General features: G+C 42.0%; 1 non-coding gene across 1 annotated transcript; it reads left to right on the top strand.

Moving 5' to 3' along the window:
* The first annotated feature begins 19,016 nt into the window (after nt 1-19,016).
* Nucleotides 19,017-19,098, top strand: TRNAS-AGA (transfer RNA serine (anticodon AGA)). Its single transcript has one exon. It is a non-coding gene; the product is annotated as a tRNA-Ser (tRNA).
* The last annotated feature ends 52,991 nt before the right edge of the window (nt 19,099-72,089 follow it).

Here is a 72,089-nt window from a genome sequence, read left to right on the forward strand (position 1 = left end):
AATTGAAATTTTGGAATATGTCTGTATTACTGAGCAGTGCAGCGCAGTGTTTTATGCTCTCTATCTATGTACTCTGCAGTATATATAAACATCAACTAACTTCCTCTCTTTTCAGATACTCTGATTACTTATATACTTTACTACTGAGATGCTACAATGTCAACGAGGAAAGCCACAGAACAAGCCACAGAGCATTGTTTGGTCATGACAGTGTTCTTCTAGTGACCAAACTTCCGTCCAAAGGTGTTATGTTAAGGAACTGCTGGTGATATAAATGTGATGAAGGAAAGTTTACTGATGTTTCAGTGATTATCAAGATAGCAGCTAAGGATTGTTCTGAACTATGGCAGAAATTAACTGGAGACAGAAAGACTATTCCTATTCTCAGCCAGAAAACTATTGAGGAAAGATTTAGAAAATTGTACAGTAGAGAAACAGAACTTAATAAGAACAGAAATGTCTCCCAAAAAACTACATTTTAGGAAGAAATGAACGAGTTGGTTGATATATGTAATTGTTTCTGTCCTGCTGCCTACTGAAAAGATGTTGGGTACAAAATAAAGGAGTGTGACGGATACCACCTGACCTGTAATTGTGTTGTGAAAGTTCCTAAACGTGAGGTACAGCTCCTCCTTGACCAGAAAGGCGATAGGAAGATGAAAATTGGCTGTGCTGTCATGACAGTAACGAGGATGTGGGATAGAGTGACGGTAAAAGAGGAGCAGGATGCAGCCAGAGCCAGGAAGCAGCTGGAGGAAAGACAGAGTGAACCGGCAGCTGGAGTAGTTTCTGATTCTGACGATAATTCAAATGATGCCAGAGATAGCCTTTCTGTCGATACTGATGCTATGTCTTGAGTGGTCTGACTGCCAACAGCTCACAACAGAACAGAACAAGACTCCCCACACTGGCATCCACATGTGATCTATACTTGATCAGTGATTATGCTGGAGCTGGCATTGCTACCACCGCTTTAATGGACTATGGCATTATCACCAAGGACGATAAAAGTCAAGTTACTAGACCACAGAAGTTACGAGATGTCAGACACAAATACCGAATGGAGGGGCAAGAAAATGAGCTACACTGATGGTGAGGATGACAGTGAATGTGAAGAGAATGACAATGTAGCCCCTACTGTCAACTCAAGAAAAATAGTGATTCCCAAACTAAAGTGGCATGCAAAGAAGTATCGATCCATGATTGACTGGAAGACTGAACTCAAAACTGAGCCTCCTTTCATTGCTTCTCTATCAGATCAACAGGTTCTGAAAATTGAGACTCCACTGGAGGTGCCCAAGTGGCCAAACACTCAAGCTGTTGATATAGGGGTAAAACTGATGACTGAAGCTTGTACTGAAGTGACTGGACAGAAGTCAAGAGATGGATATATCAGGCAAATAATATTTTCCAGGAAAGTGATGCCCAAGTTCCTCACCAATAAAGACTTCACTTATAACTTGTAATAGTTTAAAATTAAATAGTTGATGATTGATTTAACCCATTTACATTTGATTAAACAATCTTCACAATAAAAAATTATATAAACCATCTACACTTGATTATTATTCTGACAACCAATAAATTATAACTAATTGTTTTCAGTGGTGTATAATTTGACGAAAAGTCAGTCGCGATGCTGCAGGGTAAATGGGCATGAAATGGTCTGAAATTTTGCACAGACGTTTGCTGTGATCATATAAATAATGCCTGAAAAGTGCAGCATGCATCTCTAAAATTTGTATTTTTTCAATGTTGTAGTAACTGCAACAACAACGTCTCCCAGAAACATATCACACACTATTCAGAATTAAGGAATGCATTCAACCTAAAACCTGCGGTTTGGTTTAAGAAAGACTGTGACAGTTTTTACTGGCATTTATATGGATTGAGTTATATAAAACCAACCAACCAACAATCAATCAATATATATTATATATATATATATATATATATATATATATATATATATATATATATATATATATATATATATATACATGTATATATATATATATATATATGTCGTGCCGAATATGTAAAACTGGTCAATTAGCAAGAACTCATTTAAAATTAAGTCCTTTCTGAAATTTTCTCTTATACGTTTAAAGATATATTTTTTTCATTAATGTTGATGTAAAAATTTTAAATTTTGCACCAAAAGAATCTTAGAAAACTTACCTAACCTTATTATAACAAGAACAATTTATTTTAGCCTAACCCAACTAAATATATTTTAGAATTGTTTACAATAATTTAATAATAAACAAACACAATGAAATATATTTTTTTCGTTAGGTTCAGAATGATTTTGGCGAAATTATTGCATACACAAATTTTCGCTTGTCCTATATGGCAAGATGAGCATTGCTATTTAAGCCAAGATGGCAAGTTCTGCCTATTCGGCACGACATTTTATATATATATATATATAAATATATATATATATATATATATATATATATATATATATATATATATATATATATATATATATATATATATATATATATATATATATATATATATATATATATATATTAATATATATATATATAATATATATGTATATATATATATATATATATGTATATATATATTTATATATATATATATCAACAAACCGGCCGGATCCTACCAAGGCAGGGTGGCCCAAAAAGAAAAACGAAAGTTTCTCTTTTTAAATTTAGTAATTTATACGGGATAAGGGGTTACTAGCCCCTTGCTCCCGGCATTTTAGTCGCCTCTTACAACACGCATGGCTTACGGAGTAAGAATTCTGTTCCACTTCCCCATGGAGAATATATATATATATATATATATATATATATATATATATATATATATATATATATATATATATATATATATATATATACAGAACAACCACTGTGATAAAATAGTGAAATTCCAAGCGCTTTCGTGACTTCTCACATTATCAGGAACTATAAAAATAAAAGAATATTTTGTGTCTTATGCCTAAGAATGTAGATATAAACCATTTCCTTGTTAAATTAAATAGCTTAGGTCATTCTATGAATTTTACTGTTGAGGTCGAAGAAAATAACTCATTGCCTTTCCTAGATGTTTTAATTATTAAGGATAACAATGATTTTAAATTTAAATTTACAGGAAACAAACAAATAACTGTTCCTGTGTACACTATTATTCTTCACATCAAGATAGAGTTAAACTGTCGATATTATCATCTATGTTTTTTAAAGCTTTACGTATTTGTAGTCCAGAGTTCATAGATGAAGAAATCTCCAAAATTTATGAAATAGCTAGTGATCTAAAATGTCCAAGTAACTTGATTGATAATTCATCCAAAATAGCTAGAAATGCTTTTTACAATTCAAAAAGGGACAACCAACTTTATTCAGCTAAAAATATGTTAGGCATCTAATCAGTCCATCACGCTTGAAGACGAAGATTTGAGGTTGTCATTCCCTCAGCCTGGAGAATAGTCTGAAACAGTGTGAAGATCAAGCGATAGTATGGAGACTTATATACTGTCGGAAGGAGATGCATATAGTAGAAGAAAGAATGTAATCACTCTACACCTCTCCTTCCGACAGTATATAAGTGTCCACACTGTCGCTTGATCTTCACATTGTTTGACTATGGAATAGAACTCTTATCCAGGCTAAGGGACTGACAACCTCAAATCTACGTCTTCAAGGGTGATGGACTGATTACATCGTCTTCACATCACTACTGCTCCTGCCTACTTTCTGTACTCCTCTGAAGAAGCCTACTATGTAGGCGAAACGTTTCGGAAAAAAGGTGCCTAACTGTTGCCTATGTGGTCTCCATGTTGTTCATTCGCTGTTTACATTTTTATATTTGCATAATCTGCTTTACTGTGAGTCACATCAAAACCCGCCACCATGTCTCTATTTTAGACTAAAAAAAAGAAAGTTGCCACGCCATTGTTGTCTCCTGGCGAAGTAGTATCGATTAATACAAGTACGATGGATTGAGATATTAACGGTTTCCAAGTATAATTTAATCTGTTGGTTGGACTAAAGTTCTTCATACGTATGTGCGTGTGGAGAATGGGAGGAGTGTCTCACGGTTGAGAGAACATCTAGAACAGTAAATTACAAAATAAACCAAAATACTGTCGACAATTTTAACCGTATTTGTCCATTTCAGAAACATTCCACCAGTCCGATCGTAGAAAAAAAATATCTCTATTAATGGCCTTCATACCCACCGACAAAGTTCCTTCGTCAGTTGCTATTTTTATTAGTATTTCTGTGAAACGTTAAACCCTTTCGCATATGACAGCCTCTTTCTCCAGAAATTGGACTCTCTTAGTTTAGAGGAGGATTCCATATTGATGATTGCCTCCCAAGCACAGTACATAAACGAAGTTGGGTCACCTACACAAACTGAAGTTCCATTGACTTTGACTGGGTACTGCTGCCTCCCAGCCACAGCGCAAATACGAAGAATCAAACATTTTCCTTAGTTGAAATGAAAATATTTTCTCGCTCATCAGTATTCCAATGCCACATAAACAACCCCAACGAGATTACCACTTTGTGAGTAAGATACTTGCGAAACAGTCGGGCATAATTATTGTCGGAACGTTTCGCCTACACAGTAGGCTTCTTTAGGCAAATGCAGATATGACAATATATGAAGATAGCAGCAACAGTGACCAAGAAAAGCTGAGCTGATCAGTCTTACTCATCTACTCGTCGGTATTATATACTATTTTCGATCTATATACTCACAAGATAAAGGCACTGGTTCCAGAGCAGCAGAAAATACCTTTCACTACGACAGAAAAAACACTTCACTACAGGAATCCCCTCTCACTCCACCCCACAAATCACCACCCCTCCTACTCTCACCTCTTCCCACAGAAAAGCCACACCTCATACTCTCACCTCTCCCCACAGACAACTACTCCTCCCACTCTCTCCTCTCCCCACAGACAAACGCTCCTCCCACTCTCTCCTCTCCCCACAGACAACTGCTCCTCCCACTCCTGTCCCACAGACAACCCACTCCCCCCTCACTCTCACCTCTTAGCAGAGGCTGGCACAATGCCCCACACCTCAGCTAGTTTTTGATAAAGCCCAGCCATAAGTGAAATGTAGTCCTAATTAAAGCTTGTTCTACATATAGCGACTGTATGACCATAGGTGTGGGTGTTATACCTTTATATCCAGCTAGTCTTCCGCAGCTGCTAATACTGGGAGGTTAGAGTAATTGCTGTGTGTAAGGCAGTGGGGCCCAGGTAAACACTCACTTCATTACCACTGGCCCGCAGCTACTCGCTTATTAAAGATGGCCGCCAGCGAGTGTAAATATATCCCACTTCACCTCCACCAGCAGACGTGAGGGAGGATGTGTGCACAGTGTGATGTGACGGAGGAGGGTGTGTGCATCGTGTGATGTGAGGGAGGAGGATGTGATATGAGAGGTGGAGGATGTGCGGGACGTATGAAATGAATGGTGGTGGATTATGTGGAAGATGTGATGTGAAGAGTGGAGGGTGTTTGTGAGGGGTTGTGGGTGTGGCCGGGTGACGCAAGGAGGGAAGGAATGGTTATGTGAAGGGGAGGAGAGTATGGCCGAATGATATGTGGGTAGGGGGGTATTGTCATGTGAGGGGGGCAGGGAGCTAGTGTAGCCATATTAAGGGGCGGATGTATACAGAACATATGAGGGGCGGGTGAGGACAGGTGATGTGAGGAGACAGGTGTGGCGGGGCGGGCGTTAATGTGTGACAGGACAGAGCAAACCTGTATTGCCGTATAAACAACGTTTCGCCCTGTGTTGAGCATCATCATGAGGCTCTTCTCAGAGCGAAACTCAATCTATAATAAAGGTCCACTCTGCACCACGTGTCTTTCTTCCATACTTGTTGCCAAGACCTGCCATCTTACACCATGTGATGGGTGGAGAGTGTAAGATTATCTCAGTGATCACCCAGACATGTGAGGTTTTAATTAAATGAGGTCGTGTCAGTTAAGAAGCACACGAGTGCCGATGTTATAAAGTTGAGTCTCTCTCATCACCTCTCCAAACACGGCCTTGAAGCAAAGAACTTTAAACTATTTTCGCCATGTTTGACTTGTTATTTCGTGCTCATACCTCTGGTAGGCACCGAGTGACCCCCCACACGGTATTAGAGCTTCACAAATAATACGTAAATATGTTGTCTACATGTGTAAATCAAGTCCTTCAAAGCGGATACCCTGATCCTGGTAAAGAGCTAATGATTTGGGAAAATGAAGCTGCACTCTCCTCTCTTAGAGCAAACCTGATTACTTCTCATTCTCCATGTGATTTAGGGCTTTCAGTGAATATAATAATTATAATTGTAAATCAGGGTGATCATGTAAAAAGAGCGTTAAGTTGACAGAATTCCGCCCAGAATAACACGCACCCTTAACATTGCTCACTATTATTTGTGATAATACTGGAATCAGCCTTGATGCTTCGAATCAACATACAGTATGATCAATATCAGAGGAAAGAGAATTTCTTGGTATCCCTTTTATGAATCTTCTTGTTCATGGAAGGGGAGTCGATGCACGGGACATACGCTCACTGGGGTCTACTGTCTAATCTTCAAGCATGATGCAGTCTCTTAAACTACTTTGACAGTCTTACTGGTGTCTGACTGCTTAGAATTTATCATACCCACTCTTGAAGATACATGTACGTCTGGTGTTTGCAGCCATATCTTGATCAAATAGGTTCCACTGACCACCCTAAGACTGAAAATAAATTCCTAAACTTCCTGTAGTTCGTCCTCATCTTTAAATTGTAAACAAGAGCTGTAACACCGACTGGCGTTGATAAAGACAATAATTCCAGAGAAGTTCGTTTTTCTTTCAAGGTTTTACTCACGGGTGGGCTTTTTCAAGTGGATAAAACGTTGTACCAATAAAAGACATCGCTGCAATTGGTCTTTATGACCCCCTGCGTCTTCAGTTGAATTTCAAACAGTCTGTCCCTGCCCACTTTATCTACCCTTCTGAGTATTTTGAATATCATGATAATGTCAGCTCTGGCTCTCCTCTTATCTAGCATTGTTAGTTTGAGTCCTAAAGTCTCTCATCATATCCTTCTTCCTCCACCCTTCCCTTTACTCTCGTTTCCGACACCAATCTCGCTGCACGAATCTTACGTTTTTTTTACATATTTAATAAGGTACAGGATCCATGCTGGCGATCTAGTACCACTTCGGTATCCTTGTCTGCTCTTCTAGCTTCAGCATCAATATCTGACGTAGTACAATACAAAAGGACTTCTCGCCATCCAGGAACATGTATTTCGCCAATTTTTCTCTCTCCTACTATAACATTGTCATTGTAGAATTCCAGCAAGTCTGAATGATAACTTGTCTTATATGAATGCTTTGTTGTCCATGTGTTCAGCTGTCATTCTCAATATCCACTCAGTTACCCTGGACAACATGCTTGCTAAAACTATACGGCCTTACTTCAGCGTCTCTTTTACATACTTCTGGAAGTTGTTCCATTTGCGGCTGCAGGTCGAGCCTCAGCTCCTGACCCCTGTGTATGTGTGTGTGTGTGTGTGTGTGTGTGTGTGAGCGCGCATGCGTGCGTGTGTGCACGTGTCTGCAAGTGTATGGGTGTGCATTCATGCATGTGTGTATATATGTGTAGGTCTGTATGAGCGTGAGCGCAAGGGGGACTGTGTGCCAATAGGTGAGCAACAGGATTTTGAACTCGACCACGTGAAGGCTACACGAAAAAGTAATCTGTTGGGTGGAGGCGTGCAGCGTTCGCTGTGTGTGTGTGTGTGTGTGTGTGTGTGTGTGTGTGTGTGTGTGTGTGTGTGTGTGTGTGTGTGTGTGTGTGTGCATATACATAGCAAAAAGAAAGAGGGTAAGAGAAAGAGAGAGGGAAATGCCTCTCCCCTCACCGCTCCAGGGTACAGCAGAATATACCTCTGGAATTCTCGAGCTGAAAGTTCAGTATTTTCTTTACAGAGAGTATATTTCCCTATATGCTAACTCGCTCTATCTTCAGCATTACCAGCATATACACTGCTCCTAACTTGAATAAATTCTTTCACATTTTCAGACGCAGCTGCTGACGCGGACATTTGTCACTCAGAGTATATTGAAATATCTGTGCTGCCCAGACCGAGTCATCAGGTGTTAGGCTTCAGCATTTTATAGGCTGACTGACAAGATGCAAAGTAAACCAGTTATAAATAAATCCATAAGGCGATGTTTGTTTTAAGAGGAATTAAGCGGCTGCAGACACTGTAAATCACTAGATCAAGGCTATCATGTACCGACACAGCAACGCCAAGGAATCTTGGCACAGACAATACAAGATACTACCTACTTAAACTAGTGAGCCCCACCCATATGTGACCAAGTCGACTACTACTGCATCGTTCAACTTTTTCCATTAGCTTCTTTTTAATAAACTGACTACCAGCTTCATTGTAAAATGCAAGAGAATGTCTCTACAACTCCATTGCTAAGCCTCTGGTCCACATTATACCTACTATCTACTTCTATTACTTGTCCTACTCATATGTGACCACGTCTACAACTGCTGCACCGCTCCACTCCTTCCACTGGCTCCACTCTAAAAGACTTCAGTCTCGTCTCTCTATATTAGACTGATATGCCTAATATAGAGTAGTAAATATACCCAAGTGCAGCACATGTGTCATGTTCATCAACTGTAAATCACAGCTCTGAAGAGAAGTATTAGTCAAGTATTTTCCAGGGAAGGGACTATATTGATGCTAGTGAAGGCCTTTTGTTTCAGTTAATTAGAACTATTATCATGTTCCTTCCATTAAATTTGATTACATCCTATTCTGTAAACCAGGGTTGGTGACCTGTGATATGCATTCTCAAAGTAGCAAACGAGACAAATGAACTGGCAGGTGTCAGTCATTGTTAATCAAAGTTTTTTTTTTCCCAACCCTACCCTAACGAAAAAAATATATTTCACTGTGTTTGTTTATTATTAAATTCTTGTAAACTTATCTAAAATATATATAATTGGATTAGGCTAAATTAAATTGCGGTTGTTATAATAAGGATAGGTAAGTTTTCCAGGGTTCTTTTGGTACGAAATTATTAATTTTTACATTAACATAAATGGAAATTATATCTTTAAACATATATATATATATATATATATATATATATATATATATATATATATATATATATATATATATATATATATATATATATACTCTCTGATCAATAACACGCAGCCTAGCAAACCATCAATTCGAATCCCGCCTGTTTCCTCAGATATTTAATCGTGTTATGACGGTTTTCGCCATAACACGCTGGAGTTTCTCTCCGAGAGAGTCGTGCTCACTCTGTATGTGGGATGTCAGGAAGTATTACTTCAGTCTCAGGGTGGTCAAGAAGCAGAATGACCTTGAGGAAGAAGCAGTGGAGACACGCTGCACACACAGCTTTAAGAGCAGATAAGAAAAAGCTCACGAGGCTAGGAAGGAATGATTCTGGCATGTGGCAAGTTGAGAAACTGGCCTAAGAACTAGTACCACTTCTGGTATACTTGAATAACGTACCAGAAGGGACTGTGTCAAGTGTGTCCTTGTTTGCTGATGATGTAAAACTAATGAGAATGAAAAGTCGATGAGAACAAGGCAAGGTTATAAAAAGATCTGGACAGATAAGTGGGCATTTGAATTCAGTTCCAGCAAAAAGTCCGGAAACTGCGAATAGATTCAAGGTGACCGAGGCTCCTGACCACCCTCAAGGAGAAAGACCTAGGGGTAAGCATAGTGCTAATCATATCACCGGACGCTCACCTCAACCGCTGCCTCCAATGCTCGATAGGCGAATCGAAGAGAAACCTTCAGAAATCTCGAGAAAAAATAATTCAAGGCCCTTGATACAGCATGTGACTCAATCCTATCTTGGAGTATTCAGCACCAGCATGGAAAACATTCCTTATTAATTAAATATGTTAAGAAACCGGAGAAAGTGCTGACGTATGCAACGAGGCTAGTTCCAGAGGTGAGGGGAATGAGCTGTGACAAGAGTCTAAAGGAAATGAATCTGACGACATTAGACGACAGATGAATCAGGGAGCACATGATACCATACAAAATACTTACGATAATTCTTTGATCGGTGGATAACACATACACAAGGGCACATTTGGAAGCAGAAGATACAGTTGAGTCATAGAGTCATCAGGAAGGATTTCTTCACCCTCCTCGTGGTCAGGAAGTGGAATAACCAAGAGTCGTAGATTAGGCAGCAGGAGATATGAGAGGACCCAAGAGTCTAGGAGGGAGTGCATGAAACAAGCTGCGGGTTAAGAGGCGAAGCAATGAGCAGCGACTCGACCCCTTCAACCACATATTGGTAAGCGTGAGGCGCCTGCGCGAGCACACACACACACACACAAACACACACACACACACACACACACACACACACACACACACACACACACACACACACACACACACACACACACACACACGAGGAGCTATGTGTCGACCCCTGCAACCACAAATAGGTGAGTACACTCTCTCTCACCCTAGGTGATGGTAGGAGTTGCTTAACGCTGTTATGATTTAATTTCATCAGCCAATTTCTCATTAGGCAATAAATGGCAGCTCATGAATAGTTAATATATATTCCCTGGGAGCATCACAGTGCTAATCTGAATATTACATTACCTCCAACACCCTCCCGAATCTCCCCCTCCCCTTCCTCCCCTACACTGCCTTCCTCTCCCCCTTCCCTCCCCATCCCTCCCCATTCCTTCCTCCCAGCCTCCCCTCTCCCTCCCCTCCCCCTCCCTTCCCCCTTCCCTTCCCCTTCCCTCCTCCTCCCCTCAACCAACCCCTCCCCCTTACCATCATTTCCCCTTCCCATCCCTTTTCCAAGCTTCTCTACTACTACTACTATTATACTCTATTCTCCCTACCTGACACTACCCCTCACTCCCCTTCCTTGCCACTACCCATTACTCTCCCTCCGTACCACTACTCATCACTCCCTCCCTGCCACTACTCATCACTCTCCCTGCCACTACCCATTACTCTCCCTCCCTACCACTACCTATCACTCTCCCTGCCACTACCCATTACACTCCCTCCCTACCACTACCCATCACTCTCCCTCCCTACCACTACCCATCGCTCTCCCTCCCTGCCACTACCCTTCACACACTCCCTCCCTGCCACTACCCTTCACTCTTCCTCCCTGTCACTACCCTTCACTCCTCCTCCCTGCCACTACCCTTCACTCTCCCTCCCTGCCACTACCCTTCACTCTCCCTCCCTGCCACTACCCTTCACTCTTCCTCCCTGTCACTACCCTTCACTCCTCCTCCCTGCCACTACCCTTCACTCTCCCTCCCTGCCACTACCCTTCACTCTCCCTCCCTGCCGCTACCCTTCACTCTCCCTACCTGCCACTACCCTTCACTCTCCCTCCCTGCCACTACCCTTCACTCTCCCTCCCTGCCGCTACCCTTCACTCTCCCTCCCTGCCACTACAGTTTACTCCTCCTCCCTGCCACTACCCTTCACTCTCCCTCCCTGTCACTACCCTTCACTCTCCCTCCCTGCCACTTCCCTTCACTCCTCCTCCCTGCCACTACCCTTCACTCTCCCTCCCTGCCACTACCCTTCACTCTCCCTCCCTGCCGCTACCCTTCACTCTCCCTCCCTGCCACTACCCTTCACTCCTCCTCCCTGCCACTACCCTTCACTCTCCCTCCCTGTCACTACCCTTCACTCTCCCTCCCTGCCACTTCCCTTCACTCCTCCTCCCTGCCACTACCCTTCACTCTCCCTCCCTGCCACTACCCTTCACTCCTCCTCCCTGCCACTACCCTTCACTCTCCCTCCCTGCCGCTACCCTTCACTCTCCCTCCCTGCCACTACCCTTCACACTCCCTCCCTGCCACTACCCTTCACTCTCCCTCCCTGCCGCTACCCTTCACTCTCCCTCCCTGCCACTACCCTTCACTCTCCCTCCCTGCCGCTACCCTTCACTCTCCCTACCTGCCACTACCCTTCACTCTCCCTCCCTGCCACTACCCTTCACTCTCCCTCCCTGCCGCTACCCTTCACTCTCCCTCCCTGCCGCTACCCTTCACTCTCCCTCCCTGCCACTACCCTTCACTCTCCCTCCCTGCCGCTACCCTTCACTCTCCCTCCCTGCCACTACCCTTCACTCCTACTCCCTGCCACTACCCTTCACTCTCCCTCCCTACCCTTCACTCTCCCTCCCTGCCACTTCCCTTCACTCCTCCTCCCTGCCACTACCCTTCACTCTCCCTCCCTGCCCCTACCCTTCACTCTCCCTACCTGCCACTGCCACTACCCTTCACTCTCCCTCCCTGCCGCTACCCCTTCACTCTCCCTCCCTGCCACTACCCTTCACTCTCCCTCCCTGCCGCTACCCTTCACTCTCCCTCCCTGCCGCTACCCTTCACTCTCCCTCCCTGCCACTACCCTTCACTCTCCCTCCCTGCCGCTACCCTTCACTCTCCCTACCTGCCACTACCCTTCACTCTCCCTCCCTGCCACTACCCTTCACTCTCCCTCCCTGCCGCTACCCTTCACTCTCCCTCCCTGCCGCTACCCTTCACTCTCCCTCCCTGCCACTACCCTTCACTCTCCCTCCCTGCCACTACCCTTCACTCTCCCTCCCTGCCACTACCCTTCACTCTCCCTCCCTGCCACTACCCTTCACTCTCCCTCCCTGCCGCTACCCTTCACTCTCCCTCCCTGCCGCTACCCTTCACTCTCCCTCCCTGCCACTACCCTTCACTCCCCCTCCCTGCCACTACCCTTCACTCTCCCTCCCTGCCACTAACCTTCACTCTCCCTCCCTGCCACTACCCTTCACTCTCCCTCCCTGCCGCTACCCTTCACTCTCCCTCCCTGCCGCTACCCTTCACTCTCCCTCCCTGCCACTACCCTTCACTCTCCCTCCCTGCCGCTACCCTTCACTCTCCCTACCTGCCACTACCCTTCACTCTCCCTCCCTGCCACTACCCTTCACTCTCCCTCCCTGCCGCTACCCTTCACTCTCCCTCCCTGCCGCTACCCTTCACTCTCCCTCGCTTCCACTACCCTTCACTCTCCCTCCCTGCCACTACCCTTCACTCTCCCTCCCTGCCACTACCCTTCACTCTTCCTCCCTGCCACTACCCTTCACTCTCCCTCCCTGCCACTACCCTTCACTCTCCCTCCCTGCCGCTACCCTTCACTCTCCCTCCCTGCCACTACCCTTCACTCTCCCTCCCTGCCGCTACCCTTCACTCTCCCTCCCTGCCACTACCCTTCACTCTCCCTCCCTGCCACTACCCTTCACTCTCCCTCCCTGCCGCTACCCTTCACTCTCCCTCCCTGCCGCTACCCTTCACTCTCCCTCCCTGCCACTACCCTTCACTCTCCCTCCCTGCCGCTACCCTTCACTCTCCTTACCTGCCACTACCCTTCACTCTCCCTCCCTGCCACTACCCTTCACTCTCCCTCCCTGCCGCTACCCTTCACTCTCCCTCCCTGCCGCTACCCTTCACTCTCCCTCGTTGCCACTACCCTTCACTCTCCCTCCCTGCCACTACCCTTCACTCTCCCTCCCTGCCACTACCCTTCACTCTCCCTCCCTGCCACTACCCTTCACTCTCCCTCCCTGCCACTACCCTTCACTCTCCCTCCCTGCCGCTACCCTTCACTCTCCCTCCCTGCCACTACCCTTCACTCTCCCTCCCTGCCGCTACCCTTCACTCTCCCTCCCTGCCACTACCCTTCACTCTCCCTCCCTGCCACTACCCTTCACTCTCCCTTCCTGCCGCTACCCTTCACTCTCCCTCCCTGCCACTACCCTTCACTCTCCCTTCCTGCCGCTACCCTTCACTCTCCCTCCCTGCCACTACCCTTCACTCTCCCTCCCTGCCACTACCCTTCACTCCTTCTCCCTGCCACTACGCTTCACTCTCCCTCCCTGTCACTACCCTTCACTCTCCCTCCCTGCCACTTCCCTTCACTCCTCCTCCCTGCCACTACCCTTCACTCTCCCTCCCTGCCACTACCCTTCACTCCTTCTCCCTGCCACTACGCTTCACTCTCCCTTCCTGCCGCTACCCTTCACTCTCCCTCCCTGCCACTACCCTTCACTCTCCCTTCCTGCCGCTACCCTTCACTCTCCCTCCCTGCCACTACCCTTCACTCTCCCTGCCACTACCCTTCACTCCTTCTCCCTGCCACTACGCTTCACTCTCCCTCCCTGTCACTACCCTTCACTCTCCCTCCCTGCCACTTCCCTTCACTCCTCCTCCCTGCCACTACCCTTCACTCTCCCTCCCTTCACTCTCCTTTGTCACTATTCTTCGAATTTATAGTTACATATTCGTTCCTGTTCAACTCATCCCGGTGTTATATCCTTCCATTTGCTTTTCTCTCTTCTGTACAAGTTTAATCTTCCTACTTCCTCCTCTCCTTTCCCTATACTACACACTCTCTGTCTCTGTCTCTGTCTGTCTGTCTGTCTCTCTCTCTCTCTCTCTCTCTCTCTCTCTCTCTCTCTCTCTCTCTCTCTCTCTCTCTCTCTCTCTCTCTCTCTCTCTCTCTCTCTCTTTTCCCTGCTCCTTCCACCGTGCCACATTCGATATTACGCTGTCTTGTTGGTTCTTGTTTCCTCTGCACTCACTCCCTTCTTTGCATCCTTTCTTTTTATTTCTTGTTTCGCTTTTCTGTCAAGTTATTCTTCCTCGCTTGCTCCATCACGTTCTGGGCTTCTTTGTCGTCTTAATCTCTGTCAGCTTTACTTGCTTCATCTGTCACTATTAGCTCTCTCTCTCTCTCTCTCTCTCTCTCTCTCTCTCTCTCTCTCTCTCTCTCTCTCTCTTCTTTTAGTCTTAACGCCCCCTACGTGACGTCATGCCTCCTGTACGCCAAAGACGCAATCAAGAGCGTTATTGAATCATCCTCTTCGGATGGCTTTAGATTACAGTCAAGTACTCCGTAATATTGTCAAATTCACTCAAGCACAACCTAATTCTACTAAAAGCAATTAAGGTTTCTACACTTCAATACACTTCATGTTTTTGTACTTAAGTTTGACTAATGTTCTCAGGTCTCGTCGTAGTCCTGGCAACTAGGCTCGCGGAAGATTTTTTGAAAATAACTCATCTTCAACGTGGAAAATATTTATGCGAGTGCTTTAACATTTTCTCAAACGTAGTTTAATTCTCTTTAAAACTTCCAAGTGCTTCCTAAACTCACTTAGGTTTTTTCTTAAATCATCATCCCCCCCCCCCTTCCTTGCCCGAACTTTCTTAGTGCAGTGATATATTCTTCCAGGCCGGTAGCTAAATCTTTCGATCCAGGTTCTAATACTTTGGCTCGTGGCTTTCTTCATTCCTTCGTATTTATAAAAATATACCTTTGTGTTCCTTGAGCGGTCGGGATCTCCCCGTGTACCTGAAGACCGTCATCCAGAAATTTGGTTTCACTTTGCAAAGATTTCCCAAAGGTCCCTGAAGACAACATCGTTAGTAGATAGTACGTTGAGAGGAAAGTTCTTAGATTCATCTTGAATAAAGAATCAATATAGGGCATTTATCTTCTGTGGTCATAATACCACTAGAATTCCTGGAAGATATTCTCAACATTCTTAGTATTAACTTTCTGGTCACGAAGTCCTTATACTAACACCTTCAAAACTTCTTAAAACTTCTTTCACTACAATTTAATGCGGAAGATTGTTTTCGTAATTTTGAGCAAAATATGTTGGAAGAGACAACTTACAGAACACTTACAATAAAAAATATTGAAAAGAAGAATTGTGGATTGCAGCTTCAAGTAAAAAATGAGTACAAAACAGATTTTAAAGAAGTAAAACTGTTATAAACAGAAAGACTAAAGCTCAGCTGTGCAAGTTGGTCTATTGCTTAAACAATTCATCTGGAAATTCTCATCCTCCCAGCAGCTTGTATCGCATGTCAATGACCGTAAGCAAGAGCCTATCCACAGCCTCTGTGGCTCCAAATCATTTCAGCCTAGTGGTTATGATACGTGCCTTTCTCCTCTAGCGAGGCTTCTTGATTCTGGTGAGGGGGCTCTTGTTCCAAGAACCTGTCTTCTCCTTCCTTGGATCGAACTTGGTTGCTTCCTCTTCCCCCAGATGCTGTATGTGTTTCCCGCTAAATACGGTAGTAATAATTGGTTTCAAGCAATCACGAAGGTTCTCCAGTGCTACGTGGAAATTTAAAAAAATATATATTTTTATTAAGATGGGATGGACTGTCCTATAATTACCCAAATGAAAAGGGCAAAACTAAGGAAAAATCAATTGGGATTGTGATATTATTCTACACCCTAACTGGAATATATTAATTCTCATGTTCTGATTTATTTGTAGCGGGTAAGGGCAATGTGGTCGGCCTGAAGGTGTTGTCTAGTACTTCTCCTTTATTTGTATGCTAAATCATTTTCACAATATTGTATAGATTTATAATTGTTAATTGTTTTGTAAAATGCGTCTTGGGTCTCGAAGTTCTCTTCATTCATTTTGTAATCTTATAAGTGTTGCAGGTTTCAGTTGCTGTTTTTTCGTCATTTTCAACACAGTTTTAATTGTGTTGCGTTAATGTGATTTTTTGAATGTCAAACACACACACACACACACACACACACACACACACACACACACACACACACACACACACACACACACACACAGGGAGAGTGACCTAGTAGCGATCAGTGAAGAGGCGGGGCCAGGAGCTCGGACTCGACCCCCGCAACCTCAACTAGGTGAGTACAACTAGGTGAGTACACACACACATACACACACATGAGAGAGACAGGATGTTCCAGAGATGGGACACACAAACAAGGGGTCACAACTGGAAGCTGAAGGCTCAAATGAGTCAAAGAGATGTTAGGAAGTATTTCTTCAGCCACAGAGTTGTTAGGAAGTGGAATAGTCTGGCAAGCGATGTAGTGGAGGCAGGAATCATACATAGTTCCGAGACGAGGTGTGATAAAGCTCATGGAGCAGGGACAGGGAGGACCCAGTAGCGGTAAGTGAAGAGGCGGAGCCAGGAGTTGAGTCTCGACCCCTGCAACCACAATTAGGTGAGTGCATATAGTCGTAGAACCAGAAATTAATACGCACAGGTAAGAAGGGAGGCCCAACGACAATACGAAAATGACATAGAAGTGAAAGCCAAATCTGACCCGAAGCTGTTGTACAGCCACATCAGGTGGATAACTACAATCAAGGACCAGGTAATCAGGCTAAGGAAGGAAGGAGGGGAGATCACAAGAAACGACCGAGAAGTATGTGAAGAACTCAACATGAAATTCAAAGAAGTGTTCACAGAGGAGACAGAAGGGACTCCAGAAAGACGGAGAGGTGGGGTACTCCATCAAGTGTTGGACACAATACATACAACCGAGGAAGAATTGAAGAGGCTGCTAAGCGAGCTAGATACCTCAAAGGCGATGGGGCCTGATAACATCTCTCCATGGGTCCTGAGAGAGAGAGCAGCGACACTATGTGCACCACTAACAACAATCTTCAACACATTTATAGAAACAGGGCGACTACCTGATATGTGGAAGACAGCAAATGTAGTCCCAGTTTTTAAAAAAGGAGACACGAAGCATTAAACTACAGACCAGTGTCACTGACGTGTATGGTATGCAAAGTCATGGAGAAGATTACCAAGAGAAGAGTGGTGGAGCACCTAGAAAGGAATGAGCTTATTAAAGACAGCCAGCACGGTTTCAGGGACGGGAAATCCTGTGTCACAAATCTACTGGAGTTCCATGACAGGATGACGCAGTAAGACAAGAGAGAGAGGGGTAGGTAGATTCCATTTTCTTGGACTGTAAGAAGGCGTCTGACACAGTTCCACACAAGAGATTAGTGCAAAAGCTGGAGGACCAGGCAGGGATAACAGGGAAGGCACTACAATGGATCAGGGAATACCTCTCACGAAGACAACAGCGAGTCATGGTAAGTGGCGAGGTGTCAGAATGGGTGTCTGTGATGAGCGGAGTTCCACAGGGGTCAGTCCTAGGACCAGTGTTGTTTCTGGTATTTGTGAACGACATGACGGAAGGAATAGACTCCGAAGTGTCCCTGTTTGCAGATGATGTGAAGTTGATGAGAAGAATTTAATCGAACGAGGACTAGGCAGAACTACAAAGGGATATAGACAGGCTGTAAGCCTGGTCCAGCAACTGGCTCCTAGAGTTCAACCCCACCAAATGCAAAGTTATGAAGATTTGGGAAACGCAAAGGAGACCTCAGACGGAGTACAGTCTAGGGGGTCAGAGACTACAATCCTCACTCAAGAAAAAGGATCTTGAGGCGAGTATAACACCAGGTACATCTCCTGAGGCGCACATTAACCAAATAACTGCTGCAGCATGGGGGCGCCTAGCAAACCTAAGAACGGCATTCCGACATCTTAATAAGAAATCATTTAAGACCCTGTACACCGTGTACGTTAGGCCTATATTGGAGTATGCAGCACTTAGCCAAGCATGTAAGGAATCTAGAGACAGTGAAAAGGTTTGCAACAAAATTAGTCCCTGAGGTAAGGGACATGTCCCATGAGGAGAGGTTAAGGAAATCGACCTGACGACACTGGAGGACAGGAGAGATAGAGAGGATATGATAACGACATATAAAATACTGAGAGGAATCGACAAGGTGGACAGAGACAGGATGTTCCAGAGATGGGACGCAGCAACAAGGGGACACAGTTTGAAGTTGAAGACTCAGATGAATCACGGTGATGTTAGGAAGTATTTCTTCAGTCACATAGTTGTCAGGAAGTAGAATAGTCAGGGAAGTGATGTAGTGGAGGCAGAATCCATACATAGTTTTAAGGAGAGGTATGATAAAGTTCCTCGAGCAGGAAGTGACCTAGTGGCGACCAGTGAAGAGGCGGGGCCAGGAGCTATGACTCACACCCCTACAATCACAATTAGGTGAGTACAATTAGTGAACACACAGAAGGGAAGTGATGGCCGAATGGTTAAGGCGTCTGACTAGAAATCAGATGGAATCTTCCCGCGTAGGTTCGAATCCTACTCACTGCGGTGGGAACGCATTTTTCAGAACCAGGAACTGTGACTCTACCCCTGCAGCCACATAAAAGTCAGTAAACGCACGCATAGAAGGCATGGCAGCACAACATTGCTGAGGTTTTGTCTTTGCATTTAGCGAGTTTGTGGGGAAAATTCTGCCAAAGACTGTTGTGAATCTTGATGCTAAGTTCATGAAGGGAGCCAGACAGTGGGAGACTGCTGTCTCCCAAGCTCAGTTCATGCACAAGTAATTCACCATTTTCTTTATTATAAATGCCAAGAATATTTACGCAAATGGTATTTAGTTTCTGGAACAACAGGAAAAGAGAACAATGTTTTGACTTGTTTTTATTATCTGTCTCACCACTGGAGGAAACTTATAATGGTGTCTGTCTCACTATTGAGGAGACTTATAGTGGTCTGTCACACCACTGGAGAGTATTGAACCATTCTTATGAGGGAGGAGGAACTTGTGGAACCTTGAGCAGCAATAATAGATGTACCAACGCTTGGTGTTCTCTCCGTTTTGCCCTCACCCGTCTATAACTGAACGAAATTTACATTTGTAATAGTTCTCAGTTAAAACTTGCCATTTTGCTAAGCCTTGTTTAGGTAATTATAGGGAAGCTATCCCTGTGGTTGTTCTCTCTGTTAAGTCAATATTGCTCTTCGCCTTGCTGTTAATGGAGTGACGCAGTGAAGTATTTGATCAATATTATTTTAGCTTCTTATTTTTTTCTAAGTATGGCATGACTTACGCTAGTGGATTTTTTTCTCTGCTGCTGCAATTCGCCTGTCTGCAGTATATAAGCTACCTATTCGCGCATATGTTGTACTTCTATCAAGATTGATGGACTGAACACATTGACTCAAGGCTGAAGGACTGATTACCTCAAACTCTTCTTCCTCATCTTCCACCGTTCTTATCTGTTTTGGACTGAAGAAGCCGCTGGATAGAGAAACATTTCCCCAATAAAGATTCCCAAGTGTTGAGATGAGGAAACGGTTCCCTGTGTTCGAATATTTACAATGTTAAGCCACTATTGTCCCCTGGAACACACTCCAACAGTTACTGCCTTAGCAGTTTATTGTATATAATAATTTCATTGAGGTTTAAATTGTAAGTAAGCTGGTGCCTGGCACACACTCTTTTTCAATTTTGACAGAGACCTGGATGTAATGAATATTTCGAGTGCTTAATGCAACTATTATATACAAGTCAATTAATATACTGTATGGCATTAGTTATATTGCTTTTGCAGATATTATGAAACCAGTTTAGCAAATTCAGTTCCTTGATGCATCTGTAATCGGAAGCAAGAAAATTTAAATAGAAGAACTGGACAAAACAAGTAACTTAAAGGTTTTTATAATGAAGTTTGAAGGTAGGGAACATGTCTAGGAATTTTACAATTCAACAAGCCTCTCTAAAAAATAATTGCAGTAAAATTTAATGGTAGTATCTGTAAATAAGCACTAAAGATAGCTTTATCGGTAATCACGCTGGCCTACACAGGTAAGAATGATTAGAGGTAGCCAGGTGGAAATTGTACTCCCAACTATGTATCTAAACCAGACTAAAGAAATAATACTCTGTTGTTACCGGAGTCTGATATTTGAGACAAATGGCGCCGGTACAGACACAAGCTCTACTTTCCTGACTTTCATTCGGCTTCATTTCCCCCCATCCCTCACAATAGCTCTGACCGGGGATTATATTGATGCTTTATCTTAGGTACGCGTCACAACTCTTGGGGGAGCTGGAGGAAAAGTAATTGCTGACAGGCTATAATTTATACCATCACTGGCTCTTTTAAACCTACTTTACCATGTTAAATAATAAAAACCACGTACATGTATTTGTATGTATGTATGTGTATATATGTATATATGTATGAATGTATGTATATGCTTAAAAATTTGGTGATACGAGTAGAATTTTTAAATTTCAGTATTTATCCTCGAAGCGATTTCATTTATTTTTCATCAATTTCACCAGAAGTAGATCTATATATATATATATATATATATATATATATATATATATATATATATATATATATATATATATATATATATATATATATAACTTCCACTCTTGCACTGCACTTTGGCGGTTACAATAGCATTATTATTATTATAATCAAAAAAGAAGCGCTAAGCCACAAGGACTATACAGATGGTTACAATAGCAGAGCGTAAACTGCTGCGATCTCAATTGCAAGTTTTTACTAGAGGTCTTCCCCACCAGCAGCAGCACAAGTGATACATCTAGCTCACAGCCCTTCAAAGCCTCTGTCAATGTTCTCGGAAAAATAGTAATGAACGATAAGTCCAGCCTAACGACGCCCATACTCGCATATGATTCTTTAATGGAGCGAGGTTCGGTGTTGCTATGCGGCACTTGTAGCCTGATATTGATGGCAATATATTTCTCACGATATGCACTAGTTATGAAAGTTTTAGAATAAATAATGGTTTTTATAATTATTCTTGGTATCCGTTAAAATATCTGTTGAATTTTAGGCGATATTTATTTTTAAGTAGTTTTTGTTTTTAGTGTCAAAAAAATGACTGAATGTCATCGTTAGTAGTTCTTGTTGCACCACAAACACTAGAGCGGCTCCACACAGCCAAAATTTCTTAAGAGGTAGAACAACATGAAATTTTCCCTGGTTCCTCCCTTTGGTGACTAAACTCCGGCCTGCTCGATGCTGATAAACTTACGGTCGTCAAGCACATTGTACTTGTAAAAGCGACAAGTCATTTTTCCAAATGGCTAAGAAAATTCTTAGAAACTCTCACACTTGTTACTAGCTACAACAGTTGATCCCCAGCAACCCATTACCAACTGTATCGAGATTACCCAAGGCCAAGAAAACGATCCAGTAAAATCCACCACCGCAGATATAGGTAAAACACCACATGAATGGCAAACATTTTCCAAAAACTCTAGGGGTAATTGCAAGTACTCGTCTCACAGTTCTAGACACCTCGGTATATAAAATGGGCAAAATATTTTATGTTGTAATAATAGATTACCGACAATGTTACTTAAAAGGACGCATGTGCAACCAATGTGACGTTTTATTGTGACGTTTCGCTCTCTAGAAGCTTTGTCACACCAATATAAACAGTACAAGGGCACAGAGGGTATAGATGGATAACAACTTGAAGTGAAAGAGGATAAGCGCTGCAGGAGGCCTAAAGGCTCATGTTGTAGGTAGAAGTCGAGGTAATTCTTAGATGCTGTGTGATAGCGGGGTTTATTGTTTTGAGAACTCTTGTTACTACTTCAGAAATGACGAAGCTGCCCCTTTCTGCTTAATAGTGCCTGAAATGCCGATTAAATATGATTGAAATGTGGTTCTTTGATCACTAGGCGGGCGCCACTGGATCTCATCATATGGTTGGTGGAGTTCCTGTGTTGTGCACATGCATTATACACGTTGATGTTTCTGCTTGCATTGATGTATTCAGCCTGACGTGTTTCCAGGCGTCGTCCTGTTTCACCGTCGTATACCTTGTCACAGCCTTTGCAAGGGATTGTGTAAACACCTGCTTGACTGGCTCAACCTTCTTCACTTTGGTCCTGGTTTGATGGATGTACTGGTTGTGATGACGACTCTGGTGTTGGCTAAGTCTAATTTGTAAAGGAATTCGACCTATTCGGCAAGTTTGGCTTATTAGGTACGAGAGAGGGAGACACACGCACATACACCCATGAGCTTTGACTCGACCCTTGCAACCACAGTTAGGTTAGGTGAGTACAGAGAGAGAGGGGGAGAGAGAACATTTCACAACTAAAAATATATGAGACGAAAATAATTATTTTTCGAATGGGTGAATCCAAACACGGAATCAAAACTGACTTTTCCTTCACAGAAAAAAATATGTAGAATCTTACTGTTAGCGAGAAATACCAAAACTTCCAGTTCAACATTTAGCGATTTGTGATTTTTTTTAACTTTGAAAATAGTCCAATTAATTTATTTCGTGTGGAAGTCCCTAAAAGAAAAAAATATATACATTTTGGTGGCGAAGAGAGGAAGAAGCGAGACAGTCTCAGTAAGGTGAGTGTGAGGATGGTGCTTGTCACATGTGTACACAGCAGGTCATTCTGTGGATGGTGCTGGTCACACTTGTACACAACATGTCTTACTGTAGAGGGTGTTGGTCACATGTGTACACAGTAGGTCGTCCTGTAGATGGTATTAGTCACATGTGCACACAGCAGGTCATCCTGTAGATGGTACTAGTCACATGTGTACACAGTAGGTCATCCTGTAGATGGTACTAGTCACATGTGTACACAGCAGGTCATCCTGTAGATGGTACTAGTCACATGTGTACACAGTAGGTCATCCTGTAGATGGTACTAGCCACATGTATACACAGGTCATCCTGTAGATGGTACTGGTCGCATGTGTACACAGCAGGTCATCACAAATGCTATGCAACATGGAGCTGGTCATCCTACTTTCTCAACGGCGCTTGTCACATGTATCACTGTAACCAACGGTAGATCAACCTTCCTCCTCGGTGACGCTGGTCACATGTGTCACTATAACCTTCCTGTCTCATGAGTGATACTTTGTCCCACTCAAAAGAAAATTGTTTCATTCTATTTTTCTTTTTCAGAAATAATTTAAGAAATATCTATCTTTTTTACCAAAATAGCAACTGTTTTTGTTACCCACTTACGCCTTCTTCAGAATCAAATGATTGCCTCTAAACTAACAAAAAAAAAAAAAAAAAAAAAAAAAAAGTTCCTAGTTTTTTACAGTACACAATTTTTTTAATTTATAAAATAAACATATTATTGTATAACATTTCTTTTTCTCTTGCTACGTTTCTTGCGGAAGCGTCAGACTTGTTGGAAGGTTGTGGCAAGTCATCCTCCGTTAAGGGCAATATTGATATGAAGCTCTGCCACCCCGATAACACTTAATTACTTGCTGTAGCTAATATCAGAAAGCCGTTCTGTGTTGTGTTGTTCCGTGCCGTGTTGTTCCGTGCCGTGTTGTTCCATGCCGTGTTGTTCCTTGCCGTGTTGTTCCGTGCCGTGTTGTTCAGTGCCGTGTTGTTCCGTCCCGTGTTGTTCCATGCCGTGTTGTTCCTTGCCGTGTTGTTCCGTGCCGTGTTGTTCCGTGCCGTGTTGTTCCGTGCCGTGTTGCTCAGTGCCGTGTTGTTCCGTGCCGTGTTGTTCCGTGCCGTGTTGTTCCGTGCCGTGTTGTTCCTTGCCGTGTTGTTCCGTGCCGTGTTGTTCCTTGCCGTGTTGTTCCGTGCCGTGTTATTCCGTGTCGTGTTATTCCGTGCCGTGTTGTTCCGTGCCGTGTTGTTCCGTGCCGTGTTATTCCGTGCCGTGTTGTTCCGTTTTGTGTTGTTCCGTGCTGTGTTGTTCCGTGCCATGCCGTTGCTTAACTCATCATCTTCCAGCGTGGCTTGGCTCCCTGGCCTAGCACCCTGTTTACTGCCTTGTGATCTTCGGTGTTGCTCTGCCTGTTTTATTATCGTCATATTTCCTTGAGCTACTTAGCGTATTAACGGAAGCCTCTCTTCACAATTTCCGCTCGAGCAAAATACTTATAATTTTCTACAATGTAAACACTTTTACTAGCTAAGATTTTTTTTTGAAAGGATGTTTTCAGAATAATTTTAAAAAGAGAGTGCTTTCTTGTTAGCTTGGCTAAGTACTTTGTTATTTTTTCAAAGTTGAATTGTTAATGTTATCTCCCCCACCCTTCACTCTATGGGCTCTACTCGTGTCAAAAATAATAATGTATGTATATGTATAATATTTGTCTGCAGCCTTCTAAAGGCTGAGAAATTACAGTTGCCTTCTCATACAAAAGATTTCTGTTTTTTACCAGAGGCAATTTTTTTGGGCAAAAAGTAGCGGTCAAATAAATAACTTAACTCGATAAATGAGAGAGATTAAAGACTTTGTATTTTCCACGAAAGGCATGCTGACTCATGACGCCTTAATCCACGGGACCACACAATCCTGAAGAGTAGTGCATCCAGCAGAACTGGATGTTGTACTCGTTACCCAAGGACATACGGTGGTGTGGATGACTCTAGGCTAATTTCATACTACTCCCTGTTTGGTGTACTAATACAACGAGCAGTATTTTATATATTGTACCCACGAAAAAGTGGGTTTTCGCCCACCATGAGGCAGGCCAAAGCATCATGGATTCGACTCCTTAAATAACAAAAAAAGGCACAATACCGTGACTGGAACGATACACAAATAACCGGCACATAATAGTAATTGACTCCTTGACTAGTCGCAGTGTTGTTATTGATCAATACCGCTTGTTCGTGGGTACAATAATATAAAATACAATACCTGTCGGTATTGTATACCATTTTGATGTTCACTGTTCGTTGTACTAGTACACCAAACAGGGATTAGATTGAAATTAGCCTATAGTCATCCACACCACCGTATGTCCTTGGGTAACGAGTACAACATCCAGTTCTGCTGGATGCGCTACTCTTAAGGCGTCATAAGGTTAAGGCGTCATGAGTTTTCTCCCACCATGAAGCAGGCCAAAGCAGCATGGGTTCGAATCCTTGACTAGTCGCAGTGTTGTTATTGATATATATAGATATATATATATATATATATATATATATATATATATATATATATATATATATATATATATATATATATATACGTATATGTATATATATATATATGTCGTGCCGAATAAGTAAAACTGGTCATTTAGCAAAAGCTCGTTTAAAATTAAGTCCTTTCTAAAATTTTCTCTTATACGTTTAAAGACATATTTTTGTCATTTATGTTAATGTAAAAATCAATAATATTGTACCAAAAGAACTTTAGAAAACTTACCTAACCATATTATAACAAGCGCAACTTAATTTAGCCTAATCCAAATAAATATATTTTAGATAGGTTTACAATAATTTAATAATAAACAAACACAATGAAACATTTTTTTTTGTTAGGTTCAGAATGATTTTTGCGAAATTATTGCATTCACAAATTTTCGCTTGCCTTATTCGGCAAGAAGAGCGTTGCTATTTAAGCCAAAATAGCAAGTTTTACCTATTCGGCACATTATAGATTATATATATATAATTTGCCTTAAATCATCTTTTAGGGGTAAAAACAGCATTTTATATATGAATGTCAGTCTTAATGACCCACGTGAATACGATAGGTTTTAAAGATAATATAGGTATTTATGCCCTTTTTTTTGGAGTGGAAGGTCCATTTTAGCGTTGGCACTAATTACTATAACCATATCCTAAATTGCAGTAATTTCAACTGTTTTTGCTGTCTCGGTGATGTAAGTGCTGCAGAGCTGTGGTGGCTCCTGATTATCTGCATCTAGTAAGAGTTCAGCGTGAATAAGAAATAAATACTTGCGAGAGTAATGTGTCAGATTTGGATAAATCCGAGTTCTCTTAAAATTTCAGCCTCTGGTAGCACTTAGAAGCCCCGGTATGGTTCGTAAAGCCTGAATCGCCAGGACGACTGCTGGGAAACTAGACTCGACTGAAGTGAAGGACACGTAAATTTACCCCCAGTTAACTCTGCTTATGCGAGGGACAAGTGAAATTTGCTTCCTGTTATCTGCTTCAAACCATCAGCCTCATTCTATTCCCAGTGAGTTATGGTGAGATTTATTTGCAAAGTCTGGAAATAAACTATAATAAATCTGATTTATCCTCATACTCAGCTTCCACTTTAATGTGTGAATATAACTTAGAGTAGTCAGATGCAGAGTCATACAACCATTAACCAGGAAATTGTCGCGACGATTTCCTGCCATCAGCCAACTCTACCAAGGACACATTCGCAGTGAGACAGCAGCTGTTACCAGCATTCCATCGAAAGTTGTCACTTGGCGGGAAAATAGCAAGGACGGAAAGGCGGAAGGCAGCCGCTGAGGACAAAGAGGCTGAAGGCAGCCGCTGAGGACAAAGAGGCTGAAGGCAGCCAATGGGTGAGAACAGAGTGGTGGAAGGTAGTCATTGGGTAAGGACAGTGACGTGGTAGGCAGCCGCTGGAGGACATAGAAGCAGAAGGCAGCAATAGGGTGACGACAGGTTTACTGTCTGCATGGAGCCAATAAACCTTGAAAGTAATGGTAACACCTAAACGTACTCGTATTGTATTCTCAGGAGCGAAGAAAATACATACCAGATAATACATACATAATACATACATACATCGAGATAATACATACATTGAGCCGACGTGAGATATATGGAAGGAAAAGACTCAATGAAAATCAGGGGTGTCATCGACACAATAAGGAACATTGTATCAGCATCTGTGGGCCTAGACTACTCAACCTGCCACCAACAGATATCAGAAAGATTGCCAGCACATGTGTATTAGTCTTCAAAAGGAAATCGGACCATTACTTCCCTCCAATGCCAGATCACCCAGTAAAAAATTTGACCCCAGGCCGGATTGAAACAGAGCTCAGGGAGGCGGGCGGTAGCCGGTGGGAGAGAATAGGGAAGGTGGTGAAAAACGGCCAGTGCGTGAAGATAAAAGAAAATGAATTTTGGAAATTAATATTAGAAGGAAAATTAAGGTGCGCAGGTGAGGGGGTTGGGGAGTAAATTCAGCTGGGGGAAAAATGTGGGTGTGAGTTTTTTTTTTTTTTTTTTTGCCACCGCTGCAGCTGGAGTACTGTGCACCCCACATCAATCCTGTAGACGGTAGCGCACAAGCATATGAATACACAAAAGATCTAGGAACTAGGCCAGGGAATGAAAAGAATTTAACCTAACACAAGCTATGGAGTAAACTCGGGTGGTTGCAATAAGCAGCAGTGCTTTTGATCCGAATCATTTAGCACCAAACTAAAATTTTGCACTGAGGAGTCCCGAACTGATTTTCGCTGTTAGGATATATAAACTCCATGAAGGTTTGAGTAGTTGATGGATGGACTGAAGATGGCAACTCCAACCTGTGTGAGAGTGCTAGATGTGACATACCATACAAGTTATGGATAGCTGAGGCGCCAAGTACAGGTCTGTCAGTCTGTGTGTGTGTGTGTGTGTGTGTGTGTACTCACCTATTTTGTACTCACCTATTTGTGGTTGCAGGGGTCGAGTCTTAGCTCCTGGCCCCGCCTCTTCACCGGTTGCTACTGGCCCCTCTCTCTCCCCGCTCCATGAGCTTTATCAAACCTCGTCTTAAAGCTGTGTATGGTTCCTGCCTCCACTACGTCATGTGTGTGCGTGTGTGTGTGTGTATGTGTGTCTGTGTGTGTGTGTGCGTGTGTGTGTGTGTGTGTGTAGGGAAGGGGAAAGTTATTTTCAATTTTTTTTTCATGTACTATACCTGCCATCAATACTTTCAGCTAAAATAACTAAAGTTAGTTTGAAAAAGTCAGTCAAGTGCATAGAAGCATCCCCACAAAGGAATAAAAAAATCCTCACAAAACATCAAAATATCTTGGCAAAGTGTCACAACATCCTCACAAAGCTTCAAAAAATTCTACCAAAGCATCATCTCAAAACCACAGACATCCTATCAAGCATCGTCTCAAAAAGCAACAAAGCGTCAGGCATACTCGCAAAGAATCAGATCCAAGTTCTGTCAGAGCATCAAAGCAGTCTCACAGCACATCAGAATATCTTCGCAAAATCTCACACGATCTTCGCATATAAAAAAAATCACTTCGAAAAGAATCAAAACATCCTCAGAAGCCATCAAAACATATCGCATAGCATTATAATATTTTCAAAAAGTATCAAAACATCCTCTCAAAGCACCAAAACATCATCAAAATTTATCGAAGCAACCTAGCAGAGTATGTATGCATCCTACAAAGTATGGAAGCATCCTCACTGTGTATGAAAGCATCCCGTTAGCTTACAACGAGAATTCCTCAATAAGGACGTGAAACTCTCCTTCGTTAGTACTAAATAACATGGGAGACTTTATTTGTTGTCACTAACAAGGTCTTTTGTCAGAATCAAGGGGAATGATAGCATACACTGACTGTACGGTATTTGCTGAAAAAAATAATCTTGGAGTTTCTATGCTCCCTGTAAGTAATCACGTATTCAGGTGGAGGAAAGGTAGAAGAGAAAGAAGAAAGTAGGAAAAATTAGGAAAAAGGGATTCGATGAGAGTAGAGTGGTGATGTTTTTTATTAGTGAAGAAAATTAAGTACTTCCTGAGTTTGAGCAAGTGGTGATGCCCATGGAATGTAAGAAGCAAGGAGCGAGTAGGAGAGGTGAAGAAGGTGGTCAGACAAGTATGAAGATAATGAGGTACGAAGAATGGTAGCTGTGCAAGAGTGGAGTTAGTAGGGTAAGATGGAAGAGTATGAGGGTGGCAGATAGACAGGGAAGGCATGGTGGGGACGGAGCAAGGAATGATGGTGAAAGGTAGGCAGTTTTGAAATTTGAAGATTATTCATAACTCTTGGAATTTGTAGATTATTCATAACTCTTGGAAATAAAAATAAATACATTGCAGATAAGAATGACAAACAATAAAACACTATTAGTATGACTAAAACACAACACAAATATTACACTTAAGTTTAGGTTAGGTTTAGATTTAGCATTTCGACTCTCATGATTCGTTCGTCCTGTACTTTGTTGCAAGAGCACAGATAGTGCGTTCTTAGGTGATCTGAGAGACAATAGAGTTGTCCAGTGGTTTGTAGTACGTGACCATTCCCCAGAATGCCATCCACAACCTAGGTACCTTTTTTTTACTGACGGGAAACTGCAATGAGTGTAAGGAGACTCTCCACTATGTCTTGACTTGCATCAGTTAAAATCTCATTAAATTGTTCATGCCAAAAATCTCTTAAAACTTCCCAGAGATCCCTGCAGGTATCCCTGTAATTGTAATATAGCGACAAAAGTAAAGAAACCTAAGTCCTAGTGGTACACACCTGTGAACAGGTGTGTACCACTAGCTACACAAAAGGGATCAGGAGTTCCTGTAAATAGTAGTTATGATTGAGATGTGTATGGCCGATCCTCAGAAGACAATGATTCGTCTCAAAATGATTTCTGCAGGGAAAGGGCCAAACACCCACATCCTGCTGAAACCTGTATTACTTGCTTCTTTTCTGTAGAGTCCACAAGGCCCTCCACTTCCTAAAAACTAATTTATGTATGTGGCTAATGAAGTCACTATAAGGCGGAAGTCCGATGAAGAGAAAGTTCGTTTTAATGACCTTCGCCTCGGCATCTACCCATTCATTTTCTAGAACACCAACATGGCCCAGCCACCAAATGAGCTTCCCATTTTTTCTTTGCACGTGAAGACAGGGTATCTACTCCTGGGTGGTTAGCCCGTCTCTACACCAGTATGATTCTCTCCCCCCACAGAGTGGAGAGAATCATACTGTACCAAGGCAAACAGAGGACATTGTGAATCTGAGAAGAGAGTAAATAGATATTCTACTGATCGTTCTGTCAGGACGAGAGTAGCGAAGATTGCAAGTACACAGTACACAGAGAACACGAGCCCTCACCAGTCATCACTGCGAAAATCGGTACCATCCTCGCTCTTTGACCAATCAGTAAAGACATTCTTGAAGCATAAATAAAACCAGGAGATTAGCTAAGGTCATCACCAAGGGCTCAGCACTTACGGGGGCCCCATCCGCTGCCTACGAAGACGTATCAAAGACATTGTCTTAGGCTGAGGGACTGAACACCTTAAAATTAATTCTCTACCATCTCTAGGATGAAAGTCTTCTTCGTATTCGACTGAAGAAGCCTGCTGCGCAAGCGCAATGTTTCGAGAATGAAGATACCCAAGTGTTGCACATGTGTCTTATTGATCAGGGAGAATCGTGGAAGGGGGGTGAGGGAGGGTATGAGGGCACAGGGTATAGTGGTGAGGTAGGGAATAAATGGTTGTTGGGAGGGGAGGTGGTACTGCTGCTGGGAGATGATGGTAGGCAAGGAGGTAGAGGTGGGTAGAGAGATGATGGTTCAGGGACGTGGAAATGGAGCAGGAAAGTGGTGATAGTGGAACTGGTGGTAACGATGAGGCTGGTGGAAATGGTGAAGCCGGATGAGGGGGCATTGTGCAGAGGGGTGATAGTGGACTAAGGTCGGTTTTGAAGAAAGGGAGGAAGGAGAAAGGGAGAAGGGTGGTGGGGATGCGATGTTGAGCTTCGTGGTGGAAGATGAAGCAAGGATATTAGAAGAGGTAAAGGAAGGGTGTAGTAAAAGGAAAGATCACAATGCAAAAATAGGAAAGAGATAGGAGCTTTGAATGGTCGAAGGAAGAAATAAATAGAATTCAGTTTTGCTAGACACAGAAAATGTTTCAGCAAAGACAATAAACTCTGTAAGTGTAAATCTTATCCAAATAAACGACATATTTGTTGCGTGATTTTTTCAAGGATGGAATATATTTCTTTTACAACCTGAGAACTAATTTTGTAATGATAATATCCGAATAAATATAAATCAGTAAGCTCACTTTTTTTAGGTGTTTCAGACAAGAGAATAATAGATTTTAAATCTTATTAAGCAAAATATCGATGAAAATAGCTTCCAAGAAGGACAAATCATATATGAAGCAAAGAAAAAAAAGAAAATAAGAGAACTCCGTTCCTTGAACTCATTACTAAACTTAACCGTTTTCTGCTCTCAGCTGGTGCAGTCGCATGAGGATACCATGTCAGGATACGACACATGATGAAACTTCACTTCCTTTCCATTAGTTCATCATATCTGAGTTGCCAAGGAAGACTCACCCATCCCAGTATGAAATTCTATCGATCCTGTCCTTGTGAGTTGCGAGGCTAGTTGCCAGCCCCTCTTGTGGCTCCGTCTCTTTTTGTTTACGATCCTCCACTAGCACACTAGCAGCCTGGATAGATGCATCTTTAAGTATCAAAGGAACCTATAAGAGTATCCAGGCACCCACACAAAGTATTGGAAAATCCTCAAGGAGTATGGAACCCTCTCAAGGGAATATCAGATCCCTTCATAAAAGTACTGAATCCTCCACAAAGGAGAATCAATCCACTATACAGGAGTATCGAATCCTCATAAAAGTACTGTGTGAATGTATCAAAACAGTCTCACAGAGTATAGAAGGATCCTTATAATTGTTCGAAGCCCTTTGTTTACACTACATATATAAAAGGATTATGCAATAATTTTAACGAATTCTCACACAAAACATAAGAACTTCAAAATGAATTACAGCATTTTCCCACCTATGGAAGCATCGTAACAGCCCCACGGAGTATTAATGCACCTTCACGGAGTATTATAGCACCTTCACGGAGTATTATAGTATCATGTGAGAGTTCGATACGTGGATTAGGGTAGAAATACTCACGTAGGCTGTTATACGTATAATTACTGATATGTGGACAGAGCCCGCAGCCGTACCTATCTCCTTGGCTACACTCGTAATACTGCCTAGCCGGCTGGCCAGTACCCCGTAGTGGGTCTTTTGAATTAGTGTCAACTCAGCACAATATGAAAGACCGTGACTCAAGACGGTTGGTCGTTGAGTCAACGGACAGGTTACTGGTAACTGGTTACTACTACTGAGACTGGTAACTGGTTACTACTACTGAGAGCTCGGCGATGCTAACGTATGTCGTCCCGACATACAACTAATACAACTAGAGATGGCAGTTATACGGCTTGGGCTGATTCTATACAATGTCAAAGTACACAACATGAAACATTATAGATACATAAGTAGAACATTGGAATGAAAGCTTACGTAACTGAAACTGTAATGTAATACAAGGTATACTATAGTACAACTTAAAACTCAACAAATGAACAACGAACTCAACATTGAGATTACAAGTGATAAAAAACAAAAATTTTGATCGATCGATCTGTATTCGTGTGATCTACGGATTCTGAGGAAGGAATATATACAAAGAAAGAGTGTTTAACAGAAAGGCAGATTCGGTGCACGCAAATCTAGACTGTTAACTCTCAGAATGCGGAGAGAACATGAACACAAAAAAAAATTCTTGAATACTGATAAGTTGATACTGTAATTATTCATCTATACAGGTTATTTACATTTAACCCCAACTCTGCTAGGGTAAGATTGGCATATGCAGAATGGGTGTCATCTCTGGGAGGATCAAACTCTGTAGCATAGGCTAACTCATGCTGTATTTGAGGCAAATCTGAATTGGAAGTTACAAATGATACTTGAGGATTTCTCAATACCTGTCGTGTACGTAGGGAATATCGACATTCAGGTTGATCGTCTGACTGAGTATCAGAGGAAGAGATTACAGGATCAGGAGGATTGTCAGAGTCTGTCACATTAGTCTGGGTTGGAACATCATTATCATCACATACTAACTTCATATGATCCAAATGCGATTCTTTATACTGACCAGTACTAATCTCTCTAACCTTATACTTATTACCAGTGATATGTTCAACTACTCGATAAGGACCAACAAACCTTTGATCAAGCTTTGGCATAGCAGACGTTTTGTTAAAATTAGTCAGCATAACTCTCGAACCTACTTTGATTTTGGATGGCTTTACTCGAGTATTTGCGACTCTTGTAAATTCAGCTGTTGATTTATGAAGTGTTTCACGGATTCTTCTAAAAACACTTTGAGCTAAGCTGGTACGAGTTGCTACGAAATCATCAGGGTTGTAATTTGGTTTCGGATTAGAATACAACAACTCATAAGGCAAACGTTTATCTACACCATACAATGCATAATGTGGAGTGTCACCTATAGAAACATTGTAAGCAGAATTTATAGCACACTGCACATCAGGTATAACTTCATCCCAAGTTTCACTATTGGGATTGATAGTGGCTCTCAATACATCAAGTACTTTCTTATTGGTTCGTTCCGCTAACCCATTGCTGGCAGGGTGATGAGGAACAATGGTGGATTTAGTGATCTTGTACAAGGTACACAAATTTTCAAGAATTTCATTACAGAATTCACCTCCATTGTCTGTTACTAGGGACTTAGGAGTGGTATGCCTGCAGATAATGCGTTCTTTAAACGCTTTAGCTACTGTCTCGGCAGTCTTATCTGCAATAGGAACTAACTCGCAATATCTGGTGAAATGGTCTACCATAACACACAGATGTTTATTACCTTGGAGGGAACATTGGAAATTAGTTAACAAATCTAGCGCAACTCTTTCCCAAGGTTCGCTAGTAGTTGGATATACTTGGATTGGATTAGGACCATTAGCATTGCCTTTATGTTGCATGCAGACACTACATTTCCTAACATACTCAGAAATATCAGTTGCCATTCGAGGCCAAAAGTATTTCAATCTGGCTTGTTTTACTGAACGATCCATACCAGGGTGTGCAACACCTGGTACATCGTGAACTAGCTGTAAGGCTACATTCACTAGTGACTGTGGAATTACTAACTGATATACTCTTCTGCTAGGAGTACCCAACTCGGCTGTTCGATACAGTAATTCTTGGTTCATGAGAAAGTCACTGATGGGTGCTGGTGGCTTCACAGTCAGAATAAGATCTTCCTGGAGCAGGAATCGTATCACACCAGACCACATGGGATCTGTTCGTTGAGCATTCTTTACATCTTCAACACTAAATGGAGGGTCTGCAGTTACTATACTAACATGTCGCGATAAGGCATCTGCGACTACATTTGACTTGCCAGGTAAATGCTCAAAGGTGGGATTGAACTCTTGGATAGTCAAGGTCCATCTAGCTAACCTTCCAGTAGGTTGTTTGTTCTGGAATAAGGGTATCAGTGGAGCATGATCTGTCAAGACATGAACAGAGTACTGATAAATAATGTCTCGGAAGTGCTTTAAAGACCATACTATTGCTAAAGCTTCTTGCTCAGTTACTGTATAATTACGTTCAGCCTTTGTAAGGACTCGGCTAGCAAATGCAACTGCGTTGTACTTGCCATCGGTCTTCTGAGCTAGTACGGCACCTATGCCAATTGAACTAGCATCAGTTGTCAGATAGAAAGGCTTAGAAAAATCTGGAAATTTCAAAATTGGAGCAGATGTTAGCTTTTCTTTTAGAGTTTGGAATGCTCTTTCTTGACGGAAGGTCCAAACAAAAGGAGCATCTTTCTTAAGCAACTCAGTTAGAGGAGCAGCTATGGAAGAAAAATTGGCAATGAAAGCTCTATAAAAACCTGCTAAGCCCACAAAGGATCTTACGGCATCAGCAGTTTTGGGAGTTGGAAAATTTAGTACTGCAGTTACTTTACTTTGGTCAGTCGTAACCCCTCTAGGAGTGACTACGTGACCAAGAAACTTAATTTCTGATCTGAAAAATTGACATTTTGACAGTTTGATCTTTAAATTGGCTTCTTCAAGCTTACCAAGTACTACATCAAGTCTTTTCAAGTGTGTATCCACGTCTTTAGACATGACGATTACGTCATCTAAGTACACCATAAGTGCATTACCTATGAGACCTGTAAAGATATTAGTCATGAGCCTTGAGAACGTGATAGGGGAAGATCGTAATCCAAATGCCATTCGGAGGTAGTGATAATGACCTGTAGGAGTGGAGAATGCGGTTAGCTCTTGGCTGTCCTCGTGAAGAGGGACTTGCCAAAACCCTTGTAACAAATCTAGGGTTGAAAAGACTTTGTTATCTCCAATATTACGTAAAAGATCACCCAGTACAGGGAGTGGAAAGCGATCTGGAATGGTTTTTGCGTTTAACTTCCTAAAGTCAATTACTGGACGCCAAGTACCATCCTTCTTAGGTACTAGTATCAAGGGTGCATTCCAAGGGGAATTGCTAGGTGCAATAACTCCATCATCAAGCATTTGATTGATCAATTCTTCTGCGACAGCAACTTGTGAATGAGGCATTCTGTACGCAGGTATGTAGATAGGTCTAGTACCAGGTTCAAGTGGAATACGATGGGACAATAAGTTCGTTATACCCATCTTCTCACCTGGTAAAGCAATGGCTTTACGACGTTTGTTCAGCAGAGTCAACAAACGCTTGACTTCATCTGGGAAGTCAGTGGGAGCTAAGTCTTTCTCCTCTACTGGTGGAACAGATTGATCCAGTGAGGTGGATGAGGTCTCCCCGGCAGAAATAACACCGACCCACTGGTCAGGTGACAACTCATCCTCTACCTGAACAGGGTAAGGATAGTGAACAAGGTCAACAAGATTGGTATTTGCTCTAAGGCGAACACTGTGACCAGAAGTGTTGGCCAGGTAGAAATGGATCTTACTATCTCTTACAACATGTAAGGATGGTTCAACAAATAGACCTTTTACTTTGCAGGAATCACTGTCAACTAGGACATTATCACCATCTGGAACACTAGGAACAACTACAGACACTCTAGTGAGAGCACTAGCCGCAACAGAAACGTCTTTCTGCAGACGGCATGTGACGTCAACAAGAGATGGCATTACTAGTTGCAAGTAATTGTTTTCCGACAAGGCGTCCCCTGTGGAGAAACTACTACTCGAACTAGCAGGCATTGCAGGGATAGGTTGAGCACTCAAGGCAATCTGAGCGTCCTCGGACACTTGAGGCATCGGACTATCCTGCAATTCTGAAGGTATAGGTGGAACACTGATGGGAGTGACAGAATTACCAGTGCCTGACCGCTTGGGTACGCTACTGGAGAAAGCATTGGCTTGTAAGGACTTAATCCGTACATCATACTCTGCAGCAGTATAACAGATTTCTGATCCAAGCTGGTAACCCCAGAATGGAACGATCAAGTCGTCAATTTGTGCATGCCATCGATAAGGATCGAGCACAATGCGTAAGTCTCGCATGGAAGCAAATCCCAGTAGGAGGTCACCAGGGAAAGTAATCTGGTCGACAACAAGGAAGGAAACAGTGAAGTTTCTACCTTGGATAGAAAAGGTTAGGGCAGTCGTACCTCGGACACGCAGGTGAGAACCAGATACTCCACTAAGGGAGGACACAGGAGTCGGTTCTACGAGAAGGACATGTCGTAACTTCTTATCCTTAAACAAACTAGACCTAATAATATTGATTTGCGCACCAGAGTCCATGAACAATTGAACGGGCGCATTATAAACAGATGCTTGCACTATAGGGCCTATGGTTGCATTGGAAGTTATGTGCAAACAAAAAGGTGGATTGTCCTCAGAAAAGACTTGTTCTACTCCATCCCCAAAATCATCTGTGTCAGAGACATGTGAAGCAACAACCTCGGCAGGGTTGTCATTCTCGAGACTGCTTAAGGCTTCAAAGGAGTTGTGAACGGGGATGGTATACTCATTATCACCTACTGTCACCATGGGGCGGTTTGACTGGGGCGCTCGAATTCCCCCGAATTGGAAGAACGAGCCTGGTTCTGGTGAGTTTGAGAAGTGAATGAATGAGCCTGGTTCTGGTTATTTTGAAAACCACGAGATCTGTTACCTCGACGGGTTCTGCGGTTGGAACGACCACGGAAAGATCTAGAGTACTGAAGGTTATAGAGAGCATTACACTCAGATGTGTCATGTCCATGTATTCTATGATAAGTACAGTAAGGAAGATCTGAGTACTCATCATCAGTACGACGTCTCTTAGGATAACTATTAGGACAATTAATTGCAATATGTCCACGGAAACCACAGTTGTAACAATTCCGCCGACTATGGTTACTGAATGTACTATGAATACTACGAGGTGTATAACGACTCTGTACACTGGTTCTTGGTGATCTCTGAGATGGTTGACGACTACGATTTGTCTCTGTGGCGCAAACAAGAGGTGGTGCAGACTGAGGCATATTTGTGACATTACTTTTAATACAAGGGAAAGTACCCTGGGGGCACAAGGAACGTACATGATTTAAGGCTGTAAGTGGTTCCATCGTTACAGTTGGAGGATCAGCCTCATAAGCACACACAGAAGCAGGTGGCATTAGTTCTTTAATTGCTCCAAAAGCTGCTATTTTAGCAATTGATGCTGTAAATGGTTTAGCCTCGTCAGGGAGAAAAGATGATGATTGGACGGCATTGATAAATGATGATAAAAGTTTGTCTAATCTAACAGCAAATGCACTCAACGATTCAGTACTCATGGGTGTAGCATTCACTAGTTCTCTAAGAACGACATATGGATCAGCTGTTTTTACTGGGACAAGGAAAGAACGAATCAGTTCCTCATATTGTGACCACCTAGTAAGATTCCTGAAGTCTCGCATATCAAGGAGATCAACAACGTGAACAGCAGCAGGAGATCGATAAAGAGCTTCTTTAGCAATTCTGATAAGGCTTTCCTCTGAAGGAGGACCTTCAGCTAGAGCACTAGCACGAGAACGAATGGCTGCAAACCATGCTTCAAGACTATGTACATGGCCATTGAATAAAGGTAACGCATCAAGGGAATCACGAGTATAACTATAATATCTCGGTGTCTGAGTCGGTCTGTCAGTCGGTAAGTAACTGTGAGGACTGATGACAGGACCAGCAGTAGTAGCCTGAGAGGTCTGAGTGTCGACATTCACTAAAGTATCACTTGACGGTATGTGAGACATAATGGCAAAGTAACACGAGAACAAATAAAGCAAAAATAATGAACAATAAAAATGATACAAAATTCTAGAATTGAAATAAAAAGATATACAACTAATTCTGCAGAATAATTTCTAAATACACTGCAAGAAGAAAGAAAACTCAATTTAAGGGACTATTGACCAAGAGAAAAAAAAAATTTACATTGAAATATACAAGTAAAAATATTACTGGAGACTGAATTAAATGCAAAATGAGCTGTCTTTACTCTTGCTAATAAAGAAATTAATTAATTAAAATTTTTAAATCAATGTGAAAGTATAAAATAAAATTATTAAATTGTAACTGGGAAATTTAAGTATTTTCTAAGAATGCATAGACAAAATTAAAATATAATTCATAAGAATAGCAATAAAAGAAAATAATTCACTGCAGAACAGTTCAACAAAATAATTCACTTCAGAACAAGTGCAACAAAATAAAGTATAGAAATAATCACTGCAGTAATAAAGTATCACTGGGAAACTCAGGTAAAAATAATGAATTAAAAGTATGAAGATCAAAAAAATAAACTGATTGAACACTTTAACTCTTAATTGTAAATTAGACAAAATAATTTACTCAAACAGAGTAAGAAAAACACTTTACGTTAAAAGTAATTGAAATTACATCAAGAGTGAATTTGTTCAAGAATATAAAAATATAAAATAAAACACAGGAACAAAACAGGTAATGTAACACTTACAGTGACGGAGCACACTTCTTAAATTAATATTCTTACAACAAAATCCTGCTGTGACTGATACAACAAAATCTTGCTGTGACTGATACAACAAAAATCTTGCTGTGACTGATACGACAAAAATTTTGCTGGCAAAAATAATGGTACACAGTCTGCGAAAAAATTAGAGAAATGAGACACTGTTGGCATACGAAAAAAAATGACACACATAGAAATAAATGGAAAATTTGGTATACTGGGGTAAATATCACTGCAGAATACAACGCTGAAAGAATACAATAAAAAAAAAATTGAATCACTTCACACAGAGTGACTGACTGGTACACTACACAATAATACTTACTACAGACGAGTAGCATAAGAAAAACACAGCAGAAAAATATAAGATAAGTGAAAACACTGAAAAATATTCTAAAAATACTGAGTCAAAGAAAATACTGCGTTTACACTGAAAAACACAAGGTTTAGAGTACACAAGCAATTTTACTATAAATGTCTCACACACGCAAATGTCTTTAAATGCAAGAAAAAATTGTTTCAAGAAAATATCACTGAAGTCGAGAGTAGGAGACGGACGGTGAGTACTGTTGGAGGGGGGCGGGTGTCTGGTGTCCCGCGCGGTGATGGCTGACGTCACCTACATTCACTGTTGTCGTGAAGAAATGTGCGTTCTAGACGAACTCACATAACTGGCTTTATCGCGTTGGCACCAGCTACAATCTCTTGACCAATTATGTGAGCCAAAACAGTACTAGGACCCGGTACAAGGGTGCAAACAACCACAAGTAGATGAGTGGATGACTGGTGGTGGTGGTGGGTGGATGCTTCTGCCGCGCACCCCGGGTGGTGGGAGAGTGTGGTGGGGGGGGGGGACGGTGAGGCTGCCGCGTACCCCACTCACCCACGAAGATGTCTTAACCCACTCTATGCCACAGGAATGGTAAAAACCACTCTTAGCATCCAACAGGAAGCACAAAGCGAGATACACAATACTTCAGAGGAACTTGGCTTACTTCTTACTGCGTGGCTTACTTCTCTCTCTCAGCTGGGTTAGAAGCTGGGTTGGCTGACTGGCTTACCCCACGAGAATGGATGACTGGAAGACGTGTAACGATGCACAAAGCACGGAGGAGCAGTTGGATGACAGGAGACAGGCTGGATGATAGGCTGACTGGCGTTCACTTCCACAGTCTGGCTTACTGACTGGCTTAATTGCAAAATCCGGGTCAACCCCTCGGAGATTGAAGCAATTAGCACACAAACTAAGCCAGGAAGCTTGAAACGGCTGCAACAGGCTTGCAGGCAGTAGGTATGAGGGGAGTAGGCTGCTGGCTCGAGGTGGTGAGCGAGGGTAGAGCTGGTGGTTGGAGAATCACCTTTGACCCTGCCGGCTACTCACAACAGTCTTCAAACGCCTTGAATTACCCTTAAAAACGTAAATCCACGCTCCACACCGCTGTACACCATTTATCATGTGAGAGTTCGATACGTGGATTAGGGTAGAAATACTCACGTAGGCTGTTATACGTATAATTACTGATATGTGGACAGAGCCCGCAGCCGTACCTATCTCCTTGGCTACACTCGTAATACTGCCTAGCCGGCTGGCCAGTACCCCGTAGTGGGTCTTTTGAATTAGTGTCAACTCAGCACAATATGAAAGACCGTGACTCAAGACGGTTGGTCGTTGAGTCAACGGACAGGTTACTGGTAACTGGTTACTACTACTGAGACTGGTAACTGGTTACTACTACTGAGAATAGCACCTTCACAGAGTATTATAGCACCTTCACGGAGTATTATAGCACCTTCACTGAGTATTATAGCACCTTCACGGAGTATTATAGCACCTTCACGGAGTATTATAGCACCTTCAAGGAGTATTATAGCACCTTCACGGAGTATTATAGCACCTTCACTGAGTATTATAACACCTTCAAGGAGTATTATAGCACCTTCACTGAGTATTATAGCACCTTCACGGAGTATTATAGCACCTTCACTGAGTATTATAGCACCTTCACTGAGTATTATAACACCTTCACGGAGTATTATAGCACCTTCACTGAGTATTATAGCACCTTCACGGAGTATTATAGCACCTTCACGGAGTATTATAGCACCTTCACGGAGTATTATAGCACCTTCACTGAGTATTATAGCACCTTCACTGAGTATTATAACACCTTCACGGAGTATTATAGCACCTTCACTGAGTATTATAGCACCTTCACGGAGTATTATAGCACCTTCACGGAGTATTATAGCACCTTCACGGAGTATTATAGCACCTTCACTGAGTATTATAACACCTTCAAGGAGTATTATAGCACCTTCACAGAGTATTATAGCACCTTCACTGAGTATTATAGCACCTTCACGGAGTATTATAGCACCTTCAAGGAGTATTATAGCACCTTCACGGAGTATTACAGCACCTTCACAGAGTATTACAGCACCTTCACAGAGTATTACAGCACCTTCACAGAGTATTATAGCACCTTCACAGAGTATTATAGCACCTTCACGGACTATTATAGCACCTTCACGGAGTATTATAGCACCTTCACAGAGTATTATATATATATAGCACCTTCAAGAAGTATTATAGCACCTTCACGGAGTATTATAGCACCTTCACAGAGTATTATAGCACCTTCAAGGAGTATTATAGCACCTTAACGGAGTATTATAGCACCTTCACAGAGTATTATAGCACCTTCAAGGAGTATTATAGCACCTTCACGGAGTATTATAGCACCTTCACAGAGTATTATAGCACCTTCAAGGAGTATTATAGCACCTTAACGGAGTATTATAGCACCTTCACAGAGTATTATAGCACCTTCAAGGAGTATCATAGCACCTTCACAGAGTATTATAGCACCTTCAAGGAGTATTATAGCACCTTCACGGAGTATTATAGCACCTTCACAGAGTATTATAGCACCTTCAAGTAGTATTATAGCACCTTAACGGAGTATTATAGCACCTTCACAGAGTATTATAGCACCTTCAAGGAGTATTATAGCACCTTAACGGAGTATTATAGCACCTTCACAGAGTATTATAGCACCTTCAAGGAGTATCATAGCACCTTCACAGAGTATTATAGCACCTTCAAGGAGTATCATAGCACCTTCACAGAGTATTATAGCACCTTCAAGGAGTATTATAGCACCTTCACAGAGTATTACAGCACCTTCACAGAGTATTATAGCACCTTCACAGAGTATTACAGCACCTTCACAGAGTATTATAGCACCTTCACAGAGTACTACAGCACCTTCACAGAGTATTATAGCACCTTCACAGAGTATTACAGCACCTTCACAGAGTATTATAGCACCTTCACAGAGTATTACAGCACCTTCACAGAGTATTATAGCACCTTCACAGAGTATTATAGCACCTTCACAGAGTATTATAGCACCTTCACAGAGTATTATAGCACCTTCACAGAGTATTACAGCACCTTCACAGAGTATTATAGCACCTTCACAGAGTATTATAGCACCTTCACAGAGTATTACAGCACCTTCACAGAGTATTATAGCACCTTCACAGAGTATTACAGCACCTTCACAGAGTATTATAGCACCTTCACAGAGTATTATAGCACCTTCACAGAGTATTACAGCACCTTCACAGAGTATTATAGCACCTTCACAGAGTATTACAGCACCTTCACAGAGTATTATAGCACCTTCACAGAGTATTACAGCACCTTCACAGAGTATTATAGCACCTTCACAGAGTATTACAGCACCTTCACAGAGTATTACAGCACCTTCACAGAGTATTATAGCACCTTCACAGAGTATTATAGCACCTTCACAGAGTATTACAGCACCTTCACAGAGTACTATAGCACCTTCACAGAGTATTACAGCACCTTCACAGAGTATTATAGCACCTTCACAGAGTATTATAGCACCTTCACAGAGTATTACAGCACCTTCACAGAGTATTATAGCACCTTCACAGAGTATTACAGCACCTTCACAGAGTATTATAGCACCTTCACAGAGTATTACAGCACCTTCACAGAGTATTACAGCACGTTCACAGACTATCAGAGCATCCTCACAATATAGTACTGCAACCTCAAAAACATCATAGCATTCTCAAAACGTACTGAAGCAACCTCAAAAATATCAGAGCATCCTCAAATTGTATGAGAGCATCCTTAGAAAACATCAGAGCATCTTCACAATGCATGAGAGAAACCTCAAAAAACATCAGAGCATCTTCACAATGCATGAGAGAAACCTCAAAAAACATCAGAGCATCTTCACAATGCATGAGAGAAACCTCAAAAAACATCAGAGCATCTTCACAATGCATGAGAGAAACCTCAAAAAGCATCAGAGCATCCTCACAGCGTATGGGAGTATCCTCAGTAAACATTAGAGCAACTTCAGAAAACATCAGAACATCTATCCTCATAATATATGGGAGCATCCTTAGAAAACATAAATATATCCTCAAAAAATATCGAAGAATCCTCAAGAAATACAGAAAATTTCTGGTTACAAAGAAAACATGTCAAATCTTTTCTTATGTATTCACGGTAATACACACAATTATTTCTGTAATTTAATATATTTTCCATTTGAATTTGGATTTATTGTTCTGGAATCATTTGCCTGGTATTTTAAAAGCATTGTCGTTTTTTACGCTTGAGCAATATTAATGTACTTGTCTGTCTCAAGATACTTCATGATATAGAGAACTATAATATTTGCTCTTATTTATCTGTCAAGTTTCGTCCTGCGAGATGGAGTAACCTCTTCAAATCCGGATTCAAATAAAGAAGTGATTTGTTGTCTGAGTTTTACAGTCGTTCTTCGTTTAATTCTTTCCAATTCATCAATATATTTTGAAAATAATGGCTACCAAAAAGTGTTCATTATTCTATAATGTTGTACCAGCGACTCATACCGAGCAAGCATGAAATTTTTCACATCAAAAAACAAATATACTATTAATGCCAAAATCTGTCCTGGCACTTACCACAGCTTCCATAGACTACCTACCTGTTTTCAAGGCTACAAAATGTTTTCATTAAACTTTCCCAGTCTTTTCGTTCTGTTCATCGCCATTATCTCTATGGCTTTCACATAATAACTTCATCTCTTTATTAGCCCAGATGGGACTCAGCTGCGTTGTTCAAGTTGGATTACAAACTTCATCGCTAATATATCATCAAAGAATCCTCACATACTTTCAGATCATCATTATATAATATAAAGGCATCTTCACATAGCTCAACGTATCTTTTAATAAAAAATGTACACCATATGGGAGAGAGTTAGCTGATGCATTTGGTCTTTCAAGTGAAGTTCACTGCCAGGAGCTTAAATCAGATGACTGTTTACATGTTCCAGTTTTATTAGTGTGTTGCTTCATTGTCAGTTTTAGATTCTGTCTTGCAAATTTCTTTATATCAATTAAAGATTTTCGACTTAGATTCTTAATATAGGTTATTTTCTTATATAAATGACTATTGCCATTGATCGTTAATTGTATTTAATGAATTAAAATGAATTGTGGAAGTTAATGTTTCGATAAATCTAGAAAACTTCTTTACCTTGATTGTTGCAGATTAATAAATATGGAATATACAAGTATGCTTGAGTGAAGTATTGTGAAAATCCTCCAAGTTGCTCCTATGAAAATATTACTGTTAAGAAACAATCCTATCCGTTGTAATGAGTATTACAACGGATAGGATTGTTTCTTAACAGTAATATGAGTATTGAATAAAAATGTTTCAGATGTATACATTTAATACTGAAAAATTGACATAGTACGGATACACAATGTAATATTTGTATGGTAGATAAATTCAATTTGAGTTTAACTATGGTTCAGTTCCCTGATAAGTGAGCAGTTAATCTTTTATAATTTTCTCATTTATTAAGGCATTTTTACGTAATTTAATTTCATAGCTATTGTATTCACGAGATAAACAATTCTTCCTAATTTGGATGTTTTAGCCGATGTTACAGTAGCTGGTGAGATTATTACCCCTTGAGCTTCATGACGTTACTTCACCTCTAACTTAATTTAGTAACCAAAGAGCTCACTCTTCCCCGAGATTAATATTAATAAAATATTAGCCCAGCCCTCTTGGCTCATAACCCTCTCATTCCTCTTGCTCACACACACAGGCATGTCAAGCGTATCAAGTACTGGTTTGGGGGATACTCGATAAATCATTATATCGGTTATCTGCTTCTGGCTGGAACCCTGCCCCAGTCCCCGCTTCCTCCTCCCCCTACCCCTCTTCCATCTCCCACACCCTTCCCCACTCTCTTTAACTCCCCGTTTCTTCACACAACTGCTGTTTATTAGCCTTTTGTAAAGCACACTTAGCACTGCTGTAGTAACTAGCTGTGTGTGCAGCGGTGGAGCAATAGCCCTTGTCTCCGACTTTGAGTAATGGCGATAGTAAAGCTGTGAAAAGAGCCTGGCTCCACCCCTTCGTCATCAAGCTCACTCTGCAGTCTTGCCACACTGAAATGGAAGAAGCGTTTTCTAACCTCCTTTTTATTTGTTTTGTCTGTCTTTAAGTTTCATCTGTGCCTCTTTATAATTTTGATCCTCGCGTTTCTAAGTTTGTTACTATCAGCCTTCTTTTTGTACCACGTTATTATGTCCTCTACTGTTCTTCAGTCTTTCCCACACTGTAGTCCTCTAAGCCAAAGGACTGAAGAAGCTTTAAATATCTGGACTTGATCAACTTATGAATATACTTACCCAGGTATTGGCTCCATGTTGGCGCAACTTTCTCTATGACATACCAAGAACATGTTATGTAATGTATCCCACAAGATTCATCACTGAGATCTTTGAAGGCTTAGGTTTCCTGATCTCATATATGAGCCCATGTTAGATCACTGATGAGCCACTCCTGCAGTATATCGATTTTTTTTTTTTTGGCCCAGACTTCTCTGTATACATATTTTTAGCTTTTACTGCCTAAACTTTACTTCGTGTCCAGTCTTCCTTCTCACCCAGATCGGCATGACTATACACTGCTTTAGGTTAAAATCCAATATCCACTTATTTAGTCAATCTTGCAGAGAGAGTAGCTCAGAATCTTAGAATCAAGACTCCTTCACCAGTATTAAAGCACTCCCTGTTCTTTTGAGCTCTACCATATATGTTTTTATACTATGCGTTGAGTTGGCCTTCGTTATAATCCTTCTTAATGCATTCCACTTATTACCTACCATCACACTGAAGGAACTTTGCCCTTTGGCTCATATAAACTTCTGGCCTTTAGTTGTGTTCTGGAAGTATATTTCCTTCCTGTTCAATACATCTGTCCTAATTATCCTTCTTTGAGCTTCTTACAAGGTTTTGTGTGTGTGTGTGTACTCATCTAATTGTACTCGCCTAATTGTAGTTGCAGGGGTCGATTCATAGCTCCTGGCCCCGCCTCTTCACTGGTCGCCACTAGGTCCACTCTCCTTGCTCCTTGAGCTTTATCATACCTCTTCTTAAAGTGATGTATGGCTCCTGCATCCACTACATCACTCTCCAGACTATTCGACTTCCTGACAACTCTATGACAGAATAAATACTTCTTAACATCCCTGTGACACATTTTGAGTCTTCAGCTTCCAACTGTGACCCCTTGTTTCTCTGTCCCATCGCCTGAACATCCTGTCTCTGTTCACCTTGTCAATTCCTCTCAGTATTTTATATGTCATTATCATGTCCCCCATCTCTCTCCTGTCCTCCAGTGTCGTCAGGTCGATTGCACTTGATCTCTCCTCGCAGGACATGCCCCTTAGCTTCGGAACTAGTCTCGTTGCAAACTTTTACACTTTCTCTAATTTCTTAACGCGCTTGATCAGGTGTGGGTTCCAAACTGGTGCTGCATACTCCAGTATGGACTGACGTACATTGAACGATTCCTTACTGAGGTGTCGGAACGCTATTCTTAGGTTTGCTAGTCAGCCATATGCTGCAGCAGTTATTTGCTTGATGTACGCCTCAGGAGATGCGCTCTGTATTATGCTCACCTCAAGACGCTTTTCCATAAGTGAAGTTTGCAGTCTTTGGCCTCCTAGATTGTACTCTGTCTGCGGTCTTCTTTGCCCTTTCCCAATCTTCATGACTTTGCACTTGGTGAGGTTAAACTCTAGGAGCCAGTTACTGGGCCAGGCTTGCACCCTGTCCAGATCCCTTTGTAGTCCTGCCTGATCCTTGCCCGACTGAATTTTCCTCATTAGCTTCACATTGTCTGCAGACAGGGACACTTCCGTCATTGTCATTTACATATACCAGAAACAGCCCCGGTCATGTGGATCCCCACTGTTATACCTGCCTGGTCCTCCAACGTTTGCACTTATCTCTTGTGTGGAACTGTGTCAAAAGCCTTACAGTTCAAAAAAACGCAATCTACCCACCCCTCTCTTGCCTTACCGGCATCACCTTGTCATAGAACTCCAGTAGGTTTGTGACACAAGATTTCCCCTCCCTGAAACTGTGCTGGTTGCTGCAAATAAGCTCATTCCTTTCTAGGTGCTCCAACACTCTTCTTATAATCTTCTCCATTACTGTGCATACTATACATGTCAGTGACACTGATCTGTAGCTTAGTGCTGCGTGTCTGTCTCCATTCTTAAAATTTGGGACTACATTTGCTGTCTTTCACACCTTAGGTAGACCCCCTATTTCGATAGATGTGTTGAAGATTATTAGTGACATACACAGCGCCTCTGCTCCCTCTCTCAGGACCCACGGAGAGATGTTCACTTAGCAGACTCTTCTCCTCCTCCTCGGTTGTATATATTGTGTCCATCACTTGATGGTGTGCCCCATCATTCCTACTTTCTGGAATTCTTTCTGTCTCCACTGTAAATACTTCTTTAAATCTCTTGTTTAGCTCTTCGCATGCTTCTCTGTCGTTTCTTGTGCTCTCCCTTCTTTCTTCAGCCTGATTACCTAGTCTTTGATTGTTGTTTTCCTCCTGATGTAACTGTACAACAGCTTCGGGTCAGACTTAGTTTTCGCTGTTAGGTAATTTTCCTTATCTCTGCATATTCATTTCTGGCCCTTCGACTAATCTCCTTATTTTCCTGGGTCCTTTGCCTTCTATACTTCTTACATTCCCTAGCGCACTTAGTTTTGGCCTCTCTACACCTTTGGGTGAACCAGAGGCTCGTCCTGGCCTTCTCATTATTTCTGTTGCTCTTGGGTATAAACCTCTCCTCTGCTTCCTTGCATATTGTTGTCACAAATTCCTTCGCATCATTTACTGATTTACCTGCCAATTTTCTTTCCCACTGAACTTCGTGCAGGAAGTTCCACATGCCTGTATAGTCACCTCTTTTGTAGTTTGGTTTCATTCATCCTGCCCTTCCTGCTTCCCTCTCCACTTGTAACTCTTCTGTGTATTCGAAGCTCCGGACCACGTGAACACTAGCTCCGAGGGGCCTTTCATATGTGATGTCCTCAGTATTTGAACTACTCAAGGTGAATACAAGGTCCAGTCTTGCTGGATCGTCCTCTCCTCTGTATCTGGTACTGTCTTAAACGTGTTGATGCATGAGGTTTCTCAGTACCACCACCATCATCTTAGCTCTCCACGTTTCTGGGCCCCCATGTAGCTCCAAGTTTTCCAAGTCAATTTTCTTATGACTGAAGTCACCCACAACCAGTAGCTTCGCCCTGCTCACACGGGCCCTTCTTGCTACTTCAGGCAGTGTATCGACCATGTCTCTATTACTCTCATCATATTCTTGTCTTGGCCTCCTGCTATTCCGCGTGTGTGTGTGTGTGTGTGTGTGTGTGTGTGTGTGTGTGTGTGTTAGCGTGAACATACTTGTGTGCGTACATGTACTACTGCTTAATAGATCTGTACACTAAAAGCTACTTTTCAAACAGTTAAACATCTGCCTTTGTTCTAGTTTTCTCGCCCTACATGTCCACTTCCTAGTCCTCCTCCTCGTCCTCCTCGTCCTCCTCGTCCTCCTCGTCCTCCTCGTCCTCCTCCTCCTCCTCCTCCTCCTCCTCCTCCTCCTCGTCCTCCTCGTCCTCCTCGTCCTCCTCCTCCTCCTCCTCCTCCTCCTCGTCCTCGTCCTCGTCCTCCTCCTCCTCCTCCTCGTCCTCCTCCTCCTCCTCCTCCTCCTCCTCCTCCTCCTCGTCCTCCTCCTCCTCCTCCTCCTCGTTGCAATCCAAGTCAGTCTCGGGTTATCATGCATGTCTCGACGTATTGATTGCTTATTTGGCAAAGGTTACTCAAGAATACCGAGCTCTGTACCTCACTATGTGAACTTTATTATCAACATGCTGTGGTGAATAATTGATTCTTTCTTGATTTTGTAACCAAGAATTAGCAGCCAATTGTTCTGGTGTTCGTATTATTTCATGTATTTTTTTTTTTTTTGCTTCAGTAGCAGTCAGAAAAAAAGGTATTTTCTGCAACAATGCTTGGAGACCATTAAAACGATTTGCTGATGAAAATCACGTAAGTCCAGAAACTCGTATTCCGTTCGAAACTAAAGAAGAGTTGGGATGCTTGACCTTTGCTTGGGGGGGGGAAGGGGAAGGTCGCATCTTGAGTGAACCCTGACCTGTGCTTATGATATAGGTAAACCTTGAGAATAAAGAACATGGATACTGGTAGCGCCTTTAAAATACTCTCATGGAATATAACACTGTCAGATTGACATTGGCAGTATGCGTTGGAAAAAAAAAAAAGCTACTGAAAACACACTTTTCAAGGAATGCCGAGGTGTTGGTAAAGGGTTATCGAGCCCAGAAACTGGACTTTTCCCACTTCTCTTGCATCAGAACTAAATACCTCCAATTTCCCAATATCCTCTGTTAGATTTAACCCTAACTTTTACACATGCACAAATGTGTACATGTTATAATCCCGGTCCCCAACACTGCCACTAATATAACATTACAAGAAATTTAGCTGGAATTTTCATACACAAGTAATGTTTTGATTACTGAATAGTAAGGAAGCTGTTACTTAACACTCTTAAGAGGTACAAGAGCTGCATATCAACACTGCAAAGATGAACTCTAGCTAATCGCAACAAAATGATAAAAAATCCGTAGCTCAACACTCTGGAGAGACCCAGGTGATCAAACTCAATACCCTCACGAGGACCAGAAGCTGAACATAAACGCCGTTATGAAGCCAAGGAGCTGGAAATCAGCATTGTCAAGACAATTTTTAAAAATCGATCATGTCAGGGCACTGCAAAGACATTTTCAAGAGGCTCGGTTGGCAGGACACTCACCTCACATCCTGTGTCCGTAGTTCGATCCCTAATACAGGTGGAAACGTTGAACATGTTTCATTGCGACCGTTTTTCCCTGTCCCCCTAGCAGTAAGTAGGTGCCTCGGTGCTAGTCGACTGTTTTGGGTCACATCTCAGGGAGTGGCATTATAACATAGATATGACTCACGAAATCGTAATGACACGATTGCAAATAAACCATACCACGGACGGGGATAGAACCCGCGATCAGAGTCTCAAAACTCCAGTGGCTAACGCGACGGTCTGGAGTTTTGAGACTCTCTGATCGCGGGTTCTATCCCCGTCCGTGGTATGGTTTAACATAGATATGGCTGGGCATTGAAATGAACTGAGGTAGGATAACCGCTCTTAGACTAAAACTGACGTGAAAATAAAGCTGTAAAAAATATCCACAGAGTGGAAACGTAACTATGACAAACACTACAAAAGTTTGAGCCCTAGAACTGGAACTCACGCTTTTTTTTTTTTTTGTAAATTTGGAAGTAATTGGATAAAGAATTTCCAAGATATTTATTGTATTATTAGCGATACGGCCCTAAGAGTCCCAGGAGTTTAAGGTCATCACTCTCAAGCGCAGATAAAGCTTCTGGTCAATATGTCAGGTTATGAAATATTGAGCTGTAGCCCCGTGGCCTGGTTTCAAAAGCTCTCGCTTCACACGGTGAGGGTCCGGGTTCGATTTCAGGCAAAGAGGTGAAAACATTGGACGTGTTTCCTTACACCGGTTGTCTATGTTTACCCATCAGTAAAATGGGTACCTGGGTGTTAGTAGACTGTTATGGGTCTCATCATGGGACAAATCTGACCTAATTTACCCGAAATGCTCTGCATAACAAGCGGCTTTCTATATAGTGGTATGTCACTTGTGTTAGCTAGGCCTGTTTACCTTGTACATGTACTTGTAGTAAATAAAGATATTATTATTATTATTATTATTATTATTATTATTATTATTATTATTATTATTATTATTATTATTATTATTAACTCAAGTGGTTCAGACACCACTAAAACTGTATATCAATTTGAAACAACATCGTAAAGATGCTAAATATTCTTACGAAGTTCTGACCTTTCAGTGAGAGATGCTCACACAATCTGACTACCATCCAGTTTCGATTTCCAGATGCTCTCAGAAACACATAAGAAATCTGTTTGGCTATCAGAATAGGATCGGAACAGAGATAAAAATATGACGAGAAAGGTGGGACAAGGTATTCAAACTGAAAAACAATCATGCCAATCATCACACATAATTCAATAGATTCGGCTGCCCCCAGTTCTAGTACAGACGTAATTTGATTACTTGGAAATACAGAAAATCATAACGAACATAGTTAACCATAACCATCAGAGAATCGAAATGTGTAAATTCTATGCCTGAGGTGCTAGCAAATTCAGAAATACCTTCACGAAAACGAATAGGACATGCATAATTGGCCACCCTAAAAATTCCGTGATCTTTTATCTCAAGGTTTATGTCGTTCTCCCTTCCGTAAACATTTTCACTTTAAAATATGTTATATATAGATAAACAAGAAACAGTGTTATAAAACAAGTGGCTTTCATACTACGTCAAAGGAACCTGGAGGTTCAATCCATGTCAGCATCATATTAACCATGGTATTCAAATCTATTCAGTTCCCCCGAATTTTCTTTTAAGTGCCAGGAAGAGAAAAAATGGCAAGAAATAAGAGCATACCAACAACCTGAAGCATGAAGAATTAGAAATAGTCAGTGACTGCCTCATCAGGGGCATAAATATTAACGTCAATAGAAAAAATCTCTTCATCAAATATATTACATAACATTTAAGTTTTTGAAATATGCAAACTCTTATACCTAACAAGAAAATCTCGTTCATTCGTAGATTCCTTACGCAGACAAATGTACTGAGTTACTTCACACCACAAATGATGTAGTCTAAGTTTTGGAAATAAAATTAAATCGGAATCTAGTTATTGTACTTATATATAAAGCACCAGGTACAACTTACCAGCAATTATAAGATCGGCAAATGAAATTTGAATACGTTCTTGAAAATCTTCAAAATGTAGCCCCTACACATCCTGGTGCTTGGTAGTTTCAATTTAAGACATTTAAAATGAAAGAATGATGCAAATGTTATAAAAGAGAAAATTCCAGGAGACATTTCAAATGAAAAGTCGCAAATAGATCATTGAGACTCGTATATAAATTCGCCTTGGACAAGCAAATAGTGGGAGAAATACCCTGAATCTTAAATTTACAGAATTTGAGGCTCTGGAACAGACATAACTGTATGAAATACACCAAGTCGGATCAAACCTAATTGAAGATCGGACATGCATACGCACTGATCATCATCAGCAAAACACCAAAACTCCTGAGGGTGTAGCCAACAAATTTAACTTCAACAATAAATATATTAATTAGGATCAAATTAATTATGATCTTAAGCAAATATGCTGGTAAGACAGTACAAGTAACGTGAATGTAAACCGTTGTCTCAAGAGGATGAATTTAGTGTCACTGGAAGTATGCATCAGACTCACACCATTATGAAGGATGAGGAGAAGACGGAAGTTAGACAGAGGAAGAAGATACTCCCATAATAGGACAAGACAAAAACATTGAACTTCTCAAAAATATTATTTTCTCTCTTTCTCTCTCTCTCTCTGTTTATCTGTCTGTCTATCTATCTGCCTGTCTGTCTATCTAAAGAGCCAAAAGAAACACTGGTTAGAGAGAAAAAATATTGAGGCAAAACTGAATGCAACATACAGAGTCCAGGAGAAAGAGAAGGATCAAAAAGCCATTAATGAAAATGAACGAAACCCAAAATACTTTTTCTTGTATGTAAATTTGAGGGCAACGACCACATCTATTATTGAACCCTTATATAAATAACTCGCACATAGAAGAGAGAAGCTTATGACAACGTTTCGGTCTGACTTGGACCATTTACAAGTCACACTAACACAAGAGAGTGAGGGGGCCAGTACATATAGGCGAGGGGGACAGGGACGAGGCGGACCGAAACAACGTCATCAGTTTCTCTCTCCTTTGTGTGGGTTATTTGTGTATTCCACTCACGGTATTGTACCTCGTCCTTGTTTACTGGACCCTCCATTGAAGGTGATGTAACTGTCACTGATGACAGCAAAGAACCGAGTGAAATACTGAAGTCACCAGTTTTGAGGTCTACCTGGAGGGTAATCCAGGGATCAACGCCCAAGCGGCCCGGTCCAAGACCAAGCTTCCAGGTGAATCAGGGCCTGATCAACCAAGCTATTACTGCAAAGAGTAATAATAAACATACACACACACACACACACACACACACACACACACACACACACACACACACACACACACACACACACACACACACACTCGATGGGGCCGGATAACATCTCTCCATGGGTCCTGAGAGAGGGTGTAGAGGCGCTGTGTGTACCCCTAACAACAATACTCAACGCATTTATCGAAACACGGAGATTACCTGAGGTATGGAAGACAGCAAATGTTGTCTCAATTTTTAAAAAAGGAGACAGAAGCACTAAACTATATACCAGTGTCACTGACATGTATAACATGCAGAGTCATGAAGATTATCAGAAGAGTGGTGGAACACCTAGAAAGAAATGAGTTTATCAACAACAGCCAACACGGTTTCAGGGACGGGAAATCCTGTCACAAACCTACTGGAGTTCTATGACACGGTGACAGCAGTAAGACAAGAGAGAGAGGGGTGGGTAGATTGCATTTTCTTGGGCTGTAAGAAGGCGTTTGACACAGTTCCACACACGAGATTAGTGCAAAAACTGGAGGACCAGGCAGGGATAACAGTGGATCAGGGAATACCTGTCAGGACGACAGCAGCAAGTCATGGTACGCGGCGAGATGTCAGAGTGGGCACCTGTGACGATTGGGGTTCCACAGGGGTCAGTTCTAGGACCTGTGCTGTTTCTGATATTTGTGAACGACATGACGGAAGGAATAGACTCGGAAGTGTCCCTGTTTGCAGATGATGTGAAGTTGATGAGAAGAATTGAATCGGATGAGTACCAGGCAGAACTACAAAGGGATCTGGACAGGCTGCAGGCCTGGTCCAACAATTAGCTCCTGGAGTTCAACCCCACCAAGTGCAAAGTCATGAAGATTGGGGAAGGGCAAAGAAGACCGCAGATGGAGTACAGTCTAGGGGGCCAGAGACTACAAACCTCACTCAAGGAAAAAGATTTTGGGGCGAGTATAACACCAGGCACATCTGATGCGCATATCAACCAAATAACTGCTGCAGCATATGGGCGCCTAGCAAACCTAAGAACAGCATAATAAGGAATCGTTCAGGACCCTGTACACTGTACATTAGGCCCATATTGGAGTATGCGGCACCAGTTTGGAACCCACATCTAGCCATGCACGTAAAGAAACTAGAGAAAGTGCAAAGATTTGCAACAAGACTAGTCCCAGAGTTAAGGGGTATGTCCTACGAGGAGAGGTTGAGGGAAATCGACCTGACGACACTGGAGGACAGGAGAGATGGGGAGGGGGGGGCATGATAACGACATATAAAATACTGAGAGGAATTGACAAGGCAGACAGAGACAGAATGTTCCAGAGATGGGACTCAGCAACAAGGGAACACAGTTGGAAGTTGAATAAGAAACTAGAGAAAGTGCAAAGGTTTGCAACAAGACTAGTCCCAGAGTTAAGGGGTATGTCCTACGAGGAGAGGATGAGGGAAATCGACCTGACGACACTGGAGGACAGGAGAGATGGGGAGGGGGGGGGCATGATAACGACATAAAATACTGAGAGGAATTGACAAGGCAGACAGAGACAGAATGTTCCAGAGATGGGACTCAGCAACAAGGGAACACGGTTGGAAGTTGAAGACTCACATGAATCACAGGGATGTTAGGAAGTATTTCTTCAGTCACAGAGCAGTCAGGAAGTGGAATATTTTGGGAAGCGATGTAGTGGAGGTAGGATCCATTCATAGCTTTAAGCAGAGGTATGATAAAGCTCATGGTGCAGGGAGAGTGACCCAGTAGCCGCCAGTAAAGAGGCAGAGCCAGGAACTATGGTTCGACCCCTGCAACCACAACTAGGTGAGTACACACACACACACACACACACACACACACACACACACACACACACACACACACACACACACACCAACACACACACCAACACACACCAACACACACCAACACACACTAACACACACAGACAGGATGTTCCAGAGATTGGACACAGTAACAAGGGGACACAGTTGGAAGCTGAAGACACAGATGAATCACAGGGATGTTAGGAAGTATTTCTTCAGCCACAGAGTAGTCAGTAAGTGGAATAGTTTGGGAAGCGATGTAGTGGAGGCAGGATCCATACATAGCTTTAAGCAGAGGTATGATAAAGCTCACGGCTCAGGGAGAGTGACCTAGTAGCGATCAGTGAAGAGGCGGGGCCAGGAGCTCGGACTCGACCCCCGCAACCTCAACTAGGTGAGTACAACTAGGTGAGTACACACACACACGCACACACACACACACATATATACGCATGCACATACAACAGGCCTAGTGTCTAATCGACATGTGCCTAGGACCAAATGGTAACTAACACACACACACACACACACAGGAGCCAGGAGCTGAGTCTCGACCCCTGCAACCACAATTAGGTGAGTACACACACACACATACACACATGCACACACATACACATACCTGGAGAGGACTTGACTTAAGAAATCGTAATGATACGATTGCAAATAAACCATACCCCCGGCCGGGATTGAACCCGCGGTCACAGTCTCAAAACTCCAGCCCGTCGCGTTAGCCACTAGACCAGCTAGCCACAATAAGATTCATCCAACTAGGTATATTTCTACACCATAGGAAGGTTAGCACATGCACCTCTGTGACCACAAATGCAAGTTTTTACAGACGAATCTCCAGCTAGCGTGGCCGTGACGAACTCTAGCTCAAGTCCTTTCACTGCCGTCAACATGACTTAAGAAATCGTAATGACACGATTGCAAATAAACCATACCCCCGGCCGGGATTGAACCCGCGGTCATAGAGTCTCAAAACTCCAGCCCGTCGCGTTAGCCACTAGACCAGCTAGCCACAATAAGATTCATCCAACTAGGTATATTTCTACACCATAGGAAGGTTAGCACAGTGTAGAAATATACCTAGTTGGATGAATCTTATTGTGGCTAGCTGGTCTAGTGGCTAACGCGACGGGCTGGAGTTTTGAGACTCTATGACCGCGGGTTCAATCCCGGCCGGGGGTATGATTTATTTGCAATCGTGTCATTACGATTTCTTAAGTCATGTTGACGGCAGTGAAGGGACTTGAGCTAGAGTTCGTCACGGCCACGCTAGCTGAAGATTCGTCTGTAAAAACTTGCATTTGTGGTCACAGAGGTGCCTGTGCTAACCTTCCTATGGTGTAGAAATATACCTAGTTGGATGAATCTTATTGTGGCTAGCTTGTCTAGTGGCTAACGCGACGGGCTGGAGTTTTGAGACTCTATGACCGCGGGTTCAATCCCGGCCGGGGGTATGGTTTACCTGGAGAGGGTTTCGGGGGTCAACGCCCCCGAGGCCTGGTCTGTGACACACACAGAAAGATAAACTTTCAAAAATTTACATTGGATAACGCATAAGAAAACTAATGATATAAAATAAAGTGGGTTGCACGCCATCTGTCTCGTATGCATCATGATACATTGCAACCGCGTCCAAAAATAATGTTCCTGCTAATTTTCCCGCGTCGAGTGTCTCCACGCGAAAATCTTTACATGCTCCCGGGACATGAGCTATCTGTTCCTCGTCTTCTTGGTCTGTCGCTCTCAGGACAGTCCGTATTCCCGTTACGCTTCTAAAGTGCAGGAAGAAATCTGTCTCCAGCGGACCAATTTGCAGGCGTAGTCTTCCTTGGGAGGGGGAGGAGGAGGAGGCTTGAAATCCCTCCTCCCTTCAGCCTCACTTGGAGACAGCAGCAGCAACAGCAGCAGCAGCAGCTGCTGTTGCTGCTGCTGCTGCTTGTCTCCAGGGCAGGAATTGCAAACGTTGTTTGCCTTGCTCCTTCATTCCATCCTTTTTTCCTCCCCTCTCCCTGCCTAGCCCTTTCTCTCTCTTCACACCTCCAGCCTTTCCTCTCTTCCTCCCTCTTTCCAGCCGTCTGTCTTTTTTTTTTTTTGTCCGTTTATACCTTCCTTTAACAATCCATCCATCCAGCTGTCCATTAATCCATCCATCCATCCGTCCATCTAGACATTCATTCATCTATGCATCCGTCCATCTAGCCATCCATTCATTCGTTAATACATCCGTTCATTAATGCATTTATCCATCCAGCCATCCATTCATGCATTCATCCGCCTGTCCATCCATTCTTCCATCCCCATCGATCTATTCATCTATCCATCCTCCTCCCTCTCTCCTTTCCATCCTCCCTCCCTCCTTTCTTCCTTTATTTCTCCCTCCTGACTCATGCCTCCGGAGAGTCTTTGACAGGACTTTTTTGTTACCTCATAGAAACTGCAAGATTTGCTTTTGAAACAGTGCCCTATCTCCCTCCCTCCCTCCCTCCCTCCCTCTCTCTCTCTCTCTCTCTCTCTCTCTCTCTCTCTCTCTCTCTCTCTCTCTCTCTCTCTCTCTCTCTCTCTCCTGAAACTATCTCAGTGACGATTTTTCGCAATATATTTAATTAAATCTTCCCGAGGTTCACTATGAAGATCAAATCCGTTCTAGCGGTTGCTGGAAGCGCTTTGTAGAATGAATAGAGAAATAAAATGCAAAGGGAAAAAGACACCCCACCTCAAAAAAAAATCACAATTTTGCAGGTATCATAATTCCCCCCTTCCCCAGATTTTGAGGCTTCTCTATTTTTCAGATTTTCATGCAATTTTTTTTACGTCATTCACCTTAACTGTCAGGTGAAAAAAAAAACGTGGAGCCAGAATAACAAGTGTGAGAAGAGTGCACGAATCTTTTGTCGTCCTAATGAAAGTCTTTGATGCAGAGTACAGCTGCGATTGCACTTCCACTGCACACACTGAATATCACAAAGAGGAATATTAATATTCTAACAAGGGTAAAAAATATAAAGATCATAAAGTACTGTGATATTTATATATCAAAGGGTGTGAACTGTATTTTTAATTAACAGATACAGGGGATGAATGCTGCATTGGTTATTTAAGACCTGGGATGTTGTAGTGTGAATGCTGAGTCACTCTGTAGCTGTGCATGGACAAACAGTATATAACCAAAGAACGTTCCTGAACAACACTGAAAACGACACTGCACTTGTCTTGCTGGATGAGTGGAGGTGTTGTGTCTTCTTCTATACCTGACCAGAACACGGGAGCCGTGTCACTGCCCGGCCCTTGCAGTATCGAATAGAATACCTAGACTAAATCACACGTGTATATAAAAACTTAGTCATTATGTGCATTGTAAACCTTACCACGGGCGGGGATAGAACTCCAGACCGATGCTAACGCGTCCGTCTGAAGTTTCATGACACTCTGATCGGGGGTTCTATCCCAGCCCGTGGTATGGTTTGTTTACAATCGTGTCATTACGATTTCGTAAGTTATGTGCACTGTACTTGACAGTATTTGATAGGTAGTAGGTAGGTAGAGAGCAGTCAGCCATAGAGCTCTACTACCATTATTATTATTATTAAAGATTAGCCGGTATTCTCCCGGCCCGGGCCTTTTCCAAGTGGTGGCCCGGCCTTGGCTCCCACTTTAGGGAGTGTCTGAGACCTAAGTCTCCCATGGGAGGAGGCACAAGTACCTCCTCATCTTTGGGACCAACTGTCCCCAGGCCTAGCCACAAGCTATGCCTCTCTGGTCTGCCATCCCCGCCCCAAGGGGGCAAATGGGAATGACAGTCTTATGAGCTAAAGGCTCGGGCTCAGGCACCTACCCTACCCTAGAAGGGTTAGGCATGGTGTCGATGTTCTACTACCATTTTCTCAAATGAGCGTGAAATAGAAACCTCGTTAATTTTTGGCACTCTGGTAGGGTTACTGATCGTTTCTGTTTCAGGTGAGTAAATTTTGAAAACTTTTACTTACATTCAGCTTGCACATGCCTTTTTACTTTCCTATGTGCTACTTGATAATGTAGATCTTAACATTACGGACTGTGAAAAGGATTTAGGAGTTCTGGCTAGCAGTGTTCGCAATAAAAAATAACAGAATCCTTGGCTTCATATCTAGAAATATAAATAATAGAAGTCATCAGGTTGTTCTTCAACTCTATATATCTTTGGTTAGGCCTCATTTAAATTATGTTGCACAGTTTTGGTCACCGTATTACAGAATGGGTATAAATGCACTGGATGACAAAGTTGATCCCATGTATCAGAAATCTTCCCTATGAGGATAGACTGAGGGCCCTGAATCTGCACTCTCTATAAAGGCGTAGAATTAGGGGGGATATGATTGCGGTGTATAACTGGAAAACAGAAATTAATAAAAGAGATGTAAATAGCGTGCTAAAAATATCTAACATAGACAGGACACGCAGCAATGGTTTTAAGTCTGAAAAATTCAGAATCAGAAAGGATATAGGAAAGCACTGGTTTGATAATAGAGTTGTGAATGAGTGGAGCAAACTCCCGAGTACCATCATAGAAGCTAAGACGTTGTGTAGTTTCATGTATGTATAATGTTCGCCAAGACCATAGTCCTGGCACGGGTCCCAATCTTGCGATGACCCGTCTCTGGCTCCCGATGGAGAAAGGTTTCCACAATGATGCGACGCATGCCGCTCAAGCGCCCCTCTGGTCAGTTCAACTGGTGCATCTCATAAGCGACACCATATGTAACTATGGACACTAGCGAGGAGGAGGATATGTCATTATTACAGGTAACAGCTTGTCTGGTTCGTTGACCCCATGGTACACTAGCATGGCCGCAGTCATCTCTGGGTCCTCTTCGGGAGGGAATATCACCCCTAGTTGCCTGCGGAGTGTCTCAGTAGCTTCGCACTCTAGAAGATAGTGTGTTAGGGGCCGCTGGACAACGTGCTGACAGTACTGGCACATCTCAAAAATAGATTGGATAAATATATGAGTGGGTGTGGGTGTGAGTTGGACCTGACTAGTTTGTGATACTAGGTCGGATGCCGTGCTCCTCCCTTAAGTGACGCGTCACTTAAGTGACCTCACTAGGTCAAGGCATTGGCTTAAGCCGGTGGGAGAACTGGACCTGCCTCGCATAGGCCAGTAGGTCTGTTGCAGTGTTCCTTCTTTCTTTCTTAATCCTGTAATTTTAACCTAGAACCACGTACTCCTTTCCATGGCTGGAGGTTCACTGTCTGCCAAACTCTCCCTCACGGACGGTGAAAGACGACACAAACATCGACTTTATAACCATTCATCATTAAGATGTATTAACCCTTTGAAAGGAGGGAATGCCTTTATCTTGGCGAAGGGCTGTTGTTTAGTCTAAGGAAAAATTTTGCCTCTCATTCCCTACATACTGTACGACACTTACAGGTTTAGCGCTTCCCCATAAATATAATAATCAAAGGCATTAATCATCCTAGCATAATTAATATTAATAAAACAATAATTAATAATAATATAAATCTTTAAGTTGTCTAGGTATCTTTACAAACAATACAACACATTTACACATTGGTTTCAATAAGAACACGGTTTATCACATTACTAAAATAAAAAGTACGAAGAATTAAATAAGACATATGCGCATTTCAAGATGATTACGTCTTGATTAGTGCATGTGTGTGTCTTTAGTTTTTATAGTGTCGGTATCACCATACCTGTTATACAGAATTAACCTGGAATAATGCAGCAAAGTCAAGTAGAGCGACTACTTCCACTTAGGTCTTCATTTTCTACGAAGTGTAACGGATATTTTGCGCAGCTTCAGAATGTAGTAATCCATGGAACTCTATGAGCATTACCAGTTTACGTTTTCCTGTGAATGTAATAAATTCCACCATTCGTTTTCTAACTGGCTTACGTGTGGCAATTTCTGAAGGATCTGAACAATAAATTAAATAATTTGTCCTAAATCGTAGACATCATCGTTGCGTGAGTCGCTGGCCAGAAAGCAAAGTGACGATACATGTGCACACTGGAACGACATTAAGAACAGAGCAAATCTTTATTAAGACAACGGAGTGTAAAATGGAACTTTGTGAACCACTGACTAATATTTTAATATATCTCTTCAAACAGGTGTAGTGTCTGATATGTGGAAAATGGCCAGGAAAAGCAAATCGAATTGTTAAAGACTTGCTCTGTCCTGGTAATAATTCGAGCGTTATGTTTGGTGACATCGTAGTGTGTTATTTAACAGAAATACGTTACTCTGGGCTCTAATATTTATCAACTTCATTTAAATTTTTATTTATGGTAACGTACTACTGTGTACACTAGTATTTTCACTTGAAATTCGGATATGGAAAAATGTAATATTAGTTTATTCATAATAAACAGATTTATTCCAGATCATTTTTCCTATTTGATGTGGAAAAAAGCCTTTTGTGTTTGTGTTAAACCTCTCTGAAGTTCTATTTTTATTCACACTTTTGAAACCTTTTTAATAATTGTACTAATTTGCACTCAAATACTAATGTGGTAATGCCAATGAAACATTTATTTTTGCCATGTTTAGTGTAGACTCGAGGGATCCCATAATGCCCCGACACTGCTGCTCATCTGTTGGTATATTGATTTTTTTGTGTGTGTTAACTAGGCTCCATTTTCTTTTATTGAATTTCTTAATCAGTCTCTGTTATACGTTTAGTTATACGAGTTTACTCGTGTTTACAAAAAAAATCGTGTTTTCTTTGGAACGTAGAGTGTAATGTTTCATTTATTTGCTCCTTCGCACTTCGTTCGCTTAAAAAATATTTCCTGCTCCGCAATTTCTTGTTGTTTTTCCTATCACTCTTCTTCCCTATTCTGCCATCTATTCTTCCTGTATCACACTCCCTCTTCCTCCTTGCCCTATTACTTGTTTTTTTTCCTGTTTTTCCTACTTCGGTATCCTACCACCTTTTCTTTCGTATCCTATCGCCGCCTCTTTCTTTCCTTCTACCTGTTCTTCAAAGTGCTGTCGTCTCTTCTGTTTATCCACCATCTTTTTTTCCCCTTATCTAACCACATCATCTTCCTGTCTCATAACTTCTTGATGCTTGTGGCACCACAATGTACACTTATTTTCCTGCCTCCCTTTTTTTACGTCTCTATCGCCTCTTGTTCGCTTTCTTGCAACACCTTTTATTCTCTCTCTCTCTACCCATGTCTTATTCTCTGTTCCACCTTGCTTGTTATGTGTTGAATCGTTTTTGTATTACGTGTTAGTAGCTCTCCTTTTATTTTCCTGTACATTGTGTTCTTCCTTCCATAACATCTTGTTCCTCCTTCCGTAACCTATTGTTCCTCCTTTCACACCATCTTTTTCCTCCTTCCACAACATCTTTTTCCTCCTTCCACAACAGCTTTTTTTCCTCCTTCCACAACATCTTGTTCCTCCTCCTCCTTCCACATCATCTTTCTTCTTCGAGCACGTTTTCTTACATTTATCACAACATTTGTCTGTCTTCCCTCCTCTAGTATCTGCTGTTGTTGTAAACACCAACTCTTGTTATTTCTTCTTGTAACGTCTTTATATTTTTTCTTGTTATCTTTTAGAGTGCTCGGTTCCTGCTTTGCATTTTAATACCTCTTTCTGTGCTGTTGATTTTGCGCGGGATAAAAGAAATTCAAGTTTCTGAATAAGTATCAATATTTCTTTATTTCTTTTCTGTATTGTGAAACTGTCTTGGAAAGCTTGTATGTTATCGATGCTTATTAAATTTTTTTTCATGGGTAAAATTTACGAAGCATTTTTCTCTGACTTCTATTTTCCGTGTACAGAACGGCAAAGCCTCCTAGCAAAATTATGTTGTCAGGTTAGGGACGAAGAGGCTTTGAAATAATGGCACTCGTGCAGTAGCTTTTGTGGCAAGACACTGGGAGAATTAGAAATGAAAGCAACCACAAGCCAGGCCACTGTGAGTACGGCTTTTCTCACTCTTCGATCTTTTTTAATTTAATTTCTGTCCCTCTTTCTCTCTCTTTTTTTTTTACACAGATCAGTTTTACAGGGTAAAATCTGTTTTCCTACCTCAGCTCATTTCAAAGTTGAGCCCTATCTAAAGTATACTACCGTACCCGAGGATGCGACTCACAACTGTCGACTAACCCAAGCACCTACTTGCTGCCGGGTTAACAGAAGCAGCAGGTGTAAAGAAACATGCCCAACATTTCCACTCGGCCAGGGATCGAACGCTGGCCGAGTGCACTACCAACCAAGCCACGGAACTCTCTCTCTCTCTCTCTCTCTCTCTCTCTCTCTCTCTCTCTCTCTCTCTCTCTCTCTCTCTCTTTTACACAGAGTTGAACAACATTAGTTTAAGAATTCCTAATTTATTTACAAGCTAAGAGCTGTTACCTACATCAGCTCATTTAAAAGTTTTTTTATTGCTGCGAGACATACAAATGAGGAACAGGATGAAGTTGGAGCCATCTGTGAGCCAGCAATTTCATTTGATCACCTGACTATTTCTCTGATATTATGTAGTACGAGCATGTTCCAGACTCTAGTCATCCTAGGAACAAATGATCTCAGATGTAGTGATGTTCTGGAGAAAAGTACAGAGTGAAGTTGCTGCTTGTTATCTGTTTTGTGTAGAAGCTCACTTCTCGCTGTCCTCGGAGTGGAGCCAAGTGTGGCACTTTAACAGTATTGGCTTTGTACATAACAGTAAAGCCGCCCACATTCCTCCGGTGTTGAAGGATCTGGTGATATGACAGATCTATCCAGGCTGGGTCCAAGAGAAAGATGAATCGTCTTGCTCTGTTCTTTACTCTGTCAAGAAATCGCAGATGAGATGGAGGACATGCAATCCAAGAAAGTGGAGCATACTCAAGGTGTGAGCGTACTTGTGCCTCGTACAGAATCTTGCAACCTCTACTGTCAAGCAGATGAGAGATACGGCGAAGTGTTGTAAGATTCGTGGCCGCCTAATTTGCAAGATTTACAGTGTGGTTCTTCATAGTCGGATTGGAATTAAATTTCACTCAAGGATATCAGTTTCATTCCCAGATACTTACTACTGCTCCAGCATTACCATCATGGTGCCTAGAGACTATCATTGTTTGTGTTTTCTCAGGAGTAAGTGTTACCTGCCATTTGTTTCCCCAGGCTGATATTGCTCTTAGCTGGTGATGTAACTTAGAGCAGCTGGCATTTCCTCTTTTGAATAAGTAAATGTCAGAGTGCAGTCATCTGCATATGCAAGGGATTCTGTGGAATACTTGCCCGAATAAGATGTCTTGCTGACTCTGTCCCATTGAAACTACATTTAGAGATCAATCTTGAGGGTAATCACTGAGGAAACATAGTGTAAATCCTGTAATTCCCAGTGCTTGCAGTTTTGCCAAAAGTCCCTGGTGCCATACTCGGTCGACAGCACCAGCAATACTACACAGCTGACTTTGGATTCATCCATTGTATGGTACCACTTAGGGAAGAGGTTTAACAACTGATCAGCAGCAGAGTAACCTTTTCAGAAGCCTTACTGACGGTCACAAAGAAGCGAATGGTAGTGGTCCGGCGTGAGATTACTATCTCAAGGATCTTACAAGTGATTAACAGGAGTGACACTGGTCTGTAGTTGCTGATTTCCGCTCTGCTTTTCTTTATGTGAACAGGAACTACATTTGCCACTTTCCACAGAGAAGGCCATTTGCACTGTGTTAGGCAGTGCTGAAAAATTATAGTTTCAGGTGCTGCTAGCTGGTCTGCACATCTACTCAGCAATCTTGGGCTTAACTTGCCTGGGCCCACAGTCTTTTCTTGGTCCAGCGATTTAAGGTACACCTCCTCCTACCTTGTTGTCACCATTGACAGCTTTGACACAGTTCTTGCAGTTAACCAAGGAAGGTCCCTTGCTGGATCAGGAACTTGCATCTTGGCAACAAAGTGTACGGCAAAGAGGTCATCTTTCACCTGACTGCTAGTAGATGTGGTTCCATCCTATCGATTTATAGGTGGAATAAGCTCATCAGGCAAATAACCTTGTCTGTTCGTTCTCTCTCTCTCTCTCTCTCTCTCTCTCTCTCTCTCTCTCTCTCTCTGTCTATCTATCTATCTATCTATCTATCTCTCTCTCTCTCTCTCTCTCTCTCTCTCTCTCTCTCTCTCTCTCTCTCTCTCTTTCTCTTTCTCACATAGGAATCACTGATTGGTTTAACTCGGCGCCTTGAGACGTAATCCACTGCTGCCTCACGCCTGCCATGCGTCACCACCACCACCACGCCCATGGTATACCACCGCCACGCCCATGGTATATCTCCACCACACTCGTGGTGCGTCATCACCACTACCACGCCCATGGTATACCACCACCACGCCCAAGGTATATCACCACCACGCCCGTGGTATATCACCACCACGCCCATAGTATATCACCACCATGCCCATGGTATATCACCAATCCCATAGTACATCACCACGCCCATGGTATATCACTCCCGTTGTGCGTCACTACTTCCTCGCCCTCAGTGCGTCAGCACCACCACCACGCCCGCAGTGCGTCACCACCATCACGCCCGCGGTGCGTCACCACCATCACGCCAGCGGTGCGTCACCACCATCACGCCCTCGGTGCGCCACCATCACGCCCGCGGTGCGTCACCATCACGCCCGCGGTGCGTCACCACCATCACGCCCGCGGTGCGTCACCACCATCACGCCCGCGGTGCGTCACCACCATCACGCCTGCGGTGCGTCACCACCATCACGCCCGCGGTGCGTCACCACCATCACGCCCGCGGTGCGTCACCACCATCACGCCCGCCTTGCGTCACCATCATCACGCCCGCGGTGCGTCACCACCATCACGCCCGCGGTGCGTCACCATCACGCCCGCGGTGCGTCACCACCATCACGCCCGCCTTGCGTCACCATCATCACGCCCGCGGTGCGTCACCACCATCACGCCCGCGGTGCGTTACCATCACGCCCGCGGTGCGTTACCATCACGCCCGCGGTGCGTCACCACCATCACGCCCGCGGTGCGTTACCATCACGCCCGCGGTGCGTTACCATCACGCCCGCGGTGCGTCACCACCATCACGCCCGCGGTGCGTCACCACCATCACGCCCGCGGTGCGTTACCATCACGCCCGCGGTGCGTCACCACCATCACGCCCGTGGTGAGTTTCTGTCGCTCCCTGTCTTGTTTACACGCAAATTATCTTCACATTAACCTCCCAACCCCTTCGTTCCAGGCATCATCCTTATTACGGAGCATCATCCAAGCATCATCCTTATTACCGAATATCATCCAAGCATCATCCTTATTACGGAGTATCATCCAAGCATCATCCTTATTACGAAGCATCATCCAAGCATCATCCTTATTACGGAATATCATCTAAGCATCATCCTTATTACAGAGCATCATTCTTATCACCGAGTATCACCCAGGCATTATGCGCCCTCCACGTATCATCCTTATCACCGTGCATCACCCAGGCATCATCCGCGCTCCAGGTATCATCCTTATCACCGTACATCATCCAGGCATCATCCGCGCTCCAGGTATCATCCTTATCACCATACATCACCCAGGCATCATCCGCGCTCCAGGTATCATCCGTGCTCCAGGCATCATTCCTATCACCCCACGGAGGCTGTCCTCCCTCTCCACAGTTTCCGTCAACAACTCCACTAGTCACCCTCCGATTCTATCCTTCACCATCCAGTTCTTCCCGCCACCTTCCAGTTCTGCCCTCCACCCTCCAGTTCTGCCCTCCGCTCTCCATTTGTTCCCTCCACCCTCCAGTGTTCACCTGGCGTTGCTCAGCGCAAGTAGTCCTTGTTCCTTAATGTTCATACTGGTTGTCCCTAGACTAGCACAGGTACAGTATATATTCTTAGGAACATAATGCAACTATAAAAATGTGGAAAGGCTACGTGAATTATGAGTCTGCATTGCTTCTTTATGTATGAATGTATATATTTATGTATATATGTAGGTACGATCGTGTGTACTTACGATCGTATGTGTATGTATGCATACTTATATATGTACTCACCTATTACTGATAACAGGGGTTGAGTCTCACCTCCTGGCCCCATATATGTACGTACGTACGTATGTATATATAAATATATATATATATATATATATATATATATATATATATATATATATATATATATATATATATATAATGTATTTTGGTATGCATGTATTCTTTGATCTATAATATATAGTCCAAATTTCACCCCATCCTCGCTCTTTTCTATTCTATATGTTGCTAAATTTTCGCTGCCACTCTTTGGGACGATGTAAGATTTTCATAAAAATTCCTGGTTATCCCGCTGAAGTCTCCCAGCTCAGGCTGACAGATTTCAGCACTATTGATGAAATTCGTCCTGTGTGATGGAATATGACAGGGAAACATAGCAAACTTTTGTTTCCAGTGTGTAACTGTCATATAGAATAAGTTAGTAGCGTGTTACTGATGTATCCAGTGTTACTGAATAATAATAAAAAAATTCAATACTACACTTCTGTTCTACCTTGTATTCTTCAGTTTTATTGTCTACCCTCCAATTGTACACTGATTCCCTCCATATGGCTCGGTTGCTAACGCACTGAGCTCACACATTGAGGTCCGGTACGAGTGGAAACATTGTTAAGTGTTTCCTTAAAACACCTGCTGTCCTTGTTCACCTATCAGTAAAATAGGTAGCTGGTGTGTGTCGCATCCTGGGACAAAATTGACCTAATTTGCCCAAAATGCCCTGAATGACAAGAGGCTTTCTATATAGTAATATGTCATTGATGTCAGCTAGGACTGTAGCCATTGTACACGTACTTGTAGATATAAAGATTATTATTATTATTATTATTATTATTATTATTATTATTATTATTATTATTGATATGATCACTTTGTAAATAGCGTGCGGGGGTGTATGTTTCAACGTGTTGCAACTGACAGCAGTAGGGTATATACACCGAGTTCTGTATTTCTTAATACATACATACATAAACTTTAATTTAATAGGCTATTATACCAAGCTATACCAGAAATTTTAAACGACGGCGCCGAACACCACTTCTCTTAATAAAATTGAATATAAAAAATGTTGGTAGAATAACTGACAATATGTTAGGTAAAAGGACAAATGTGCAACTAATGCGACATTTTTAGTGTGGCAACGTTTCGCTCTCCAGGAGCTTTGTCAACGGCTTGACAAAGCTCCTGGAGAGCGATAAGTTGCCACAATAAAAATATCACGTTAGTTAAGCATGTGTTTTTTTACCTAACAAGAATAGATGGTTTATCAATCACATGGTCACACAACCCCGGTAACGGCCATAAAGGAATGATTTTATCTCTGTCCACTCACATACACCAGCCCACCGGGGGTCGAAATCCACTACTAGAAGATAAGTGCTTGTGAATATACATATAAAGAAGTATCACTACAGACGTTTCATAAAGTTAGGTAGTTTGCAATCCAGAAAGTTAACTAACGTTATGAGGCATCTATAGCTGAGTGGTTTTCAGGCATCATGTTGGCAGCAAACTATACGTGTGTTATTACACCATTGTTTGAGTTAAGTGATCATGGCCCTAAAAGTGTGCAATAAACAGGCCATTTCTCTGACGATCAGGCAGGAAATAAGTGCACTAATGCGTGTGTATGGCTTCCACAAACAACCATCTCCGCTATTTTCAAGCAGATGGAAATAAAAAATATTAAAGTGGCTGACGAATCTAAACTAGTAAAAAAAATTATCATAGAGATGGAGAAGCTGTTGTATTTGTGGATAAAAAAGAAGCAGATAAAGGGAGGTAGTATTTACGAGTTATAGCTGACAGTATGCAAGGTAAATAAAAGTTGAACTTCCGTAAGTCTTGGAAAGAAATAGGTCAAAGCCTTGAACTAAGATTACAACATAAGTATAAAATTAGAACTGGACAAGAGTCTAATGCTCTCTAGATTCATGTGAGAGATTTTAACCATCCAATTGATTTTCATAAGCCGAGAAAGTTGTATAAAGCAGGTCAGTGGTTAAGAGAAATATAATTGAATCAAGCTTCATAAAAAGTAGTTTTGAATTTAATACGAATGTTGGTTTAAGATTACAAAATTTAGATCTATTTATAATAAATAAAATTTGTGAATAATTTTAGCTATAGTTGACAGGTCCTTGACCATTTCACCCGCATCGCCATAAAAGGAAGGGTAAGGTTTCGTATGTTGATTGTGAGATGTGATCTCGGCCTTATATGCCTCCTGTTACATTATTTTTACAGTTCCTTGATAATGTTAGAAATCACAAAAGCGTTTGGAAGTTCACGATTTTTTTCACAGTGGTTATTCTGAATATTGTGATATCACCTGTTTACTGTGATCTTACTACATATATAATGTCGTGCCGAATAGGTAAAACTTGCGATTTTGGGCTTAAATAGCAACGCTCTTCTTGCCGAATAAGGCAAGCGAAAATTTGTGTATGCAATAATTTCTCTAAAATGATTCTGAACCTAACTAAAAAAATATATTTCATTGTGTTTATTATTAAATTATTGTAAACTTATCTAAAATGTATTTAGTTAGATTAAGCCATGTTAAATTGTGCTTGTTATAATAAGGTTAGGTAAGCTTTCTAAGGGTTTTTTTTGGTACAAAATTATTATTTTTTACATTAATATAAATGAAAAAATATATCTTTAAACGTATAAGAGAAAATTTTAGAAAGGACTTAATTTTAAAAGAGTTCTTGCTAATTGTCCAACTTTACCTATTCAGCACGACACACACACACATATCACACATATGTGTGTATATATATATATATATATATATATATATATATATATATATATATATATATATATATATATATATATATATATATATATGTTTATATATATATATATATATATATATATATATATATATATATATATATATATATATATATATATATATATAATATAATATAAACGTACATCCATATTAATGTCTTAAATTCGTTATTCTAGTAGATTTTACGAAAACAAGTCTTAACGTCAACACCTGGCTCTTTCTCAAACCTAGCCCCATGTACACCTGGTCAATGATATGTATGTGCATCCAGCGTTTGATTAATATAGTTTATTATGAAGACGGAGGTGAGGCAGAGGATAATTGTAACGCCGCCAACCAGAAGGCTATTAATCTTTTGCTAAGAATTTCCCTTTTGTCCTTGATCCCCCACCCTTCCCCTTCCTCAAGAGATACGAACCTCCAGAACAGAACTTCCCCAAGGAACCTAATGAAAGTAACTTACTGTCATTGTGCAGATGTCTCCCGCAGGCAAATAAATGAATTAGTCTTTCTTACATCTTGTTGTGTCAAAATTAGTGGAAAAAATACGCCCTTGAAGGAATGTATACCATGAGTTTGTGTTTTGTTTGTGTGTATGTGCGTACACACATACGCATATATATATATATATATATATATATATATATATATATATATATATATATATATATATGCGTGTGTGTGTACGCACATACACACAAACAAAACACAAACTCATGGTATACATTCCTTCAAGGGCGTATTTTTTCCACTAATTTTGACACAACAAGATGTAAGAAAGACTAATTCATTTATTTGCCTGCGGGAGACATCTGCACAATGACAGTAAGTTACTTTCATATATATATATATATATATATATATATATATATATATATATATATATATATATATATATATATATATATATATATATATATATATATATTGGCAGTTTGGAGTGACTATCTAAACTGTCGTATCTGGGCGCCTCTGTAAAGACAGTGATTAAGTATGAGTGATGGTGAAAGTGTTGACTGATAATGAAAGTTTTTCTTTCATTTTGGGGTTTTCTTTCTTTTGGGTCACCCTGCCATGGTGGGAAATGCCCGACGTAATATATATATATATATATATATATATATATATATATATATATATATATTTATTGTAACCACGAACAAGTGGTATTTAATCAATAACAACACTGCGACTAGCAGGGGGATCGAACACGTCTTGTTTTAGACCGCCTGGTGGTGAGCGGAAATTCACGGCGCTCTAATCATTGGACCGTATATACTATCCTAAAAGAATCACGCACCTAGCAGAGCTAGGTGTTATATCGTGATCCGAAGACCCGGGGAACCGAACCCGTGTTGTTTTAGCCCGGTTCCTCTTTCAGAGACTCAGTGTTGCGATCCAGAGGGGAAATGCCTGCAGCATTCTGGGCACGCGGCCCACCGCCGGGAAGCTGGACGAAGTATTCAAGATATAGCTCTGCGATGTTCTCTTTGTTATAGGATATAGGAGGTGGTAGGAGAAATCAATATTCAAACAGTTCCAGGGAGAACTTTGAGTTTTCT

This window comes from Cherax quadricarinatus, chromosome 1 (assembly GCF_038502225.1).
Source record: "Cherax quadricarinatus isolate ZL_2023a chromosome 1, ASM3850222v1, whole genome shotgun sequence".
Taxonomy (NCBI): Eukaryota; Metazoa; Arthropoda; class Malacostraca; order Decapoda; family Parastacidae; genus Cherax; species Cherax quadricarinatus.